Source organism: Scomber scombrus, chromosome 10 (genome assembly GCF_963691925.1).
Source record: "Scomber scombrus chromosome 10, fScoSco1.1, whole genome shotgun sequence".
Classification (NCBI taxonomy): Eukaryota; Metazoa; Chordata; class Actinopteri; order Scombriformes; family Scombridae; genus Scomber; species Scomber scombrus.
In genome coordinates, this window is record NC_084979.1 from 15,652,600 (window position 1) to 15,724,688 (window position 72,089).

A 72,089-nucleotide genomic window follows, 5' to 3' on the forward strand; every position below is an offset into this window, starting at 1 on the left:
AAATTGCTCAGTCTAGACCGAAATATCTTAAAAACTATAGATTTTCATGGAATTTTATACAGACATTTGTGGTCTCCTGAGGATGGAGCCTATTGACACCTGATACCATTGGTTGCAACCATGATGTTGACATTTTTGTTTTTTGGTGAAATGTCTGGAAAACCATTGAGTGGACCGCCATTAATTGTGGTACAGACAACAATGGTGCACAGAGGATGGATCCTAATGACATTGATGACTTTTCATCTAGCACCATCAGCAGGTTAAAGTTTTCCCATATCCAGTAAAGTACCTGTGTTATGAATTAATCATTCTTCATTCACTCAAAAAACAAATCACAAATCAGTAATGAGAAATATGGCAGAAAACGTGTGCGAGAACTGGGACAGTTTGAGCACGGTTTTTGTTTACATAACCTCATTTTGATTCAAATGAAGCTCAGATAGCAACTTGAAGTTAATGGATTAAGCTGCTTTGTGTGACAGTAAGACCTGATAGCATTAACCTAGCACATTAATTATGTAATTAGAAAATCTATCCAGTCTATTTAAAACAGACTTTGTGATATAATGTGCCTTGTTGTTTCTAATATGAAAGCCTCATTACTCCGACATATTTTTATTCCACTGTAAAATACAAATTAGTCCTGATAAAATATTTGTTTAAATTCATACAGCAGTGGTACCTGAACAGTCCATGCAGCACCTATCACATTCTGACTGTTGTAGGACAAACAGCAGCAAATTTAATCTAATGAGTCATGATTAAGTGTGGCATGTTGACACTATTGAGAGTTCCCTTTTGCAATGTTGTGAAGATTTAGGATATGAGTACTTCTGTGCTTGACATAATTCATTGTCACCTGGTCTCCTTAGGTTTGAAAATGTGCTGGCGCTGCACATCCCAGTCACACACACACATACACACACTCACCCACCATGGTACCATTGGGCTGTCCTCCAATATTAATACATAAGGCTGACGATGCTGTGGGATTGCATGCGTGTCATACTGTCACAGCAGAGCAGGGTAGAACAGAGAAGGGAGTCGAGTGAGAGAGGAAGCGGGGCTAATTTTGGATGCATGGCATGTGGAGTTAGGATAACCATCTTTTCTGCAGCTCTTCACCACCACCCTGTTTGTTCAATTACCATTTACTGCAGAGAAAGAGAGGGAGACACAGAAAGAAAGGAAGAGGGAGAGAGAGAGAGAAAGAGAGAGGCAACAGAGAAAGAAAAGAGCAGGGAGTAAGCAAGGGCGACGGAGGAAGAGGAGAGAAGGGGGAGGAGGAGGAGGGGAGGTGCTCAGTGATGCAGGGGATGAAAAAGTAGATGGAAGTTGGAAAAATAGAGTGAGTATGAAATCATGGGGGGGAGACAGTATAAGCCAAAACATTCTGTTCACAGAGGTAGGGAGAGAGCAGAGGACAGGGGTGAGATGTGGGGTGAGATGTGGTGCAGAACAAGACAAGAGAAAGAAAAGAAAAAAACACTGTCACATAAACATGCCAGATGCAGTGTCATGTCCTTACAGTACACAACATGCTGTGCTTCAAAATTCAACACAATCTCATGTGTGCTTTGCCTAAACGTGCACATTAATAAACATAAAATCTCTACAGCATAATTTTCTTGTATAACAGCTCTGTACATGCAGGGATTCTGTTATGAAACACTGCCTGTTTTTCCTTTGATAAGTGTCATGGGTTGTGAGTGTAGCTTAAAAAAAACCCACATATTCAAACAGACTATTCCCAGCTGTCTGCACGGGGTCCCAACTGTGCCAAATTGAGATGTACAGAGATGTAGCTCGATCCACCAGCTCTTTCTCATCAATTCTCCCCCTTTCCAGCATCAACCCTTTTTAAAATCCTAATCCCTCACTCCTTATCTTTCTTCAACTTCCCCCCTCCTCTACAGTCTCTCCCTCTATCTTTTCCTCTCTCTTGCTGGCTGGCAGTGGCTCCAGTATACAGAGCAATTACAGAAATGATATCCACTGTCAGTCATCGGCTCACAGATGAAGCCGGGCCTCTTTAACATGCTAATGGAACGCCAGATTCAATCAGGCCTTTGTACAGCAAAGGGGAGGGCAGTGCTGCTCATTAAAAATAAATCAAAATAACGATGAGGCCCCGGCCACAAAGGCAAGCAGCACCTAAGCTACGGCGTTGAAGTCTCTCTTCCTCTTTGCTCTCTCTGAAAACACTCCTGCTACACTGTCCCTCTTTTCTACCTTTCCTCCTTTTTCCCCTCTGATTTTCAGATGCATCAAGCCACTGACGAGCAGTTATGGTGGTTTGGGAGTTGATGTTAGTGAGGAGGAGGAGGAGGAGGTGGTGGAGGTGGAAATCAGGCAGGGTGTGTGAGGGTACTGGCTTCCCAAATCATCTGACAAACAAAAAGAGATTAAGTCAAGTCAGCACTCTGTCCTCTCCACGTGTCTCACTCTGTTCTCACTCTCCAATGCATGTACATACACACACGCACGCACGAGCACACACACACTCTATATGGCTATTTTGTTTTCTTTCACTTCACCAATTGGAGCACGAGGTCATCTCCAGGTCTTACATAAGGTCAAAACCACAATGGAGCACTCCTGCATAACAATTTTAGGATTTAATAGCAGGAACTGTTATTTGTTCAACCACTGAGACGCACAAAAACGCTATATTTACTGTGTGCCTGTGAGCACTTTATCATAGGGCTTAGAGGTTGCCAGTTGCTCAAGGTTAGGTTTGACGTCTTGTTTAAAAGGGCATACAAGACTTTCATAAGAGACCAATTAAAATAATAGTTGGACATTTTGGGAAGTAAACTGATTTGCTTTCTAAGAGTTGTACAATATATGACTGGTACCACCTTTCATTTATGTATGGCTACCTCCAGCAGCCAGTTAGCTTAGCTTATTTTAACAACTTCTTGGCCAGTTGCAGTGGAGTCTTGTCATAGCTTGAGGTTACAAACCAGAGGAGTCTCCAGAAAGTCTGTTTTTGCAGCTTGATTTTTGTACAGATTAAACAAATGAGCTATTACATGTTAAATGAGCTATAGAGTTGCTGGTTAGTGGATATTATTACACTTGACAAAGCCAGGTTAGCTGTTGAGAGCCTTTGTCCTAAGCTAAGTGGCCAGTGTTGGTATCCTTATTTTTATCACACATACATGAATGTAGTATTTTCTTCTCCAAACAAAGCAAGTCCCAAAATGTTGAACTTTTGTCAGATTTATAAAAGCTGTAGCACAGGTACCCTGACTTATAGTTCCTCTTTTTTTGCCAGACCTTCCTGATCTGGTAAATCCCACAGCTTTTAAACCCCACACTTCAAGTCTGTAAAGTGCAATGTCTGTTAAGTTTATATTCTCTAAACCCAAGATAACCATAGCTCCCTCCAAAGCTACTGAAGACATTGTACAACTGTTTTCTCAGACTGAGAAGTACCATGTGATCCTCCAGTTGCACACCACTCTGTCTCTGCTACTGTGGTTGTAAAATTATATTATGAATGAAAACACTTATGTGATGATTTCTACAGTGTGTACTCATAGCACCCATAAGCCTCAAGGTGAAATGAGTACAGTTTCGGCCATAGGACAGAATATTTGCCCCAGCAGAGTTTTCACTTCATGTGGGTGAACCTCTGATGTAATTCAGCTGTCACATTTAACAAGCATATTGCACCACGTTCAGTGTCTGATAACCTCATTACTCTCATTACCATGCTGCTTTGGATAGATTTTCAAAAGCCCAGAGCCCCTTTCATCCATGGTACGCTTTGTTTAAGATCTCTCCATGGAGGTGTGATTCACGGATGCTCTGTTCCTCTTTATTCATCATGCATCAACACTGGCGAATGCAAGCTTGTGTGTGTGCTAGTGTGTGTGTGTGTGTGTTTACGTCCGTGCGTCTATAGACCAGATATTTATTACAGATAAGATCAACCAGAGCTCACTGAATAATGCATGACCTGCTATCATGGAAAAATATGCTGAGTACACATCAGCTGAACTTAAAGGTGTGGGAGGTGGTATGAAAAAGCATAAAGCTTGCACTCAACTTAGATTCTACGTATGAAGTAACAGAAAGAAAACATTACTCTCTACTTTGACAAATGAGCTCCGGTCTGGTTCAAGGAGGTTCCCGCTTTCCTATAATGCACTATGTCAGGGGAATTAGCATCCGTAGGGACACTTTTTTGTGTGTGTTCCACTTCAAGCCTCAATTACAACGTGCTGGCACACAAATTCAGCCCAGCCTTTTAAAATTTCAGATCTTGTTTTAACCTTTAAAATGTTTTCATTGGTTTGCCTTGATTCCCCGAACATGTACACCTCCTCAGCTGCCTGCAGTTCTTTACACAAGAGAGGTGATGGATGCTGATTTAAACAAAAGTGTCATTTGTGGTCACAGCAATGACAAGTGACATTACAGAGGAGACCCCCCAGCACTTAAAGAGATTGGGGCTGTGGTTGTGGCCCAGGGATGAACAGAGAGCAGCATGTTAGAGGACATGTTCGTTTGTTAGACTACTCCATATTCATAGACAATACACTGCAGGCTGTCAACCACATAAGTCTCCTCCCCCCTCTATTAGGCTGATAGCATATTGCCCTCTACCCTCCTTGGGGAATGGAAGTCAATGAAATGGACTAGCAAACATTAGGACAAGGGTACATTATGGTTGGTGTTCTTCAAAGAACACAGGTATATGTTTTTAAATCCTCACATCCTCCTTCCGCCTACCCATCATGCCTCCTCCTTTTCTCTTCCCTTAGGGCTCAGGGTCTAATCTAAGAGAGAATCTGGTGCCTTTGTTACTCTCCTTCGAAGTATTCGGGTTGATCCACCTGTTTGTCGCTGAGTGATAGAATTCCATACCTGAGGGCACAGGTTTCTGGGAGGTGCATGGGAATAAAGTCGCTGTCTATTGTTCCACCTGGGTGTGTGACCACTGCCTTGAACAATGGCAGGGGAGGAGATGGGAGAGAAATGGGGGTTTGGGATGGTGCACAGTGGCAGGGAACAAGCGAGAGTAGATTTGAACAGGCTGCCGGGAGCGAAACAACGGACAACAGAGGACAGGTGGGGAGACGTGGTGGAGAGGCAGGACGGGTACATGTTCTGGTGTGCTGCCTTCTCAGACAAGGAATGTCACCTTGTTCTTATTCTTTTCATCTCTCTCTCTTTTTCTGGTTTTCTCTCTCCATCTATTTCTTTATCTGTCTGTTCCTATTGCAGTGCACTGATGTATAGACAGTGTATTTTCTCCCCTTTCTACCAGTGCCATAAGTCTAATCTTGCGCCGCTGCAGTGGATCAAAGCAATACTCCGGTTCTTCCTCCGCATTCCAACAGTCCATCCATCATTGACTTAGACATTGCCTACAGCCAGCGACATTCAGACACATATTCAACGGACAGCCGTGTGATCATTTTACAAACCTGACTGGCCTTCAGCCAAGGGAGGAGTATTTATTACAAAAAGAAAATACATGGAAAGATAAAACCTGAGAAAGAAAGAGAGCAGACAGTAGGGAATTTAAGAGGACAAGAGAGATGAAGGAGAGGAATATAGAATCCGCTGTGAAGCTGTTTGTAAAAGACAAACAGCTTCACAGCGGATTCTATATTCCTCTCCTAGCTGCTAGATGAAAGAGTTTATTCCCAATTAAGGTGTGCTCACTGAAACCAGTTGCTGGGCTTTAAACAAATTGCCCAAAACATGTATCTACATGTAATATGGAACATTTCTTTCTTGGTTCATCATTTGTTTGTGTGTAGTGTCTCCCCTCAGAAGTGTGGACATATACAGACACTTAAAAGAATACTCCACTGAAAATTTAGCTTTTAAGTACTGGTCGCCTGTGAACATAAGATTTAGCATTGAAAAGATTGTAGCTTGCTCCTCTGTGGGGCCGGTCAACGATTATTCTCAGTAGTTACACCATCTTCCAATAACGGCCAACAGTCACGGTAGAAAAAGTGTCAAAACATCCATAGAAACTTCTTAAACAACTGCAACAGCATAAATACATTTTCCTTGCTTTATACATGCTGGTAGTAAACGATAAACTATAAACTTTTTAACCTTTTTGAGCCATTAAGTGGTGAATTCAAACCCAAAAGATAGATTTTGGTGGAGTATTCCTTTAAGAATCTGGATTTGTATTCAAATAAAGGTTACATAAAATACGTTAGCTTATGTAACTGTGTGGGTTAGTGTTAGTGCTAAGGGTTGAAGTTAGAAAATGTAAGCCAGCGCCCTGACAAGGGTAACCACGCAGGTGTGTGTGTGTGTGTGTGTTTGTGCATATTTGCGTGTTTATTTTGTGCTCTCATTATGACCCTCTCTCTGTGTGAACACTGTGACAGAGCTGTATGCCCTGTCTCCACAGTCGGCCAGCATTGAACAGCGCTGTGCTGTTTTCTCTGTGTTCCCATCATCCTGGGCTGTCCCCTCCCATTAGCCCTGACAGCTATTTGTCTGTCATTACTGACCTCAAAACAGCACAAACACTCTCCATCACACACACACACACACACACACACACACACACACACACACACACACACACACACACACACACACACACACACACACACACACACACACACACACACACACACACACACACACACAAAGATACTCGCACACACTGCACTTGCTGAGCCTTGCACAGCAAAATCATTTTGTGCTGGAGCTATAGTTCAAACATAATTATATGCCATGCTTTCATCAAGTTAGGTGCTACAGAGATAAATATCACACTGGAATGCATTCAGACTGAGGCCAATGCAGACATATTTTCATTAAGTCTATTAATCCTGTCCTGAATGGGTTGGTGCAAGTTGCAACATGAAGCCCAACATAGGGCTACTCTCCTGAAGCATTATCATTATCAGTGCTGTCATTGATTTAAGGTGGAACCAGAGACAATCAGGATATCAGTCACATGGGGGCAATAGAGCTGTATCATTTTACTGACCTGGCTTTATTGCCCTTGGATGCACACTTAATACAGATCCTGTGTAAAAAGAAGGGGAAGATTACTAAGTCAAAGGATTTGTCTTTGCGAAGCTGATAGCAGCACTACAACATATCTACAGTATGAATCAGGAAGGTCACAACCTACACTAGAGAGATCAGCCCAGTAGATCTGTGTGCATGTATGTGCATGTCAGTGTGTGAGCGTGTCTCTATGTTTGTGCATACACAATCCCTCAACCCACAAGTAACAAAAGCCAACAGCCTCCAAAAGTTCAGTTGCTGCAAAACAGGAGCCAGCAGGAGATTTATCTGAAGGATTAAGGGGTGTGCATCTGCTTCTGTGTCTCACATGCACTGTCCCTAGTGCCAGCTTGGAGACTGTATTGTGGAGTTCTGGCCTGACAGGTGAGGTAGGCAAGGGTATCAGAGGCAGACTGTCTTCACCCTCATTTTATCCCATTATTTTTACATCATACCTCCTCCCTTTGCTCCAATCCTTCTTCTGTCTGTATCTCTTGGAATCCCCAGTCAGCTCTTCTGTGCCTACCAAAGAGACAGCCTGGCAATTAAATCCTCCCAGCCTTGATTCAGCTACTTAGCAGAGATCAAGGTAGGATCTTTGGGGGGCTTTTTGGGGCCTGCCACTGTCATATTATCTCACTAGTGTGTCATTACCAGCCCATCCACTGTCATTACGCACAATACTCCCCTTTGGAGGAGACTGAAAGTTTATCTTGCCTTAAATTAAGTAATTCTCTATGTAGTACTGTATGTGCATGAGTTTGTCTTTAGGAGCTGGTATGCGTTTGTTTTATTTACTATATGTGATAATGCTTTGGAAATGAAACTGCTTGAAATGGAACTGTCTGTAATTAAGTTATGAGATTCAGTTGCAAAGGGCAACAGATTGTGTTTCTGGTGTGTGTGTGTGTGTGTGTGTGTGTGTGTGTGTGTATGTGTGTGTGTGTGTGTGTGTGTGTGTGTGTGTGTGTGTGTGTGTGTGTGTGTGTGTGTGTGTGTGTGTGGACTGTGCTTGGAGTGGAAAAATTAAGTTCCACTATTTCCTTTATTCACATGCTGGCATGTGTGTCGGCTGGTATCTGCAAATCAGTATTATTATTATTATTATTATTAATCATTTCTACAGTGAATAAAATATACTAGGAGATACTGCTGATGTTCACAACATACATTTATTTAATTAAGGGGACAACAATTTCAACTATTAGAGTAAAAAATAATTTAGTTCCTTAGTTCCTTGTATTCCCTGGATAATTTCTCCTTTTTCTATTTTTAGTGTATCACACAAATGAAGCACCTCTGAAACACCATGCTCTACTGTATGTCCAGTTGTCCCTATGGCTATTTACACTAGCTTTGGTGTGTGGTGCAATAAAGTCATCAGGGCTGCGATGATTAAAATCAGTGAGGCCAACACATTAAATGGTAAATTAATTCAGCATCACTTGCCACATATTATACTTTGGAATAATGAAACAAATGTCAAATACCCATTGTCAAATACAAAAAAGAGTAGCCTAAACAGAAATATCAAATCTTAAAAAATGTAAATTAAAACATTTAAAATTCTGTATGATATCCATCAGAAGTAAGATGTTAACCCACTTAAAAATGGATCCAGCACCCCGTTCTGCTGTGCTTGAATGGTGAGGAGCTTTGCATGCTGTTTCATCTGCACATCTTCCTTCAAAAGGCTTTTCACTGCTAGGAGTGGTGCTAACGTTAGCTTGCAGGACATTGTCTGTCTCTATTTGTGTTCCTTTTCTTCCCTTTTGGAGACAGGCCAACATTGTTGCAAGGTTAATGTAACATTACTTAGACTACCTGCTGACTGAATAAAAAAACAGGCAATCTAGAATGGGAACATGTAAGCGTCACGTAGTGTCAACTGGGTAATGCAGTTTATTTAAAGCCATTATGGAGAACCTGATATGGAGAGGGCAACAAAGAGTACTGGCAGCTTGTGAGATGTGCCGGTGCAGAAGAAAGTCACAGTACACCAAATTTTAAAAATGCAGAATTGAAGCGCTACGTACTTTGAGCATTGGTTATGAAAGGATGGAAGCAGAATGATAAGCTAATTTTGTCCTTTCACCTAAATATGTAAGCTCTAATCATTCATTTGAAGCTGTTTTAACTTTGCTTGACCTTCATTTGCTGCAGCATTTTGATTCCAGCCACAGAGCAAAATACCACACATGCTGCAATTTACGTTTACCTTACAGCACAATGAAATTAGTAAAATTGCTGTTCTCAAAATTGGTAGGTTGGGTAAAATGTGACCTTCAATTAGAGGGGAAAGTTTAACACCCTCCCTGTTGCAAAAAAATGTACACAGACACAAACATGTTTCCTGTGCAGTTAGGGCACTGACACTAAAAAAAGAAAGAAGAAAACAATCAGCAACAAATCCAACATTCTATGCATGCTATTTAGATAAACCATCACATTTCACTACTGGCATTGCACTGTAATGGTTTTTTGCAGTTTTGTGAATGTGTGTATGTGTTCATGAGTATGTATGCAGTGCATATATTTGAATTAAGGACTGAGACATCTTCTTACTAATACTTAGAACTTAAGTCTTGAGCAGTGACAACTGTATCATTTCACAGCAAATAAGCCCTTATAACTATTTTACACTATATGACATACACACAAGTGCAAACATTGTCAGAAAGACACACAAACACATACCTTACATGCAACAGGAATGCAATCACAAAAGCCAACTAGCATTTGTGGCAATGAATCAAGTTTCAGCTTTCCCAGATTTCCCTGCATAATCCTCCCATTAAAGCATAGTATACCACCAGTTCCAGGCAGCAAATCAAACAGATCATTATCTCTATCCACCTACCTTGTGTGCATGTATTAACCTTCACAGGAAGCTAAAAATTAGCATACCATGATTAGAAAAGATGGTGGAGATAAAGTTTGATAGGAACATGCAGCTTTTATATTTAGTAATTATTTTCAGGCACTAAAATAAGAATTTGAAGTGGCTGCTTTGAAGTTTACAGAGGGGCTCAGCAGCACACTCTTGTGGTCACTTACAGTCAAACCAGCTCAGGTTTTGGGTAGTTTTGCATTCTTTGCATGAAGGTGGAAAGCCTCACCGTGTTGGACTTTGTTTCTGATGAAGCGTATCACTACCTGTGAGTCACCAGTCGTCCATACTTCATTCTTAGCAGACACTGAGACAGCTTACTGGGGGCAGGCTGCTGCTGCACAGCTGTCTGTGAAGGGAGCGTCCAGGAAGGTAAGCAGCTCAGGATACAGCCGCCAGGCAAACACTCAGGGCTAATGGCTTGTGCAGCACTCTGTTCTGAAGGATCTTCAGGTGACAGCTGAGGCATCAGGCTGATCTTGTGCTTTAAATGAATGTGAGAAAGTGTGAGTATGAGGGTATGTGGAGGCATCTGCTTAATGATGGACACAGGTCTGAATTCAGACAGACATGTGAGTCAGAGGAATGCAGCCTTTTGATAGGCCTGACTGAATAATCCTCTATATGTGTAAAAGTGGGTCCACTGAAGTGTAATTCTATCACACTGTGATAGACTATGCACACTGTGTGTGTGTGTGTGTGTGTGTGTGTGTGTGTGTGTGTGTGTGTGTGTGTGTGTGTGTGTGTGTGTGTGTGTGTGTGTGTGTGTGTGTGTGTATCTGCTAATCTTAGTGTGTCTGCGTGTTATTTTCTTTGTGATCCTGTTGATTGTGCCTATGTTCAGGTGAAAGGGAGGCACAGTGTCCTGTTGGGCCAGAGACCGGGAAGGCAATAGTATATGGAGCAGGGCCAAATTTTCATTTTCTCTCCTTCTTGTGTCCTGTGTCTGCACTCTGTCATGCTGCTTCCACTGCTGAAATAAATTGGCTATTCCTGTAGGCCTGTGCACAGCTGTGTACAGCACAGAATACACACTGAGCTGATCATGAGGGAGGCAAGGAACGAATGAGAGTAAGAGATGGTAAGAGAAATGGAAACAGACAGACAGCTGGCCAGCCATCCGTCACACATTACAACCCATATGAAACAGAAGACCAGCAGGGACATAACAACGAAATCCAACAGCATTGCCTAACTACAAATACTGTAATCATAATAAGCCAGTCATTTTAGGTCACAAATATTCTCCTATTCAGTAGTTATGAAATAGTCTGGCAACCCCAGTTTGTATTTCTGCCATGGGTTAGACATTGTGCAGACAGCTACCATCATCTGAACTGTCAGAGTGGGTCTGAAGAGCTGCTAATGGTGTTTTTACAGTCTGGTGTAGTCTGATGTGTGTGTATGTGTGTGACAGAGAGAGAGTGAGGGAAAAAGTGATTTGATGAGGGAGACTATGTTAGGGGTTATGTTGAGGAAGCTCCCACTGCAGCCTCTCTCTCTTTAAATCATCTCACTGACTCAGAGCTCTCTCAATAATATATACATAAGCCGAGGGCAGGGTTTCTCAGGATTTAGAGCCAGCAGTTAGTCTGAAATCTCAATGCGCTGCACACACTAGGTCGATAAAGTAAATTATGAACGGTGCACACTTAATCACTAAAGCTGCCGCTTGGCACAAAACTTAGAGCTGCCAAAAAATATTTCTTAGTTGTCATTTCATTATATTAATCCCAGTCATGGGCTGTATTATCAAATGTATTGAATCTTATCAGCATTTCTGTTGGTGATATTCCAACATCAAACATATCGGCAGCACTGGCTTTAAATCGAGTGAAGTCCTGATGTCTCCCTCCCCTCTGGGCCATGTGGAGGACAGGTGCCTGCTTTGCGGCCCAGTAGAAAGGCAAGTTGGCAGCCCGACTGTTACCACCTCCTTCTCCCTGCCTCTGCTGCCAACAACTCTGGCACATCTGTGCCTGTCCAGTGTGCCTTGTGCCAACTACCCTGCTCCCATTGTTCTCTCTTGAATGCAGCCAATGCCCATGGGAAAAAGGCTGAACACAGTGTGACACAACCTACACAGCCTGTTAGATAATCTCAAGACATGAAAAGATTCTCTTAGCCTAGATTCAAGAAACAGCTTTTTGTCTTGCAGTATAGGCGAAGAAAACACCCGAAGGTGATTTCCATAAAATTCTTCCTTCATAAGATTTTGTTTGTAATGGCAGAGTTAGACGTTTACAAAAGTGATCACAGTCCTGCATGAGCATAATAATGTTATTTATTATTGATGAGATATATCTTACATGAAACAGTATATTTCTTTTCGTGTGAAAATCATCATGTGGAACCTCAAACCTTTAACATTATAGTTTTTCTTCATTTGATGGATTATAAGGAGTTTAGAATAGTTTCTGATCTGTAGGTTTCACAATCATGATGCTGCATCATATCTTGACTATTGTATGAGATGGGAAACAGAGACACAGGAAACACAAAACATATGAAAATCTTACGCTATCATATTGTTATGATCCTCCATCTGTTATTTGCACTTGTGTGTTATTTGGCTCCAGTTGTCAAACCCCCCGACACACCCTGTATTATCAAATATACAGTGCGTGTGTGGACGTTAGGGAATTAAAATGTGTCCCATGGAGAAATAGGATTGGGGAGCACTGATTTGTGTGTACGTGTATGTGTGCATGCGTTCTGTGAGCGGGGGCACGGATGTGGCCAATAGTAGATTTATCAGGTCCACGCAGGCTGACGAATTATTCCAAACAGGAGAATCAGTCACTCGCCTTTGATCTCTCTTCTGCCTGCTCTCTAATTTTAACCCTCCCTCTTTTTCCCCCTACACTCTGTCTATACTGCACCAGTTTTCATGTTTAACTCCTGCTCCTCTGCCTCCATTCATAGATAGCCTGTTTTGTCCTTCTTCTGTCTCTCTTTCTTACTGTTATCTCTGCATGTGTTAGTATGGTGTAAGTATGGGTGTTTTAGCTAAGTGTGGGTGCTAAATCAAAATCTCTCAAAGTCCAAAATGCAAATTGGTCCTCACAAAGACAGAAACATGTAAGCTCATGTGCACACACATACTCACAGCAAGCCACTGACCGCTGGCAGTGTCTCGCGGGTCATTAAAGACCTCTGATAATGGCCCTTGTGAGCTTGGTAGGGTTCCTGGATTAACAACATCCAAATCACTGTCTGAGTCCCCTCAGCTCTTCCAGACTGCCCTGTCTGTTCCTCTGTCTCACATAGACATATACAGATCAGCCTCACAAGAACCAGGAGTGAGTACAGAGGGAGGGAATGAGCAAAGACACCGTTTTGTGCTCACACACTATGCAGTAATTTGCATTAGCTTTACTTGGGTCTGCTGTTAACTGTTGTTTTTATTAAAACTGTCCATTATCTTTTGTTAATCTTTTCTAGTAATCAGTTAGTCCATAAAATGTCAGAAAATGACATTAAAGAGTGAATAGCAGCACATCCTTACATTTGAGAAGCTGAATGCCTGACATTTTGCTTGTTATCACTTATCAAAATTGTTGTTGATTATGCATTCAGCGCTTGGGTGTGCACAGTAGCAATGTAGTATGAGCAATGGCTGTGGTTTATTGTGTAATGTATTGTTCTGTTGCACACACAACAGTTCTTTTGAAACTAGAAAGAATTATAACTTGTTATTTTATCAGCTCTGGTTCAAATGCAATTATCATTGTTCACAGTAGAGCGTGGTGGGACCACATACAAACATGCACTGCACACATACATACACATGCACAAAAACTTGTGCAGGTCACACAGGCACACTCCTGCACCATACAGCAATTTGTCTGATTTACACTGTGAGTAGTTCCCCAAAGAGAAGTTGAAATTAATAGGGTAATTATACACTGGGAGTAGAAAGCAGCCACACTTTAATTTATGCACACACCAAACACAAACACACACATGCTTCCGGACGCACACACACATACACACAATGTCCCCTATGGGACAGACTGTCTTTGCTCCAAGGACAACTGCTCCTATCTGTCTGGTTCTCTGCTCCATTCATTTCCTCAGATATTTCAGCTCCCCCTGCTGCAGAGACACATTCTGTTTCCCGGTCAGCCAATCTCTCTGTTTGTCTGCTCGCCAGAGGCTGGCTGACCCACTGCCAGTAACAGTCTCCATGTTCAAGTGCAGACTCACTGGGGAGCTGCAAACATTACTACTGTGCAACCTCAGCTAACACACACAAACACACACACCCTAACAATTGCACAAAGAGCCACAGACACGAATGCTTGCCATGTATCAGCATGCAGTATTGTGTCATGATAAATGAAGTCAAGAGGCAGTGTATTAGTCATATTGTGAGCAGCACAGCCCCAGAGGAGGAGCTGCCTTCATCAGTCAGGGAGGTAGAGGTGGAGGAGAGAGCTTCTACAGGACCTCCCATCCTCTCTCATCACAAATAGCATTTTGGAGGAGCTCAGCATAAAACAGTGACTAAGGAAAGTTTAGATTTGTGGTGTGCAACACTTTTTATTATTTACACAGAGAAGTAATGCAAATGTTTTTGCATGATAAGGGAGAGTTAAAGAATGCTGAGTCAGCCTGTGAGGATGAGACAAGTGTTATCCACCCGCTGGAAAAAACAGGCACAAGACCATAAACTTATCTTTTATCCTGTCAGAGAAGTTGCGTTTGTGAGTATGTTTGTGCATTCATACAAACAGCATGTTTACATGTTTGTGGTTTGTTCCACGGAAGAAACTTACATGCCTGACTGAGGCTGGAGTAATGATGCAGTCCTCTCCACCTCCAGGCCCACAGATGCGCAGCAAAAGGCAGCTGGGCTTCAGCTGAGACAGCACTTTCACTCTGTCTGACAAAGTCAAGCTCGCACTCTCTCTCTATCTCTCTTTCTCTCCCACTCTCCCTAAGCCAAACTTTGGAGGCTGCATCTGCTAATACCATATTCCTCCAATGCGGCAGCCATATTATTTTCTCTGATCACATTCAGATGACATAAAGCTTGATGAGAATGCAGAGGTGTCAAATAATGCACAAATTACCATGTGAAAGTGTGGAGGCAGGTAGAAACGAATTGCAGCAGGAAGCAGAGCGAGGGACAGCAAGTAACAGAGCAAGAGAGTAGCTTACAGCAATCCCAAAAAGGAGAGCGGCAGAGCTTTAAGTCTTGGGGGAATTTGAAAGCCTCAGAAATCCAGTTGCGGATATTAAGAGGCTTAATCTAAGAGCTTGCTGAGGCTGAGTTTTGCTGTGTGGGCCCCATCACTATCATCCTTGACAGAGGTTAAAGAGGAGACGAGGGGGGATAAGGAGGAGAGGAAGAGAAGGCAGATGGGAGCAATGACGAAAATAAGGAGCTGTGGATCATTATGACAGCCTTGCACGCTTTTATGGTTACACACCATAATTACACACTAGTGCACAGGTATGTGTGTTTTGTGTGTGTGTGTGTGTGTGTATATACAGTAGAGTGTGTTCATAAGCGACTACTTTTTTCGAGTCTGTTAAAATCCACTCAAACAGCATGTTGGATACAGTCAAAGCCAGGGAGCATGTGTCGGACCTAAGTAGAGGAATCAGAGTCTATGATTCATTCATTCCATAATTAGACACAACCAAGTGATCCAACCCTTTTTCACGAGTCAAGATGACATAAAGCAACACAGGCTGAGATGAAACTCATTATCATCAAGCTGCAGATGTTTCCCAGGAGAGGAGAGGAAAGTAGACTGGCAGGCAGGTGGATAAGAAGGATCCCCACCGCCTCTGTGGCATTCTTTTCTTTTCAGTGGCATTCCTGCTTCATTTGATGTGAATGTTTTAGTATAATGAAAGGCTTCGGTGATGTAAATTCTACAAAGCCCTCAAAACCCTCTGTATTACAGGGTTTGTGCACAGCAGTGTTGCTGCACTTTGGAGCTTCAGTCTTGTCAACTTGTCATGAAAAAACTGAATGTCTGTCCACAACAATCATTTGCGCGTCCAGTTCAAGCTATTTTTTCTCACAAATTAGTGAATGCATTTTCCACTGGGATGCCACATAGCTTTCTTGCTTCTGCAGAGAAATAATTGCTTTTGCAGTGCAATTATGAGTCATTGCTCTTATTGGAATATAGTGGCACATTCCAGGAATCATCAATACAAAATCTGTAATAAACTACACATTTTGCGTTACACTTTATCAAAGTATATTAACAAAACTATTTAATGCCAGCACAGGGTACATACTGTAACCAAAACGATCACATGAATCTCAAAAGACAACGGGATGTGCTTGTGTGTATTTGTGTGTGTAAATATATATATATATGAGTTATAAGAATATGTCTTATTTTTTGTTTTTTTTTGTATGTAGGAGGCATAAACCGGGCTGGGGCGGCGGTGCCGACGTTCTTGCGGACCCCAACAATGATCCAGCCCCACCTGGACATGAAGCCTTTTCTGCAGTTTCCCATGGAGACCGCTCCTCCTCCACACAGCATGAGCCTCTTCCACAACTTCAACACGGTGAGAGCCGATACAGACACAGACACAGACACACACACTGCAGTCTTTCAACTCAAATAGTGCCGTAAGAAAAACACACAAGAGGAAACTGTCTCTCCACAAACTCTAGGAGCCTTTTAAGCGTGTATCTTAAAATTGTTGAATTGCTGCTACACATCAAGAACTACCAATTCTGTCCCATCCTTAAATCAAAGACCTAAGAATTAAAGAGCAAGTCCAAGGCCATCCTTATAGCTGCGTACTTCAAACACCACAGTTTGTTTGATGTGGTATTTATTTTAACTGAGAGGGATCTTCCTGTTTCCCCAGGCTCTGACTAACATCTTATCATTTAGATTAGACCGTAGAAACATTTAGCATTTCACCAACTCAGCATAATGTGCCGCCTGCTCCTCCAGATACCATTAGGGAATATCAACACATTTCTCATCAGCAATATGTTAAATCAGTGAACTTTGTATGTGCTTTATGTAGGGCAATGCTATTCCTGGACGAGAGTTACTGCATTTGCCAGACTGGTATATTTGGGTGCAAAGGGGCAACACAGCAGTCTCTTGTCACTAATTGGAAATGTCTAGCATGTGTTCTGACCATGTACAATACTACCGGGATAGTAACAGGAGTCCGGACACTGTTAAACACATTTCAATGATAGTCATTTTAATAGCCCTCTATGGGCCATGACATAAGTGGGAGCTTTCTCACTGATGTTAAAACAGCAGTGTGCCCAGCAGACATGGATTAATAGAGATGCTGAAATTATGCAGGCACTCTGTTTCCACTCCTGCGTCTGTTATCACAGCCCTGAAATAAGTCTTGCTTGCTCTTTCTTCATTCTGTCCTGCTGCCTCAGCAACGCTCCCTTCTTTTCATTCTGTAACATTCAGCCCTCCATCCTCCGCTTTAGAACGTTAACTATTTCTGAAGGCCCACAGGGACACAGTGAATGTTAATAGCAGCTGCCACTGATGACTGCAAGCCACACAACCACAGTGTTTTACAGGCCTGTGGCCAGGAGATGGGGCCATAGGAGAGGCTTGGAGGACATTCTGACCTTAAAGCTCCAACAAACATGGGAGTATACAGTTTGTACATCATTAGATTAAAAACAATGGATAAATGACTGACTGACACACTCACCCTGATACTACAGTTGGTATTGTGCTCCCTGAAGTGTAGTGCAGTCTTTTATCTGCGGCATGTATATGCCTATAATATATCTGCTTATGATATATTTATGTATATATGTATTATAAGCATTTTCAAGATGTAAAAATGCAAAACAAAAAATGTTGTTTGCTTGTAATGAGGGCACTTTCTTAATGTTTGCCTACAAAGGAAGTCATGAACCCTCAGATTTCCCAGAATTGTTTTCATGATTTATATAGAAATTTGAAGTTGAGTCCACTTACTGTATACAGAAGGACCTCGAGTAAGAAAGTAAGTGTTTACAGCTTTGTTTACATCAGTGACTATATTTTATGGCCTATTTGGGTTTTAGGTGGAAGAATATTTACACAATCAGAGAATCACATTCTGTGTGGGTTTTGTTTATTTCACATAACTGTGTACGAATGGAGTTTGAACTAGGAGTATTTCACGTTGAAGGTATAATTTCCAGTGTCTTAGATGCCTCCTAGTATCTTTTTGTACCAACACACTATGATGAATATGGACATGCAGAATATTTCAATGAAGACAGCATTATAGCAGCAATAACAATGAGAAATGTCCATGCACTAAGCTGGGAGCTAGTTATTCTATCATTTTATTTTAATAAGTGATCTGTGCTGAGTTTGTACAGTCTTAATGAGACTGTACTTCACATTGAGGGTTATTAGCCCCATGGTGGAGGAATGGCCTCTCATAAAGCCATATACAGCTTTAATGGTCCTCTAATGTGATTTGTCCTCTACCTGCCTGTCTCACCCAATGTGCCTCTAGACAGTGACAAGGCTGAATTATTTATCTGCAGCAGCTGGTCCTGATGCAAGTGCACACGCACACACACACACACACACACACACACAACACACACACACACACACACACACACACACACACACACACACACACACACACGCACGCGCACACACACACACACACACACACACACACACATGCACATGCACACACACACACACACACACACACACACACACACACACACACACACACACACACACGTGCGTGCACACACACACACACACACACACACACACACACACACACACACAATCTCAGCCAAGCTGCCTGCCCTGATGTGGACTTGCTAAGGCTGAAAAGTCAGGGAGTTCCAATGAAGGTGTCTAATCATGCAAAGCCATGTGCAGACTTGTAGAAACTCACCTGCTGTCCGTCTTCCTTTCATCTCTCTCACTCTCCTTATAAACAGCTCACTCTCTAATGGCATGGGTCTTACTTCACAACCAGAATAATTGACTGTCGTTTCATCATACCTGTTTCCTCAATGGGTCTCGACTGAGGCTGTTCAATCAAAATCGTAACAATTTAGAGTACGCATTGTCCGGTTCCTCATGAGGTTATATTAGCTCTGCAAGAAACCAGAGAAGAACAGTATTGTGCTTTCTTGTGTGGTTAGAGGGGTTTGGTTGAGGCAAATCAGGGCCAGCTCTAGCCATTTTGGTGCTCTAGGCAAGGTTAGGATTTGGTGCTGCCCCGCCATGCTTCAGAGAGTGGTGAAGATGGGAGATCAGATATCCCCTCTCCAGCAGCTGGGGGCTTCTATAGATACTTATGCCAGCCAGGTAGCTTATGCACCTGGTTACACAGACGATGGAACTCTATCTTTGATTGTTGATTTCTCGTCTCACAGGTAATCTGGGCCTGTAGACGTCCGGATGACAGATTCCAGTCCCGGACGTACTAGCTTCAATGTTGATTTTCAATGTGCTTCTCTCTCCTATTTTTCCTCACTCTCCTCTCTACCCCAACCGTTTGAGGCAGATGGCCGCCCACTTTGAGCCTGGTTCTGCCTGAGGTTTCTTCCTGTTCTTTCTTGCCACTGTCGCCAAGTGCTTGCTCATGTGGGAAGGTTGGGTCTCTTTAAAATTAAAACCTGAAGAGTACGGTTTAGAACCTGCTCTATGTGTAAAGTGCCTTGAGATGACTTTGTTGTGATTTGGCGCTATACAAATAAAGATTGATTGATTGATTGACCTCTTGCCTTAGTTATGACTTTATGTCCAAAGTAGCTTTATTGCTACTTAGTTAGCTACCTAACACAAATGAAATGTCTATGTACTACGTACAGTCACATGCTGTCCAGGGCAGAGTGGAGGTAGTTCTCTGCGAGTGCTGTGATCATGATGCTCTTTCATGTCTGCTGTTCTCCGTTCTGGGTGCAACCAATGCCCCTCCTTGCCTGGGTCTGCTCAACTCAGCAACAGGGTGGTAATGGGTCTTCCAAAGATCAATTTTGTAGGTGACAGTAACTTAATATTGATAGGTGTTGCTCTGACTTGCAGTAATGCTTTCTGTAAATAACCCCTGTGTCTCATGGTTTTCTTAACAATTGAGTTGATGTGTTGCACATGCCTTTCGACGAACCTGTTACATTTCAAGTAGTGACCTTGTAATGTGTTTGAATCCCTAGTCTGTTGCACACTTTTTGAAGGCTTGCCCTATGTACTGTGGTCCATTGTCTGTTACTATTTCATTATAGCACCCAAATAGATATATTTGTATTTTTTGTGTGACTGCTTGGCCAGACACAACTGAATATTTGGAATATCTATCCACAGTCAGCAAGTACTGATGTCAATTGATTTTGACGCTAGAGACTTCCATTGTGTATGTTGTTTGGTTGGAGAGGTTCTTTCGGGATTGCAAGATCTGCAAAGTCTTTCGATGTCATCATTCATCTTTGTCCAAAAGAAACTTTCTCTTACAATGCGATGTGTTTTCTCACTGCCTTGATTCAGGATACCATCTGTCATGGAATCTGGAATGAGTACCTGTCTACTCTTGGGTATGACTTCTTATTCCACTGCAAGTTCATCCCTGAAGGCCCAGTAAGCATCCAGGTCTTTTGGCAGGTCTATTATACTGTCTGGCCATCCTTGGTGAATCAATTCCTTCAGTGCATTGAGTCTGAGGTCCTTGGCAGTTTCTGTATGGAGAGCATCCTGTTTTTTAGAGGAGAAATGTATTACAATGACGGTGTGCAACTCTGGATCCTCAGTTTCTGCATCTTTTCCATTGATGTGCTCAATGTTAGCTTGGTTTTCAGGGTTTTGGTAACCAGCTGAGAGTATCTGCCACAACCATTTTGATTTCCAAGCCGGTTGTGTCTTTATTAGAATGTGCTGGAGTTGTAGTGGTCCAGTATGCAGTGGTTTTGCACATATGGTTATAAGCGGTTTGTGAGCTGTTATAGAGAGGAGTGACTTCCAGGTAGGTGCGATATCGCTGCATGGCAAGCATTTCATGTTCTATGTCACTGTATCTCGATTGACAGTCCATTAGTGTTTTTAGGCCAAAATAAATGAGTCTGTTGTCCTGCACCAAAGCTATGCCTGGGCCTCTCCGTTACACATCTTCTTCAAAGGTGTGTTTGGATCATAATATTTTAAGCAGGTGTCCTTAGTTATTGTTGACTTCACGTCCTCGAAGCATTTTGGTGGTCAGTGTCCCATATCCATAGCCCTTCATTTGTTAGCAACCCTCTTAAAGGTCATTATATCACTACAATCATCCCCCGTTTTAAGTGTGAACAGTACAAGTCCAGGCAAAGGAACAGGGGTGCAAAGTGTATTTCTTTCTTTCTTTCTTTCTTTGACAAAATGAGGATTTTTAAAATGTATTCGTTCATTTATATATTTAATTTATTTTGCCCTCGAGGGCAACCAGTGCCCACCAGAAGATGGCGCTCTAAGTGACTGTCTATCTAGCATATGCCTTTAGCCGACCCTGGGTCAAAAGCTCAAGCAGCTGATGATGACATTTGATAGATGATGTGAACATAGGGAAGAGGGGGAGAATCAAGCAGAAGGAGAGTTGGATACAAAATCCTGGCTTCATCTGGACAGATCAAGTATGCATGAAGAAAGGGGAGAGTGAGAGAGAGAGAGAGGGGGAGAGAGAGAGAGCAAGAAGGGGAGGAGAAAACTGGAAAGCAGAGTGAGGGAAATGCACTACAGGGAAGCGTGAGGCAGAGAGAGAAAGCAGCTGAGAGGAGAGAAGGAGGAGGCTGAACAAAAGGGACAGGCACTTGTTAGGTGATGTGTCAGTGAAAAAAAAGAGAATAACTGAGAAATTTGAGAAAATCCTTACGGTAGACACTTCCTTCTTCTCTTGCAGCACCTCAAAGAGAAGCAGAGAGTGTGCCAAAAGGACAATCAAAGAAATCTTAGCTAGCAATGCATCATAGTTTCTTAGTGAGTTAGTTTATGTTCAGCTTTGACAACCAACTAGGAGGCTGAATGAGTGAGGACAGTGTAATACACACTCTCAATCTTCCACATGCTGAGACCCAAACTCACACCTCTGCCGGCAGCACACACACAGGAGGAACAATGCAGCTCCAAGCTTCTACAGACACAGAGGAGAAAAAGGTGAGTGCCTAACTGCTTGGAATGGTTGGAGCGTTTCGCCATTTTTCGTTTCTCACCCAACTGTGGCTTAATCTGGGCACAGCTCAAAAGTACTGCAGAATTTGCGCTTCAAAGGCTGTTTTTATCTGCCTCAGTGCAGACTATACTGTGACTGCCAGAGTGGTCCCACTGAGATTCACAGAGCGGTGCATTCCTTGTTGCTGGAATTCAACACTTCCAAACATTTTGTTGCAGGGCATTGATCAAACATACTGGAGGAAGAATGAAACATAAAGAGAGGGGAAATTAAACTGTAAAAAGGAAGAAGAAAAAAAGATGACAAAAGAGGTTGTTGGTGCATGACTTAATGCAATCCTTGGAGGTATATTTTCACCTTTATTTAATCAGAGGGAAGTTTCACTGAGAACAATGTTCTCTTTTTCAAGAATGCCCCGATCACATTCACACATGGAAGTTGTTTACACAGTCTGGTTTACTGGCCACTGGAGCAGTTGGGATAAGGGTCCTTGGTCAAGGGCACCTCAATGTTGCTAATCACTATCCCCACCTAGGTTTGACCTGTCCGGAGGATTGAACCGATGACTTTCCAGTCGCAAGCTAGCTTCTCTGACCTTTAGGCCACCACTGCCCATGTTTGACCAATTAGGTTGCACTCTGGTCGATTTCTCCCAAAGACTGTTCAGAGGCAGTTCTGTGGTAACAAAAGGCATCAGTGCGTTTGGGTCTTAAGGCCCTGTGAAGCTGTTGACATGACTGCTGAGTGATGCTGAAGTCAGTGATCTGTGTGGTTTATTTACATCTGCCAGAGCACTCAGCACAGCCCCATACTCCAACTGACATCAAACTTTATAAAGCTCTCTCAGTTTGCCATTATTAAGCGAGATGTATTTTTTTTTATTGATAACTTTTTAGATTTGTATTATTAATGCAGGAAACACGGCCCATTTTAAATACAGTTCCTGAGTTTCTCAAAATTGGTCAGAGTGACTGAGTTAAGTTTTGGAAAATCCCTCCTCAGTTAAATCACAATACTTTGCTCCTCTTTCATGAGGACATGTTTTGGAGAGCATTTGGGTAAGAGGCCATTTGAGCAGCACTCCAAAAAGGCTTGTTGGCAGCTGGACAATGTTTTTAACAGCTGAATCAACTGGATAGATCATAGCTGACCCACAACCTGAGCACTGGACTGAGTTGCTGGGGAGAAACCCACGATTCATGTGTATAGTAACTCCACTGGGTGTGTTCGGCTCTTGTTAAATTTTCTCCAGAGGGGCAATGATGGGTCACAGCCTGGACACCCACATACAATATTTAAAGCACAACTGTTCAGTAATATTTGCTTGTAATGTTGGAGTTTGGGTAGCATTTGGCAGGAGTTGATAAAAAGGTTATGAATTGATGTTTCATTGCAGTCCCTGTCTTATGTTTTTGGCTTCAGCTGCCTAATGCATAGTCACTGCTGAGCTATTGATGTAGTTGTTCAGACAGTTATCATCCACCAATGTCATTGCTCATTATCCACCCTCTCTCTCTATCCATCTGAATGCACAGCAACAGCAGCAGCAGAGCCCACTTTAGGCTGTTTCTGGGGAGAGAAATAGAGGGAGTCATGGAACATGGAGTATGGGAAAGAGAGCCAAATGAGATAAGAATGTGCGATGTGAGGATGTTCGGCCGGGGCCTCATTTTCTCACTCTGGTCTTTCTCTCGCTCATTTCTCCCTCCCTCTCTTTATCTGACTGTCTCAATTAATCTTCCTCTCCCATTCTTTTGCCCTTCCAGATGTTGTGTTTTTGTACTGTCACCCAGCTAAATGTCTCTGGCCTCCTCCACATTTCTTTCTTTCTGTTTACGCTGTTTCTTTGGAGTTGCCGAGTAACAAGCCTCGTGCAGAAATTCAAATTGTTTGAGAATATTCTCTTTTCTGTCTGTCAGTCCTCAGGCCAAAGTCTTGAGCCATTTGTATATTAGATGAGACCATGGCTCTGGGTGTAAGATAGCTTAAGGGGAAGCCTGGTGATTAGCCAAATTAAACGTAGTGATGAGCCAAATTGGGTCATTTAGAGTATGTCAACCTCTCCAAATGAACAGGCTTGCATCTGACTTGGAGGACTCTCTGGAACATTCCCTCACTGACTTATGAATTCAAAACACACAGCATCATATCCATTTTGTACTTCAGCCTAGGACTTTTGTTTCTCTTCATTCCTTTTGCATACCCATCCAGTGCCCTATCATCTTACATTTTGTCTGCTTTAGCTGCAGACATGGTACCAGACAATTGTCTGTGGTGGAAATCCACACCAGCCACTGACTCCAGGCTAATGCTAAGGTCAATTAACAATGATCACTAGATAAATTCAGCTTCAAACATAGATAAATAATGGGAATGGATCCCTTTTAGATCCGTATAGGCAGGATTGTTTGTGTCTGGGACAGAGTTTAAGTGGGGGGCTTAGCCATCGACACATTGGAGAGCTGCTAAATCGAGTCAGTTAAATTTATACAGGGTGCTTAACACCACCACACCACTTTGATGATGGACATCCCAGCTGAAACAATTAGCACAGGGACAGAAACTACAACCTGGTCAGGATCAGAAGTCGAGTTTCCAGAGGATACAACTGGCGTCTCAGTTGTAGCAACACACTGTCAACACTATTGACCAGTGTTTGCTGAGCATGATCATAGACATACAGTAAAAACTCAGTAGTATACAAGATAAATACTGTATACACTCATGTCTGCACCTTATCTACCTCTGCATGTGGTTAGATAGACTTTTAGATTAGATTTAGATTTAGATCCTCTCTACTTCAGGTTGGCCTCTACAATCAGAGGTAGAAGACGTAGCACATTCACTCCTCATGCTATTATGATGGACTGGCGTGTCGACCTAGCCAGGCTGCATAGAACAGTAGAGTATGAATTATAGCTTACAGATCTCTATTTTCTCTCTTTCTCTCTCTGTGTCCTCCCCTGTCATTCTCTCTGGCAGATGGACCCGGTGCAGAAGGCCGTAATCAATCATACCTTTGGAGTTCCACTGGTCAAGACCAAGCGGCCGGTCATCTCCTGTAACGTCTGCCAGATCCGCTTCAACTCAGAGGTACAGGCCATACACAGTATTTCTCTCCCCCCATCTCTCACGATGACTCCATTGCCCAAGTTGCATTAAGTATACTGTATTTGACTGTTTATACACCTTTCACCTAACACATATTTTCCTTAGGAATGTGTTTGGAAGGCACTTTATTCTGTTTGGTCCCCTGAGAGCAGATATTGACACAGAGGATGTGGTACATTTGTTGGGGCTTTGTTTTGGCAGTTGTGACCCCTCTGGAATTTAATTTGTTTCAAGACAGTGTGAGTAGAAGCAACAGTCAGTGCAGCACAAAGCCTGAAGAGCTGCTGCTAAAGCTGGGAGTGAGAAATATTGCCTTCTTTTTCAGGGACATTCTGTTGCACATCAACACTGACAAACCTTGATTGATATCATGAATATGGGGGAAATTAATGTCATATTAACATGTCATGAACTAAGAATGTTTTTAGAATTAACTGCAGTATGTCCCGTCATTGTCATGCTTTTGTATAATTCCATCAATTAATTTGAGCAGCAGTTTCATCTGTTGGTCCATATAGTGTAGTTTATATCTAAACTCATAATGGGAGTTTAATGGCATGTTACACCCACAGGAAACAAGACTGGTGACAAATTATGAAAACAAAAATCATATGGAAGTATTTTATGTGTAGTGGTGCCTACTCTTCTCTGTAAAGTAATAGGATAGACACATGACAGCATCAGTGCCAAATGTCATGTGCAGTGTATAATTTGGCTGTGATTCTCCCTCTTCAGTGGTGCAGACTTCGGGGCCAGGGCGTATATCCATCTACAATACACAACATTAAGGAGTGGACCGGTGCTATATATACTTCTCAGGTCTACAATCATGGTTTCCATGTGGTCAGGGAGCTGCAAGACTGTAATCTTGAGCCTGCTCTTTTCAGAGGTCTCTCCCACATATCTTCATACGCGACAGGAAACAGGCAGAGATGTTTATATGATGAAATACTTTTAGGGCCACATCTAGCTATCAAATAGTAGTTCTTTAGGTAAAGATGTGTTCATTTAGATAAAGTTAGGATATACAGTAAAACTGTGAAAAATTTCAAGAATTTAAATATTTAACTAAATGGTTATTTATGGTGACAGCTAAAAGGAGAAGACAAAGTTACAAAGGAAGTGCTTAGTACACCAAGTGCATCAGGCACTAGTGTATATTTTTGCCATTATATGCCTGAAATATAACCAAAACTGTATTGAATAGTATCATGCAAGACACAGCTTTTGGACTAGAAAACATATGCAAAGTGGTCGGAGGAATAATGTTTAAAGCGACAATACCAGCATATTAGGCAGTCACCTACATGTAAATGTCTCAGAGAATTATTTTTGATAACTGTCATCAGAACATGTGATGTTTCCTCCTCACCGTGACTCAAGATACTGTGTGTGCATTTCATGAGCACTTGGTCTTCCCAGTGAAAATCATGTATATTTGTGTGTATATGTGAGAAGTAACAATAGGTGACACCCACAGCAGCCATGACTTATGTCCTGGCTCCTGTCAAATAAAGCATACACACACATGCACACATACACAAACACATATGAATCCTCAGTGTTCTAATATGCAGGACTACACCACCTCTCTGCTGTCATTGTTACTTTCAGTGTAAACAAGAAAAAGCACACACTGCAGTATATCAGTAATGTCAAACTTGCAGAAGCCTTTGTATAGTTTGTGCTGTCCTACTAAGCTCAGCTGGAGAAAAACTGTCCACTGTATTGCCATAGAATGACTCCCCACCCACACTGTTCTCATTTACATAATATCAAGTCAGGATTAATATTTCATGGATTAAAAAAATACTTTGAAGGATCCTGGGCTACATTCCTAGTCTCATTTTTCCTGTTTGGGCTCTGTCTTCAGGAAAAAAATTATAATTTTGACGTTGATATTGACATTTCTTTTTCTTTATCTGCTATCTCTGAGTTGCAGGGGTCAAAGAAAGCATTGGGGGCTTCCGATGTAATGTCTTGATCAATGTGTGTGTCTTCAAAGGATCCAGTCTTGCCTTCCTGCTCCCACGCCATGCTCTTCTCATTTCATGCATCAATTTGCCATCATTCATTCGTCCCATTTGATCTTTCTCTCTGTGCCTCTATCTTTTATTGCCTGTCTCTCGCTCAGAAACCTTTTCCCTCTTTTTCTATCTGTCTTCCTCTCTCATACTGCATTATTTACAGTGTGGAAATGCCCAAAATTGCCTGCCACTAGTTATTATAAGATGCATTCGTCAAGGGCAGGGATTAGTGTCTGGCGCTGACAGCCCCGATGCATTTTGGGAAAGAGGGAGAGAGGATACTTGGAGGGGAAGGATGGGAGAGTAGGACAGGGTGGGAGGAGGGTGTGTGTCCTGCTGTCCCTGCATCGTGTGGTGGTGTGAGGTGTTAAATGGTAGTTTATGCAGAATAACCTTGGTGGTGTACTGCATTAGTGACATCACAGGCTCCGTCGCGCTGCATTGACCAGCGTCATAGCTGCTGCTGCAGCAGGACTTGGCTGATAAGCATCCCTTATTTTCTGCCTCTTCCTCTCCCCTTCACTGTTCTCTCTCTTTTGTTCACCCCCCTTCCCTCCCCCACTCTGGTTGCTACTTGTTTATTGTCCCAGTCTATCTATTTTTGTCTCACTTTTAACTTCCTCTTATTTCATCCTCGTTTTTACTTTGTTTCATCTGGACCTGCAGCTGTAACCATACTGTAACATCACAGCCTTTCCTTCAGAATGTTAGCCATGCCGGAAAGCTTGTTCAGTTTGAACCCTCTGCATAATGAAACACAGGCATCCCAGGCTGATGTGATGCAGCTTTTCTTTCTCTGAGACTTTTGTCTCTTATATTTCATTCACAGTCCAGCTCTTTACATCACCTTCCTTGTCTTGTAGTTCCCTGGCTAGGGACCATGTCTCCAATCGTCCCTTCATTCTCTTTCCTCTCTCACTCTTGAGGACCTCACATTGACACTCAGCTGAAGCTAAGAAAACCTCTGGGGCCACTTCAACCATGCACAGCCACATACTTATCTATCTCCCTTCATGCCTTCATGCCTTCATGCCGCGCCCCCCCCCCCCCCCCCCCCCCCCCCCCCCCCCGAGCTCTATCCACAGCTCTCTCTACCTTGATCTGATGGCTTTGCTAGAGCAGCTCCTTAAGACCCCTCTGACAGTGTATAGTTACAGAGGGTCTGCTATATTCAGTCATTTGTCATCATGATTCACAAGAATTATGTGATCTTCTCTATCACTACAGCCACTGCTGCTGATTTACCGTGCCAGCTCACGTCCTGCATGCCATACAGTGAACATACACAACTGGGCTCAGCAACATTACTCATCACCCACTGCCTCCTTTGTCAAGCAAGTCTATCCCTCTCCTGAGCCTATGGTCAGTGTGATGTCCTAAGTGTCTGTCAAATTCTCTAAGCCTTTCAGTGCTTATGGCAGCTGTCAGCTGCTCTTCAAGACCATGTGTCTGCCTGGCATCTAACTGTAATCCAGCCACTTAATAATTATCTTCATCATTGGATCCTCGATAAAAATATTATTTGCCCAATGCAGCATGTGGCACATCTGCTCACTCTACATACTTGTTTAGATAGCAGGGAGCTATTGACATAATGTGGCTCCATCAGTAACAAGTCTATTTGTGTTTTCAATTGAGGGATGCTTAAACAATGATGGAGGGGAGACAAATACAGGAGGAACAGATGTCAAATAGAGTTGCATGAATGCCCCCTGCCCACCTGTGTGTGTGTGTGTGTGTGTGTGCGTGCGTGCGTGCGTGCGTGCGTGCGTGCGTGCGTGTGTGTGTGTGCCATGTTGTTCCAGACTCACATACCTTCGTACAGACACACAAACATATACAGACTAGGAAAGACTCCCCAGTGTCCTGGTAGTCTCCTGATGAATGACTCACCTCTCTTGTTTAGTCTCTGAACAAACACATTAGCTAGTAGCTAGTAGCTAGCCTTTCAATGGGAGATTAGGAACACTAGTAGTTCTGTAATAAATCTCTGCTGCATTTTTTTCTCTGTTGGAATGCAGGATGATCTTCAGTGCTTGAAAACCTCCTGACTCAAAATCCACATCCTTGTTATCTGTACAATGGGATATTATAGGCAGGGTCTTTGCTGCCTGGTAGCATATATATTAAGATTTTGACCACTCCATAAGCAAGCAATTTCGATGTTCCGAGAGCAGCTAAAGGCAATCACAGTATTTGTGTTGTAAGAACCCACGAATGCCAGCTACCCTTTGATGATGTGTACTGTAATAATGTGTGTGTGTTGCAGGAAGGATGGCAGTGTCAGGGTGGGGTTTATGGGTGCGCCAGGCAGATAGTATGGCATGCCATTGACCCCGAGTTCAACTCCCCTTGGCATGTCAGTTAGCATGGCTGTAGTAATGAAAGCTGGAGCCAAATACTGTTTGGATGTTTGAAAAAGTTTAGACTACAGAAGAAGTCAAAACTTTGAGCTGAGTGGTTATGTCCAGTGTATGTAAACAGATGATCCAGACAAAATTGTTGGTCTAAGTATATTGTAAGATAATTTATAGTTAATTTGAAAACCTGACTTGGAAATAATGACATGTAAGATAACTGAGGCACATAGGGGACAGCCAGGTCTAGTTCTCAGATATCTCTGTCACTGCATCATTGCATCTATTTGTTCCCACGCTTGCCAATCTATGTACTGTACCTGCCTGCTGCCTGTGGCTTCAGTCCCAAGTGTATATTGAACAGCATTGTATCATAATAACATCCATGCATGTGTGGATGTCACAATGAGTCTAATTCATCCTGCAATGTTTTATTCACCTGCCATTGGTTTTCATTTACAGCATAAACATGATTATATTTTCTGGTTTCTCCTGTAGAGCCAGGCAGAAGCCCACTACAAAGGAAACCGCCATGCCAGGAGAGTCAAAGGCATCGAGACCTCTAAAAGTCGTCCTCAGGAGGGGGACAAGCCTCATACTGTGCCCCCCACCACCTCCCCATCTCCGCCAGGAGCCCCTGGTACTGCCCCTGACAGTGAGCCCAGCAAACAGGGTGAGACAGCAGAACATACTCTCAGTACCAGGAAGAAAAACAGAATAAGTGTTTTTTGTTTTGTTTTGTTGTAGCAATAATCACTGCCATGCAGGCTTATGCTTTTGCTGGAAAATGAAATGGAAAATATGCAAGAATAACAAATGCATCTATTCACAGCAGCTTTGCAGTGTGTTGCTCTTCTTGTGATCATCTCAGCTCTCTGTGTGGTCTGATTTGGCTGCAGCACAACTTATGGCTAACAATGCAATTCCAGAAACCTCTGAAACAGCACAGTAGTGTTTATCATATAGGGAGCATAAATATTTAATACAGGGATGTTTGTTTCATAAAAGATTGGTGGCTGAACAAAACTTTTAGATGCCAGGACTATAATCTGCTTCATTTTGAGATGAGGAAAACATATTTTAATGACAATAACAGTGTATTGAAGCTCAGAATACAGAGGAAGTTACTGTAAAACTGGGACACAGATGAAGCAATGTGTTTCTATCTGTGACCCTGTACACATTCAATTAGATTAGGAAATTTGATTGAGCCTTAACTTCAAAGCACTGGGTCCAAGTCAGGCTGAATGTAGCCACAGTTAGTAAGTTTTGAGAAACACTTGCTAAAAACAGCCAATGATCAGATGACTGAAATTAAGCAGGTTGATAGGAAAGTTAAACTATAAACAGAAAGAGTCTGACCCCATTTTATATGTTTGAGAAATTAGAAGTTAACCAAATATAGTATGTATTCCTTGCAGCCACTATTGACTGCTTCAGTTCATTACACTCTACAGTATCTGCTTCTCATAAAAGTGAAAATATTTACAACTGGAAATATTGCCTCCATGAAGAGAACACAGATTGTGAGAATAGTTCACTGTCTTGAAAGATACTCTTGCATCATCAGATTACATCACAGATTTGATTTTGTTTTAATTTAGGGAAATATTGATAGCACAGAGAAGAGTAGACTAACCAACATGGAAATCAGACACCAAGTGTCTGAGTGACAGGTTGATTAAAGTAGAGGCATCATTATTGTGACAGAGACAATCCACAGTATTAGTCCAGTCTAACCACAACAATGTATTATTCAGCTGTGCAATATAAACCAGTTTGCTGTACATTAATTTAGACTGTGAGCAGGTGAGTTGGCATACACGTGGCCTGGTAACATGGCAGTTTCTTGACATCTTTTCAAGGAAGCCCACTGTGGTGTGCATATGTCTGTTTGTGTCTTTGCACTAAGCAATCTATCGAAAAGTTAAGAAAATACAACATGTTGCCTGGGTCTAGGGTGTTGGTGATTAGTGCTAATACCGATAAAGAAAAAATATTATATATTAATACATAAATATAGATGACACCATTAAGGAAGATGATGGACCAGACTCAAAGCCAACATCTGAAAGGACAGAGATGGTACAGCTGAGCTGACTTTAATGAAAAGTTGACAGTTTATTAGTTAATAAGGATGCCGGATATGATTAAGATATTGCAAGTACTTTCTTTAGCAGCATCTATATTCAAGTCTCTGTTGTCTTAGTATGACTTTCTCTCTTAATCTGTTGCTCATCTTCCTATTTCGAGCTGCAACTCAGCGGCTGTGTACTGGGCACCTCTGCCCTTCTGTTTTCTCTACCCAGAATTTTCCATTCCCTCAGTGTCACCATTCTGTCCTTGGATCAAACACGAGGCAATGAATAGACGAGCAGTGTTTTGGTGACATTTACAAAGGTTTCTGTAGCTGACTGTTTACCAGACATTTCCACCTTATGGACGGGAGGGCACAGAGCAAACATGATGAATGAAAAGATGGAACTGAGGTCAAAGAAAGGCCAAAATGTTGCAACATGCCAGAGCAAAATGCTCAGCATTTCACTGTCTTTAACTCTTTTTGTATTCGTAAGAATAACACCACTTGAAAACAGAAGTTTTTTTTCTGTAACTGAACCCAGAGTAGTAAGAGGTCAGTCTGTTTAACTCTCCCTCCCTCATGGGGGATCTGAGATCAGCTCCAGGCAATTCGCCATCAGTGAGACTTCAAGAGCATGGAGAGCCAAAACAAGCCTGCCATGATTGAGATCCGAAAGTAGTAACATGTGAAAGAATGCCTTTTTCCATCCAAGCCTATTTCTCGTGACCCTGGAACCTTGTCTCTTCCTGGTTTTCCTGCCTGCTTGCTTATGTGTGTGTGTATGTGGTCTGTAATAGGCTACTTCTGGGGACAAATTTCAGACTTAGGACCAGTTTATTGGGAATGGATTGACTAATTTGGAACAATAGTCCCCAATTGAGAAAAAGCTAATTTTGGGTCAGTGGTTAAGGTTAGGATAAGGGTTATGCAATTAGTGCTGATATTTAGGTTTAGGATACGTTACCAGGAAATGAATGTAAGTCTATGTAATGTCCCCAGAAGTGGCCATGTTCTGTGTGTGTGTGTGTGTGTGTGTGTGTGTTCCCAGTGTGGTCCTGTCCCACTGCTTCATGGTAGGGGAGCAGATCTTTGGGAGCAAGCAGCTGTGCAATGTCTCAACTGGGAAAGCAGTGTCTAGAGGACACTGATACTGTATTTTGGCCGTGGAGCTTAGCATGGGACACTCTGGGGCAGTTACTCTGAAAATGACGAAGACACACTGATCTATACACATAATGTATGCACACACTAATGCACACGTGCACAAACAGCATGGTCAGGCCCATATGAGCACACAGATGGACAAGTAGACGGTTTCACACACTGTACTTCCCTTACAACACAAAGCAGCATTTGTTGATGTTTAGTGGTTTTTCCTGTGAAAGGTCTGTTTGTTGATGTGGGGTTTTAGGCTTTTTCACAAGCTTCTGAGACATTCACACACGATGCAGTCATAGTACAGTATAGTTTCAGTATGATGGTAAATGGCCTGTACTTATATAGCGCCTTTCTAGTCTTTTCGACCACTCAAAGCGCTTTACAATACATTTCATTCACCCCATTCACACACATTCATACACTTATGGCAGGAGCTACCACGCAGGGTGCCAACCTCCACATCAGGGGAAGCTAATCATTCATACACATTCATACACCGTTGGCACAGCAACGGGAGCAATTTGGGGTTAAGTGTCTTGCCCAAGGACACATCGACATGTGGACTGGAGGAGCCGGGAAACGAACTGCCAATCTTCCAATTGGTGGACGACCGCTCTACCTCCTGAGCCACAGCCGCCCCTTCTCTTTTATACTGCATCATTTCTGATTAGCATATCAAATGCAGTCAACAGAGATACCATAAACAGCACACATTAAGACCTTGCTATGGGCTAAAACAGTGAAAAGTCAGTTATAGTGTTCTGTTTGAATACTACTGGTTCCTTAACCTTACGGCTATCAGAGCAGGTCACAGGTTTTACAACCCTCAAAGGGTTTGTGGTTGCCCCAAAACAGGAGGCCCTTGGCTTTGGGGGATTTGGCCTGGTGAGCTGAGGGTTTGGCTCGGCCTGCAGGCGATGGAGAGGCAGCTGTTTTCTCAGAGAGGAACACTGCTCCTCCTCCTTCCCCTCCTCTTTATCCCTCTGCTGTCTGACACTCCCACTCTAATGAAGGGCCCTGTTAAAACCACCCTGATATTATAGCGCTCTTTAGTGCACACAAACACTCACAGGTGCACACACACCCAAGGTCAATTAACAAATGACATTCATGTGAGGGCTCGGGTTGCATGGCTATGAAGTGACTATAGTATTGAGTTACACAGGCTTAATATGCTTTTCATGCTCTTTGTTATTTGATGGTGGTCTTGGAGTTTTATTTTTGGGGTAATTCACCATTTTGTTTTCTCTATTTGATGAAATTCATATCAGAAATAACCAACAAAAGTTTCTGAAAAGTATAATTTGCATGTAAGTGAGTGTTTGCGCTCATGCGCGCGCGTGTGTGAGTCAGAGTTCGGATGCAGGCCAGACTGGGGAAAAAGGCACCCAACTGCATTATGAATGAGGCTTGGCTCTCACAAAGCTAGCATTGGGTTTCCTGGGTCATTAATCATTAAGAATTGAGCTTTGGTGACAGACAGAATCATCCTACCTAACCCATACCCATATCACACACACCAACACACACAAAAACACTGCCTACAACATGTCATACCCACACCTAGACAATACCCCAATCCTATGGTAAACCTCCTGGTATTGTGCTGAAACTGCATTGTTGGCTTCTAACTCACAATAACACATGCCTCTGCAATCTATTTAACTTAAATTACTTTTACATTTAAAATGAACAGAACATGTGCACATCACTGCATATTTTTCCACCTACGCACAGGATTCATTAAACCAATAAAGTTATTCTGCTTTTACTTTCAATAACAACAAAAAGCTTACTTATTGTTTGGCTCTCAACCCTGTGGGATCACTTGCATTCTGTGAACAATGAGGTACATTTGTTTACACAGGCACTCTCTAATATACAGCCTTCCACACTAGTTTGACAATCATATATTATAAGCCATCACAGACTAGCTAGAGTTTCACACATGAGGAATGAGGAGGAAATTTGACTTTTGTTGCAAATAACGGAAGTTCTTTTAGTGTGAATTTTAAATGAGTTTGTATTAAATCCAATGACTTTATCAACATAGCCTATCCCCACGGACTGCATATTATACATAGTTATAATTTCCTGAAGTGGATTAAGGCAACACAGACACACCAGACTACAGTGTAAAGCATCTGGACTGAGTTATCTCCCTCTGCTGACCTCTCCGAGTGAATAATACCTTCTTCTGTTCAGCTAGGAGGCCAGCTAGCAGGGAAGAAGGTCAGTCAGCCTTATCAATGTTTAATTAGACTTATAGCATATCCTTAGTTTCTGGAGAATCAAGTAACTTTGACAGTCAGATTCTCAAGACGATCAGAAAAAAATATAGTAATTTGTCTTTGCTACTCAAATCTGGAATTAATCTTTCAATGTGTTCATTTTAGTCGGTAAATATGACAAAATGAAACACTTTAAAGTTCAGTGAGATTCATGCTTTTTGGTTGGTGAGACAGAATTCCTGGGCCTTGGAAGGCCCTGAGGGATTAACCTCAAGTTGAACTTGTTCTTAGGGGGATGAGTGTGGGAGGAATTCATTGTGGTATGAGGTGAAACTGACTGGATGTGATGGTTTGGTATGGCAGATCTCCAGGCCATCATGGATCATGAAATCCCTTATTACTATTTAGCCGACCACCTCTCTTCTTCCTGATTTGATTTTAACTCAAACCACATGTTATGGGTGCTTTGGATTCTGGATTGTCTTTCAGTTTTGTATTGAAGTCATGTGTACATGCCTGTGTGGGCAAACTATAACAACATTCGAGATAACTGTTTTTGCTTCTCTATCATTCTGACTATCTGCACCTGCATGTACAAGCACTGCAATCAACTTAACCAGCTCGGTCAATGCTTTTGCAAAGTAGGCACATAATGAGCCACAAACCTCTCCAAAGAGCACTTACACAGAGCACTTTGATCCAGTCCTGGTTTATGGACTCATCAATGCCATATAGACTCAGAGAGAGGAATATTTTTTTTTATCCTTTTTTTTTAACAAAACATCTGTTTGTCAAACGCTCTGTGCTGCCAGCAGCTGCAACTGGAAACTTCCAAAATGGAAAGAGAAAGAGTTTTGATCTTGGAAAGCAATGGAATGGAAAGCACTTATGGCATCTTCATCAGAGATGATGCAATGGAGTGGCCAGACCAGCTATGTAGTTACCTTTTACATAATGCACAAATTATAAGACTTACAGGATGGGACAAAAACATATATGTATATATCACAGACCCTATTGACTGGTATCATGTGACAAAATGACATATGTGGGAATCCTTAAAAGGAAATTTAGCAGTTAAAGTCAATATTTGTTTTCTTCCCAGAAATACCCCATATTATCCCTCTAATACTGTAATCTAGTGGGGCTTTTCCATGCTCAGCCTTTGGCGCTACATCCTGTGGAGCTTGGAGACGGGCCTGATGGGTCCCTGCTGATGGGAAGGGGGCAGGGGGAGTGAATGCTCCACCCAAATTTAGGGGGTCTCTATTCAGCCAACACCCATTGCTTAGTGAATACCAAAGGCATGGCGTATGGAAGTTACTGACCAGAAACATGTGTCTGTAAATGTATGTATAAACATTTTCTCTGTTGAAAAACCCCTTTAGATTCGAACACATGATGCAACAATAAGAGAACTAAGTGGGAGTGGAGGGACAAGTGAGCACAGAATAAGAGGAGGACTCACTTAATGATATTTTCTTTAGACTTCATGTCTTGCCCTGTGACAAGACAAGTGCTGTTTTGCTTCAACCCAGCCAAAAAAAACAGGTGAACAGGTGTGTGGGGAAGAGTCAAAACATGTACAAATTGAGGTGTCTGTTTCCTATTTCTTACTGTGGAAACATTTCAATAGTATGAGACCACATCAGTGAAAGATTGGCTCGAACACTTCAAACAGCCTGGAAACATGTTAAACACGTGCCCATCCCTATACACACAGGGGACATACATTTGCTTCCTCTGATTCACTTTATGTGTAACTTTAAATGAAAGGGAACTGTTTTTAATCACTTAAAGCCTATAGGAAATGAAAAGTGCTTTATGTTGGTTTGTCTGATCTACTAACCATACTGTGTTTTCCACACTTAACTGGGTGTGGTTAGTGATGTGGTTTGAAATAGCAGAGTTTTTTTCAGGCGACTTTGCTTCAACACAGTTTAAAGTCAATGAAGTCAGTAGTAAAACACTTTATTTTACGAGTTATGCACTTTTGGGCTACAATATAAGTTATTTAATTTTTGACCACTGCTTTTGAAATTTATTTTATTTTAACTTTGTCTCTCTCTCTCTCTTTTTGCAGATGAAACACGGCCTCTGTCACAGTTAAATGGGCCCCTGCTGGCCCCAGGGCCCCTTCCCCCTCTGACCACCCCACCTACCCCACCCATGGACTCCCCTGTGCCCTCAGTATGCCCCCTCCTGCCAACGTCCACTCCACCCCTGATCCCCCCTTCCTCCTCATCCCCAGGCTGCAGCATTGGCAGCGCCATCTCAGAGCAGCCTGGATCTGTACCCCCAGTTTCAGGAGCCGCTGGCCCTCTGGCCTCCAGCGGCCCGTCCAATCCAGAGACAGAGGAGGACAAGGCTAAGAAGTTGCTGTACTGCTCATTGTGCAAAGTGGCTGTCAATTCCTTGTCACAACTAGAGGCTCACAACAAAGGTGAGTTAATCTATGAGGTCTAATATGTTGATGTTGCTGCATGTTCCATAAATTGCTACCAGTTATACCACATGGCCTGTGACGTAATTCCCCTTGAATTTGCTCTTGATGAAGTTTAAGTTGATCCTTTACCTGTTCAACAAAAGTTGGACTCTGTTTAAACCACAAACCACACTGCTGTCATTTATGCTGAAAACATTCATCCTGTGTGCCAGGAGGATTTAGTCAAAAAAGATTTAACTTCTAAAGTACTTACTACAAGATGTTGTGATAGCCTCTTGTAATTTTATGATTACTCTAAAAGTGTGAAAAAAATGCCATGCTTGTTAATTGAATAAATTGCTGGGCAATGTAAAATCAAGAATCAGGTTGGATTTACTGAGCGAAATCCAATCTGGTTAATAGAACAAATTCAACTAAAACATCTGTTTCAGTTCACACCTTTTAGCAGTACCCACATTTTTTCATACAAATAAAACATTAAGTTCATGAAGAATGTCTAAGTCAAAGTCTGTTCCGCAAGATGCCACTAAATTCTACACACTGCACCTTTAAATTGATTATATTTTAATGACCTATTACAGATAATACCAGGTGTTTAGCACAGTATAGCTCTTTTTATGAACTGTTTTGAATCATATGCGTTATTAACAAAAACTGACATTCTTTATTTTAATTTAAGGTATCTCAAAGTTTTCCACACACAAGAACAGTATACCACATATAAAAATGTGTCTACACTAGGTAGAGCTCCTGTCTCAATTCATGAATTTGACTGAAAAAAAAAAAAAGTGCTACGTGTTTCAGGTTTAAGGCGACTCATCAGAGGGTAGTGACAGGAACACTGATCAGCAGATAACTGGTCTGTTTGACATTGATAGGAATGACCTCTGTAACCGAGCACTGATCTCCTGGTTTCAGGAACTCTGTCAAGGTGCCTCACCTGTGTGTGCCTGTTCTTTCCCACTGACTCGCTCACCTTCCCACTACTCCTTCACTCACAAATGACTTAACTATTTAAAGACAGCTCTCCCTCACTCAAAGATTCATGATTTGTCTTGCCATTTGCAGCACACAGCATAAAAACAATCCCCATAGCCTGAAGCCTTCCCCTTGAAAAAGTTGCAGAGGAGGATGGTTAAGACTGCATGAGGGATTTAAGCAGGAAAGTAAAAGAAAAATAGAGGGTTATGTGTGTGAGCTCACCACAATTCCAGCCTCATCATTCTGTCAGACAGCTTTCACACATGACAACATTTTATCAGGACTCCTAATGCCCCCTGAGGTGCCCACTGCCGGCTTTAATCCTTTATGCCCTACCAAGTTAGCTGTCCCTGTGACCTTATTTCCCTTTGAGGACAGTTTGTATCTTCTTTATTCTGGTAATTCGAACTCACAAGGTTCATTGACTCCCCTACATATACTGTACATAAAGAAAACCTAGAACAGAGACCTTTATCAACAGACAGACAGAGAAATAACACACAGCGAGAGACTTCAAATCAGTTTAACTGTATCCCACTTTCCCTGAGTAATGTTTGGTACAGCCTGGTCAGCCAGACATGAAATTGGCTAACAAATATGTCTTCATTTTGGATAAAGTATGAATCAATACAAGTGCAATCATTGCCACTTTTATGGTTAGATTCACTTCTGTCAGACTCTCAGAAATCATGCTATAATGTACTCTGATTAATAGGTTATAATTCTAAAACAACACAACAGTAAATCAGTCTACCAACACATTTCCTGTTTACAGTACATGCACGTCAGTACAAAATTAGAATAATGAATAGATAATAATAAATAGAATAATAAATAGAATAATAATGACACACACACACACACACACACACACACACACACACACACACACACACACACACACACACACAAACTAATAAACATAGTCCACGACACGTGGTCACAGCCTGTTTGTTGGTTCCAAAGTTCAACCCCCGAATGACTAAGAGTTGAAACAGTTAAACTCTAGGGGAAACGATCTGGAAGTAATCACACTGCTCCTTCTCAAAAACAAAACTGTGCATGTTAGCAGAGTTCAAACATAAAAGCATATGCCGTGCAGACACCAACACATGAGCAGTGTGCTTGGCACAGAATAAATAGCAGAATAAAGGGAAACAGGGGAAGAATAATTTGTATGTAATGTTATTTCAACATTTATGTAACAGTTTCCTGTCAAAGCCATTGTTTATTTTTGTGTTTTCAAATGTGGCTTGTCTGCTTGTGTGTTGATTTACACTGAGTCGACCTTCCAGACAAAAAAAATCCACTGGGCCATCCATTGTCGGACTAAAATAGAAGAAAGGCAACAACAGACACCCTAAGAGCACATTTTTGGCCATGAACAAAATCAGTCATTCCAGCCCCTTCTTCCCCAGTGAAGGCAACAGCCTCCATGTTCTCAAACACCCACCCCATCCCCACAATTTCTCTCTCTTCTGTAAAGTGATTTTAGAGTGACTTAAATTCGGAGCCAGTGACAGTGGGATGCTTCACTTTGACTGCAGAGTCACTACTTTGTTAGCTTGCGTGTGTATGTATGGATTTTTGCATTGTTTTCTGCTTTTTAATCTTTATTCAGATTTAGTCTTCTTATTTATTAATGTATTACTTAAGCTCGTATGCTTAAAACTAAATCTTTTTATATTCTTTTAGGGTGACTACTTAACATCAGTCTGGGGACAGCAGATGTAAAATAGCATTTTGGCTAATTCTGGCATGTTTACATTTGTTAATATGTTTTATTAATGTGCATTGTCCCTGATCATTAAACCTTTAAATAAAATAAAAATAAATACAATAAGGGGGTGGGTGCTGTGGGGTGTGCTGTGGTCTATGGGGGCCATGACTATAACTTTCCGGCCAGGAATAAAATGTGTTATTATTTAATGATAAACTATTCTGACACACCCTGACACACCTCTTGAAAGGTAAAGTATGCAAATATGCAAGAGCACCTCCCAGTATGTGGTCTCCTTTGCAAATTCATTCACATGAAGTTGGATTTGCCCACATTTAGAAAAAACTGTACATAAAAATATCGAACATAAAAGTTTGAAACATGAATCCCCAGAGTTAAGAATCTCTTTTAAATTCTCAGTTTTTTTCTTGTTGGATTCTCTGGAGTCTCAGACCATTAACTCTGTTATTACTTGGTATTACTCTGTGTCCAAGAAATTGATTGATTTGATCTTTATTTCAGTCTATTAAAATATGAGACAAAACAACAAAAGAAAGAAAACTCGGAAGAAAACAATAGAAAGAAAAACACTATGCATAGCCAATACTGATGTATGTCTACTGAAAACATAATACATCCTTACCCATTATGCACAAATGATTAAAATTTTTACTGAAAAGGTGTTGACTATAGCCAACGCTTATGATGCCAACTCTTATCACCAACAAATCTTTACCTCATCCAGACTAATGCTACACCATCCAGATCATAACTATATATACACATGGCTGCACATGTCTTTAATACATCTGCTATGTGTATGGATTTTTTATACAAAAGTTACCAGAAATTGTCCTGCGTCATAAAACAAGTCACTATTTTGATGCATCACCACCAGTGACTGTTATCCTGTGGACCATATCTTGGGTAATACAGCATGAACCTCATTCAGAATCAAATCTTAAAAATATATTATACTTAATTTGACTAAACAGTGAGCTGTGCTAATTCATCACATTCGTACTTTGTGAAACAGTAAAAAGTACTGTAAGTGTTGTGCTCTCATAGCACAACAAATGTCTGACTTCAGAATCCATCCTGAGACCAGACAAAACCTGCTTCTCATAAAAACATGCCCTTAAATTTCCAAACATTGACATTTACAGTCAAAATTATTGACAGTGAGGGTTCAGTGGTCAGACACTGTCACTATTACTGGCCCATGTGGTGATATAATTTATCATAATGCATACCATATGAACTGAAATAAACTTTATCAATTTCTTACTGTGATATTAACATAAGGGATGGCTTTTAGTTCATTCTAGAGATCACCAGATGTACCGGTCTAACTGCAGCCCTCTAGTGGTAACAGCACATCACTACAACTTCATACAGTATTATGCTCTGTTTATATTATGTATGTTGAGATTTTGTCGAGAGTAAAGCCACTGGTTCATATTTCTTTCTTTCATGGCCAGAGATTTGTCACTGTCACTGTTTCTCCATCAGCGCTTTAAGCTGCAGAGAAATGCTGTCCAGACTCATTTCAGTTCAGACGTGGAGGCAGCATGACTCATATGTTATAAATAGTGATTCATCTCCACTGTATTATTTCATTCTATTCTATTAGCCTCTAAATATGTAATTTCATCTTGATTATTGGTATTGCTGACCTGTGTTTGTGCTTCTGTGTGTGTCTGTTTACCTGCAGGTACCAAACACAAAACTATCTTGGAGGCACGGAGTGGGCTGGGCCCTATTAAGGCATATCCTCGTCTGGGCCCTAAGCCCAGTGGAGAGCAGGGAGGGGGGCCGGTGGACCCTAACACTCAGGAACGAACCTTCCACTGTGAGATCTGCAATGTGCGGGTCAACTCTGAACTGCAACTCAAACAGGTGGGAGGAAGTTATGTATGGTTTTTTTTATTATAAAAATATTACTACTTTACACAGAAAATAACTGGCTCGTTGGAAGTAAAAATCTTAAGATCACTCTTTTACGCTAACAAGAAATTTATGAGTGCATGTGCCATTTCTGCCAACAGTAATTGTTTAATTATGGAACTAATCCTTCTTTTTTGTTTATTTGTTGTTTCTTTTTTGTTTTTGTTCATGCTATTTTGTTTATCTAGTGAGTATCCATGGTTAGTGTTTTGACTGTTTGCCTGAAAGTGGGAATAATTTGTGTTCCTTCCTTTCAGCACATATCAAGTCGAAGGCACCGGGACGGCATGGCGGGCAAGCCTAACCCCCTCCTCAGCCGACACAAGAAGCACAGGGGAGCTGATCTGACGGTAACCTTTCAAGTTTCAGTTGAACTTTGACTCCTCTTGAGACACAGTCAACAAACCTGAGATCCACAGATCAGATAGTGTTAATCTAGAACATGAGGTCTGCAAGACCTTGGAATGATTTGATCCCTAGCCAGTTGTTCTGTTTTTAGTTGTGTCCTCCTCATGAAAATATTAACTCAGTTGAACTCAAAATCGGCATCATGACAGTTTTAAAAAAGTCTGGAGAGGAAGTTCTATATCTGTTTTCACATCCATCTGTTGACCTTCTGGAACTAATCATTTTATCCCCCTCTCTCTCTTGTGTTGTGTCTCCCTGTTCACCCCTTTCTTTTTTTTAGTCTTCTTTGACCTTCTCAAAGGATCTCACCAAAGCTTTGGGTGCAGGGCTGTTACCCAACCCCTTGGCTGTTGCTGCAGCAATGGCCGCTGCAGCTTCCTCGAACCACCTGGCTCTCCGTGCAGCAGCTCCTGCGCCCCATCCACACCATCACCATCACCTATTGCAAGGCCCGCCTCTCAGCCACGCCATCCTGAGACCTGCTCCTGGGCCCATCCGCACCACCCACGGGCCAATTCTCTTCTCCCCTTACTGACACATCCCCCTCTGACTTCGGCCAGTCAGGAGCAGCCACTCCAAAAGCACACTGTGAAGATACAAACATGATCAACAAACTGCGATTGATAGGGGAAAAAATTCAACCATTTATATACTTAACTGAAAGAAAAGCAAGGGAAAGGCGCAAACGGAGAGTAGTAGAAATATATGTCTCTCTTTTTTTCCCTTTACCTGAAACTCTCCCTCCATTTCAAAGACTTCTGAGTGACCTACAGATGGAATGAGCAGAGGAGAGATATTCATTATGCATTGAACTCCCTTGTACATCTCTTACCTCCCCTGGTCCCTCTCCCTTGCACTGTGGCCCTGTCATGGTCACCTCAATAATTACAGAAGAAACACATGCCGACCTTTCTAGAAACATTAAACCAGATGTAGTGTTACATAATTATTCTGGGCCAGGTTGGTTTTCTCCTGTCTCCATGGCTCAATGTGTTCTAATCATCCTATGCACCTCAAAAACCAAGACAATAATGTAATGTCAGTAGGATAGCTGCTTCCATCGGTCTTTGCTGTTTGCACCACATGTAGCTGTGGTTGCCTCCACGGTACTGTACATGTCCTCCTCTGTGCTGGAGGCCAGCAACTCTTCAGTTTGTGACACTAGGTCCTCGCTAGATACAACATGACTTCTGCTGACAGGCAGGTGGTAGCCGCATCTGAACTTGTTGGACGGTTGGGGGGTTGAGAGACCAGTAAAGTGACTGTGGGGGATTGCACTCCCCTGCCATTTCCTGAGAGGGTGAGGTGAGAGGAGGGCTGGCATGGGTCAGTAGATGGATTGACCCCAGGCAGCATGCAGACACACACAGGCCCGAACAAATCTGTCTTTTAAAAATAGATCGTACCAACAAGAATTGCCACAGGACACATCTGCCAACCTCCATTACAGTCAGAGCAGGGCCTCACCGAAGGGGAGATAGTATGGGAGAAACAGCAGAAATCACACATTGGTACATACTGTACTCCTGTATTTGATACAAGATCACTATCTGTAGCTTAAATTGCCTTTGATGGCAAGTGCTGTTATTTAAAGTAATGGGAAATATTTTACAGGAGAGAGCAAAATTCAGAAGCATCTGGGTAGAGTTCACATCCAGCAATTAGAAAGAAGATTATCAACATCCTCACATCTTCCTGGTCTTCACTGTACAGGCTGGTTCACAGTGTAGGTGGGGAGGTATGACTTAGGTGAAGACCCTGTGTACTGATGTATTTATGTCGTTTCTGCATGCAGCCTTGCAAAAGGGTCCTGCGGGGTCAGGCTTCTGCATCACTGGGTTGACCTCCCCCATTCTCACCTCCCCCATCTCCAAAAGTTCACATTAGTCTATAGCAGAAGGCACATCAACACTGGCAACCATAATGCTGAAAGGGAACAAATTATAGAGAGGAAAAAGAAAGCCAAATACATTAGCAAAGGAATGATCTTGAGCTGGAGTGACAACCGAGCGAGAGGTCCAGCAAGGCTGCCGGGAAGCGTGAGCCGAGACGTCCAGCATCCAAGGCATCTATCTATTGAAACTTCCTGTCTTACAACTGAAAGCCATGAAACGCACCATGATTTGTTTTCTTTTACAAAGACTGGTGAGCACTTTGTTTTGTTTATTTTGGACTGTTGGTTCCTGTTTATATCATACATGAAAAAAGAGAAAAATAGAAAACACAATAAAAATATTTTTGTAGGTAGGAAATGTTAATGGATGGAAAAGAAGGAAGCATTGGAATTATTTTAGGGTGCGTTATGTAAGTGTTGACCCACACAGACTGACATACAGGCAGATCAACTGACTCAGTGGGGAGCCACAAAAGCTAGCTATAAGTAGCAGCAGACTTATCTTGCTCAACAGCTTGAAACTGTCACCCTTTTCTGAACGAGATGTACACTGTGCCCTTTCATTGAGAAGCATTGAGAAGCATCTAATGTCTTACCTTTTGTCTGAATATTGCAATGCAATGAGCAATTTTTATCAGAGTGACTTGTAATCATTGTGACATGTTGTGACATGTTGTCTGGAGTCATGTGTAAACTGGGAGCACGCCAGCTGACAGACTTTTCTGTTCTTCCATGAGGAGTACAAGCCCTCAAAGGGATTGCAAGAGGGACAAAGAGACGGAGGTGTAGCTGGGCTTAGGGACCGACCCTTCATATTAAAGGGCCTTTTTACTATGGTAATCTCTGTTTGGGGAACAGGGTACAATGCCAGGTAACAAGGGATTAATGCTAGATTTGTTCAACAGGCTTATTTTTTAGTTGGACTTGAGTTGCATTATTTGTTTCTTTTTCTGTGCGTGAGAAATGTGTTTAAGTGAAAATCCTGAGGAACATTATCAATGCCATTACTTAAAGAAGAAGCTGGCTTGGTGTCAGCTTCCACCGTTGTGCTCTTTTCTTTTTGTTGCCGAACAAAATCTTCTTTGCTGAGTTTGTTTTGTGAGTGAGATACTATTCCAGGGTCTGTACTCTCCTTCCTGTTGGTGTGTGTACCATATGTATTCTAGTGTGTGTTGGGACCTGCTCTCTCCCCACTTCCCACCAATCAGAGACAGAGGCAACCTGGATCTATAAAGTGGCCTAACATAATACTGGAGGCAAAAACCTGCACATCCTTGATTTGGGGGGGGTTATTGATCAATCATTGGATTGTGTCAGCGACTTGATCAATGACCCAATCTAATCAAAGTACTCCAACCTTGTCTCTGGTAGGTCCGTCACGTAGCAACGCTACAGATATGTTCATATTGTCCTTGATATGTTCATTCTGTGGTAATTCCCACTGATTCATCCTCATTATTCACATATGGAAAATAAATGTTAGATTCCTATTTTTTGGGCAGATATTTCATGTTAGTTGTGTTTAGGCTACTAGCCTTAGCCTTATTCTGCCCTCAGTCTCTCCCAGGGCAGAGAGAGAGAGAGAGAGAGAGCGAGATGGAGAAGCTATGGTGTAATTTTGTCTTGCCAATAAAGTTATTTTTGAATTTCATTGTCAGAGGGACAAAGAGTTTGTATGGCGAACCGTAGCAATACCTGACTCATTCTGGCTACTCTTGTTTATTGCAATAAGAAAATTAAACAATAAATGTGTATGTGAGTAAAACATTATAAATGTAATTTAAAAATAAACTTTATGGTAAATACTATTGGTATCAAGAGAAACCATGGTGGAAAAAAAAGTAAATGTCAATAAATCATTAAATGAAACAAATGTCTGCAGAGTTTCTGTAAATCATTAACTGTGTAATTCATCGCCTTCAATTACAAGTCGTAACATCAAGAAAAAAAAAATCCCATACAGTACAATACATGCAGATGTTATATCTCTCGGTGCAAATCAATACAAAGTTGTTCTCAGTAATCACCTTTATCCATGATGAAACATTACTGTCCTGATGAGAGTGGTCTCTCCCTGGATGACAATGCCCCCTTCCATAGGGCGCAAGGGGTCACTAAATGGTATGAAAGTATGAAAATGATGGGAATCATATGCTATGACCTTCACAGTCACCAGATCTCAACCCAATTGAACACCTATCTATGTGAGATTTTGGACTGACATTTTAGACAGTGTTCTCCACGACCATCATCAAAGCAACAAATGAGGGAATATCTTTTGGAACAATGTTGTTCTAGTAGAGTTCAGAAAATCTATACCAAAGTACACTGAAGCTGTTCTGGCAGCCTGTGGTGGCCCAAGTAAGACTCTTTATGTGTGTTTTTCCATTACTTTGTCACCTGCCTGTAGTTAGCGACCCATAGATTAAGTCTTCAGATACTAAATCAAAAGGAGTTTTAAATACTGTAAATAGAAGGCTTTAAGCTGCGAGTCACAATATGCTCCTCTCAGTAAAAAACACGACAGCTGTCATAAATTAGGAAGGGCTCTATTATTAGCAGTCCTTGGAGAAGCTCAAGAATTTGTCCAAAGATGACATCATCACTACAATCTTGTCTCTGTTCCATTCAAATAGAGGGGACACTTACAAGGTTTGGCAAAGATTCCCAGCTTACCTCACTGCAGTGTCAATTCAAAATACTGAAGAACTGAAGAAACCTAAAGGGTTGAAAGGTTGCAAATAGAACACAAAAGAAGGAAATGTGGTTTCTGATTTTTTTCTGATTTTTGAGTTCTACCTTTAGCTCACAGACTGAAAGACTAGCAGCCATTGCCATGTTTTAAAGGGTCCACTGCCAAAATGATTGGTTTACACTGATTTAAAGTTTACATTTAATGTAAAATATCATTCATTCCCCACTCGTTGACAGTATAACTATTTGTTATAACAAAAACTGACATGTTAGGTATTGATAGAAACCTTGAGATCTTAATCTTAAAATATAAAACACATTTCTATGAGTTGAACAATTGAACATTTGTTCAGTTTGAGTGTTAGACCATGATTTGTAAGGGGTCCAGCAAAAACATGAGCAACACAGTTATACATCTCAGCTGCTATGAGACTCTCATTTGTGAGCAGCAGATGCAGCTAGCAGGCAGAGTAGCTGACTGGCCCTGCATTGTACTGTTTGATGAAGAGCATCATTGTATGGTGTTGCTGATTTACCGTAATAGGCAGCCCTCTTATTGTTCCCCTGGGACTTTTTTCAAACATTCCTAAACAGAGCAGGTTATCCTGGAATACACCATTGAGCCACTAGATGGTCCTGCTGCCATGATGGTGCAGCATGTCCACATGAAACAATGCAGCGTGATTACTGAAAAGAGCTATTCTTTCAGCAAAGTATCAGCAGTCAAAGTTATTCACACATCAAGCTTGTGGGCTTTGGATGTGATGATGAAGACTGAGGACATTCAGTACTGATACATAGAGCATAAGCACCCTTTGTTCTGAATATATAACTATATTTTGCAACTGCCCCTCCAGCTCTGTGATTGTACATAAAAGTGCAACACATGGCCATATGGCACAGAAAAAGCCACAAGCAGATTGGGAAGATAGTTGCTTGTATCCTATATTGTCTTTATTGCCAGGGTTTTCAAAGACATTGTGAAACAAAATGACCCAAAGGATTCTCCAGCATCTTACAAAAATTAACAAATCAAATGTCACAACTGACTGGATCATCAAATGTTATGATGTTAATGTGATGAGCTGCAGTCTCTGCTGAGATATAGATTCAAAGGCTTGCATATTTACACGCTTGTCTTGTAAATTTGAGCATGGTCACATTGTTACATTATAATTTTATTTATGCAGAGGGAGAATTTAGACAATACTTTTAATTCATCATTTAAACCATAAAAATGTTTGTTATACAATCAATTAATATGTATTATCTCAGACCTTTTTAATTTCATTTTAACCCTACATTTGATTGTTTTTTTAAAACCTGAACTGCACAAGAATTTCAATGAGCATGCACCTTGTACCTGTGCAAATGGCAATAAAGTCTCTTGAATCTTGAGTAATTAAATTCAACATTGAATTTGTGATACAAAGTCTACAAAGACATTTTATTTTGCCACATATTCATTCCAGTAATTTATACTAAGTTTTATTAGAAGGAGAAAACAGAAAAGGTCGTCACACTGTTTGTTCCTCTTTTCTAGATTCTCTTTCTATATCACAATTCCTGAAAGCAGAGAACTAATGGCATTGTCCTAGTTTTGTACTAGAGAGCCATGAGAGGCCGACCCAGCATCTTTTTTCTTGAGAGCTTCATGCATTGAGATATTGCATTTCACCCAGAGAGATGTTCAGACTGGGATACTCAAATGGAATCTGAAGAGGTTGATGTGCCTGCTGTTTTTGACTAAATGGAAGCCCACACCTGAGAAAAAAGGGCACATTTCTTTGGATTCACTCTTGTTCCTCCTAACAGGCTCCCTTTCTCTCTACAGAATTTTGAGTTGTGTATGTTGTATGCAAACAAAAAATATGAGATTGATTTGTGTTACTGATGCGAAAGCAAGAATATTTTTTTCTGCCAAGTAAAACAAAGTTACACGGATGTATAAGCAACAAAGAAAAAGAGAAAAAAACACAACAGATTAAACAATCCAGATAAATCTGGATAAAAGCAAAATTATTATATTTTTGTGAAAAAAATAAATGAATAAATAAATAAAAAGAATTAAAAAAAATAATAATAATTTAAAAAAAAATAATAATAATGTAAAAAAGAAATAAAATAATAAATATGTTAACCAAAACTATGAGAGTCTGGAGGCCTGGCCAAACAGAACACAACATGGGGGAAGCCTGTGTAAACCACCAGAGCTCCACAGCCTCCCCCCAAAACAGTTTATATACCAAATTAACAAACAAAGCTGCAAAAACCGACCTCCATCCCCAGAACAGATGAACACAAAAATAAGGGGCAAAAGAAATAAAACACATGATAAGATGGCTGCTTCACCTGAGGGCTCTTTCTTCACTACCCTCCTTTAAATTTGAGGCAGTGCCACCCACCAATCAGAAGAGAAACAGAAGAGAAGAGAGGAGAGGGCGAAGAACACAAGAAGAGGGGAGAGCATAACAAAGGTCAAAAAGAATGTTTTCTAAAGAAGACTAATCCAGAACCATTCTTGTAGTTGTTACCTAATGGTTGAAGGATGCTATTACAATTCATTTGAGCTTTGTATGCTATAATGTAAACATTTATGAACCATTTGTGCTGACATAACACTAAACTAGACCATATGAGATTATTATTACAATAGCAGCCCTTTTAACCCACAAGTAGAGAAAACAGAATGCAGTGAAGTTCCTCAATTAGGGTCAATTTGAAAGCCTGAAGCGTGACTGATGTCTTTCTACTGCCTCATTTAGTCCAGTCTGATAAACTGGGCACACAAGTCCTCTGGCACCATTGTCTGCTTCACCAGTTCCTGATATTGATCAAGCTCTTGCACAATATGACCACATAACAGATCAAGGAGGGTATCGATATAACCTACAGTAGTTTTATATCAAAACATGGACATATGAAAATATTGAAAAACATACCTACACACCTACACATACCTCAGTGTTTGTTGTTCTCATTGTATATGTGTTTAACTCACAACTTACAATAAGTCATAAATGTCTGTTAGAAATCATGGTCCTTTTTTCATTTTTTTTCCCCAAGGAAAAATAAACTTTAATCGTACCTGCATAACATCCTCAAGAAGGCAAAGGCCACATTTTTGGAGCCAACTTAACATGAGGCTGTAGAATGCCTCAGTGGATGAGTAGGTTATAGGTTAAAGGATGTGTAGGTTATACAATATTGTAAACAAAGATACAATTACTTTTAATATAAACATATGTAGCCATTGTCTGGCTTGGTAATAGACAATAGAAAAGAGAGAAGGGATAAGAAATGGGAGAGATTTCAGAGTCATATGTATGGACATCCTGAATATGGTTTCCCATACATTTCCATTTGGTCACAGTCTCCTCTGCTGAGCATGATGATGATGCAGATCAGTGCAAACTGTTTATCACAATCTTCTTCGTTAACAGATGATTAATAGCACACATTAATTAATGAAATGTTGGCATCAGAGATGATCAGAATATGACATTATGGCATGTGAGTAATACAAACATTTTGTGTTATTATTAAAATACATTAGAGAACAGTTACCCTTTCCGATGTGCCATGGGTCAAAATGATGAGAAATGTGAGGTCTGGTTTCTCTCGTGAATTTCTGCACATCAGGATGTTTGTCAATGATGTTGGTTTTGATGGCCACACAGTCAAGAAATATAAGGCTTCGCTTAAAGCCTTCCTTTTCCATTCGCAGGCTGTTTCCAACATTAAGGCTTTGCATTATAAAAACATACGATCTCATTACCTTAAACCAGGGCTGATTTAAAACAGCAGGTATGTGTTGAGCCATTTTCTAACCATGAAATGCCAGTTGTTATAAATTTGTTGTCAATGTCAATATAAACACCAGATTTTATAGAGTTTCAAAACCATCTAATGTAGTTTACAGCTCAAAAAACATGTTCTAAGTGTGCAGTACCTTTTCAATTATCAATCCGTGACACTATCCCAGGTGCTGAAACAGCACATCTCATTGAAATCCGCATCTCTCTCCATTCCACCCTTCCGTCACCAGAAGTTCCCCCTTTGATCTGTCTAACATCTCCATACCTCCTATAGACCATATAATAGCCCACTACAGATCCTGGCCCCCTCTGAAATGAGCCATCAGCTCCATGCCTGCTCAACAAGTAAGAGATCAGAGACATTTGCATTACAATTACAAGCAAAATATAGAAATTGAAAAGCAAGAGAGGGACCTATTCATATTTACATAGAATATGTAATAAAAAAATTCATAATGAAGTCTGAACATGATGTGCTGATGATTGACAAACAGAAAATACAAAACCTTGTCCCCAAGAAGAATTAATTATTTGCAGGATTTACAATCTGAATTCAGAAGATAGAGGGGTTGGTATGTAAATAGCAGAGGTAAGTTATAGCCTCCAGATTACATGAATAAAAGCAGAAAAATTTTTTAAAAGCTTTTACAAGTTAGTTGAAAAAATCATGATGCGCATTAATTTAATGACTATCTTCTGCGCAAATAGATGTCACTGATTGAAAGTGTTGACACATCCTGTGCATCATTTCAACTGCAGAGTGAACAAGCTCAAGCATGTGATCACTATGCAAATTGTCAACAAAAAAAATAAACCTCACGCATATTGAGTTGGAAAAGGACGTCATCACAATGATAACAGATCTCTCTCGGTCTTACAACAAAGGTTAATCCAGGCGTGTGCTCTTGTGTCAGTCTTCACAAGTATGAGTTGGCAGGTTCAGGTGCATCAGTGAAGAGATAATTACTACTTTCTCCACATTCAGTCTAGGAGGAGACACAACGGAGCAAATGAGTCTATAATCTAATTTCTTTAACACGTCGCAAAATTGTGTTGAGACCAACTATAGAGCTCTTTCTTTTCAGTTCAGCTTGTCTTTTATTTTCAAATTCGGGATATCATTATTAGTGTTTGTGCTGCTACTTAAGGTGTTCATGTTCTCTAAAATTATATACAGTTTAGGCACATAGTGAGAAACAAAAACAGCTACTTCTTATTAACACTGCAAACTGGATTTGTTCCCCCTTAAACACCTTGAATCTTGATTCTACACAGGTTTTGATTAAGTAGTGTGTCCTGGAAAGGTGACATAATTAAGTGTACGTACGTTATGTACATGTTTTTACATGTACATAATGTACATGTAATAAAAATTGGCCTTTTTTGCAGAAGACATTCCTTCCTTCAAGACCATGGGTCTTGATTCTACTTAAGTTTCATTCACGTTCTCTGTCTTTCAATTTCCTTACCACTCACACAAAAGAAGCAACACCCTGCTGTGACAAACATTTATTGATGCTCTCTTAGCTGTAGCATTTCTACTGGAACCTCAGGATGCAGGACAAGCATTTGAGGAAGGCAAAGAGGGTGACTAATATCTTGTCCTCTTCAGGGAAATTAAGTCAACACTCAACCATCCATGCAATAACCAAACTCCCACTCAGGGCCACATTAAATAGCCACATTTCCTCCAGTACTCTTGGGTTACAAGGGGATCATGTTACAAGATTAATTTAAGTGAATAGAAGTAAATCTTGAGCCTACCTACAGTATGCTTGTCATTATGGGCTCTAAAGTGACAGTCTCCCAGTATGTTGCTCTCACAAGGCATCTTAGTAATGTCTCAGTAGTTTTAGGGCTGAGACGACAGCAGCTGGGTGGCTCAGTTGTGTTGGCATGGCAGCAGCTCGAGACAAAAGCCACGATTGTGAGAGAATGGTCTGCAGTCCTTCATACCAGAAAAGCGGGAAAGGCTTTCTGCACTGAGGCAGTAGAGGCCATGGCAGGAGTGAATCTAATTAACTGTTTTCAAGCAGTGAATGGAGACCTTTCAATAAAATGTGTGGTGGATAAAAATGTATACATTGTGCTGACACTGATTTTTATCCTTGAGCAAGTACATGACTTCAGAAATAGAATAAAATGTACTGTATGATCTTATGTATGACCTTACTGATCAGTGTTTATTATTTATTGTCAAATATTGGGAAATAAATATCTGTCCAAATATAAAATAACAGAGGATAAAAAAAATATGTAAATACTTTGTTGAAGAATTATCTTTATTACAGTAACCCTGATACAAATAGAGTATATAGAGTTGGTAAGTTATCAATGCTGTAAAACATTATGATTGTTTCACTACATAGCATTAAAAAACAATACAAAATTAGACTCTCACATGCTTTGAGCATGGGAACTGAGGATGATCTCCCTTTTGTTGTTAAAACTGAGTGGAAACAAGTAGAGAGTAAAACAAGACAAAAACAACCTGCATTGCAGAACCAACTCAAAGTCTTTAGGGCCTCCTTTCATACTGGGGCGGTGACATGCAGTACACTACGAAGGAGGATGTGGGGAGAGTATCATTTCTGGTAAGGTGCCAATCTGATAAAACAAAATAGGAGAAGAGCTAGATTTTTAACTGGAGACCAAAAACACCAAATCATCTGTGCCATCAGAAAAAAAATACAGCAACCTTAGTTATTACATGAGGAAACTGTCTAAATTATGAATATACCAAATACAGACAAAATACATAGAATACTGTAGGCACCAGCTGATACTACACAAGTAACCCAGTGAGCCATGCATGACACTCTGAAAACAAAGCAACTAAAGGGAATTCAGCCAGCATTAATTGTATTATTTACACCAGTGCTTTTCCTGCTGTGAAATGTCAAAATGTCTACTGTGAAAAAGACCTATTAGTAGACCTAAATGTCATAGTAAACAAATACCCCAGGCTAATATAGGCATAGATCAAAAGACATAAAGAGAAAAATGCTTAGCGTATATATGTTAGTGGGTACTATACTGATATTAATGACAAATGGATAACTGGTGTGTGACAGATCAGGCGATCATTAGGAGGACAACGTTTTCAGCTTTCTTCAGAACAGATGATTTGATGAGTGTCTCCTGTAGTTCAATATGATAATTTTTTTATTTTGAATTATAATTGATTCTTATCCATAATTAACAAATAACATTTGGAGAAAGTATTACTTTTTTACACAAACCCCCAGCGTTTAAGCTCCTCTCCAGCTGATCTACTACTGTCCATACTGTACAGCTTCTTGTTGATGTGATTACCCAAAAGGCACAGATGTCCTCCCAAGAATGTTCTATTTAAATCTCCCACAATACATGCAATGTAAACCCTGGAGCAATTCAGGAAATGATGGTGATGAAAACAATGGCGGGGCGATGGAGAGGCGGGGGAAACTGACACCGAAGCTTGATGGTCAAACATTGGATGTAAAGTGAAAGATAGGGTGCCACCTTTAATTAGATGATGAGTTACTGATGGAAGGAAACAAATAATGTTGTCATTCAACAGTATCCTGTTGTGACAGCCACTCACTAATTATCCCTCTGACGCCTGTGTCTCCTTTTGCCCATGTCCCAAACTGCATCTCACTTTCACACAATGTTAATAATAAAATTTTATACTAACTGTCATAACTGGAGAATTGGATGTTAAAGAATATTCATTTAATATTGATAAAGGGAGCAGGAAGTGTGTAAAATTGCTGAAGTGAACAAAATGTGAGAGGAGAAGGCCAAATGTATAATTTATTGATAAAAGCAGCATTATTTACAACATGAAAACTTATGTCTCAACAATGATTTCCTCAAAGTCAATTTCTTTTTTGTATTTACAGTTTCATTAATGCTGCCTCCAGCTGTAAAAGTCACTGTTGTGTTTAACAATTCACAGTTGTGTGTTTGTGGATGACATGATTTTTATTTTACCCACTTAAACTCCTCTTCATTCTGTTCCACTAACACATCCCCACAGGGGTTTTCAGTTATTCTTACCGATTAGACCCTTGCTGAGGCTGAAGTTGGGCATAGACTTTTTTTATGGAAAGTTTAATGGTCATTTAAAGAACCTGAGCTAAATGACGCATGCATGGGTAGTTGTGTCCCAGTTACACACTACGTAGGAATTCTATATAGGTTTTAATTAACTAGTGTGCTTGTACTGGAAAAATGGCATAATTAAGTATTGTCACAGTCTGTTCTGCTCTTCTCCTGCTGCTGGTAAATTTCAATTTACCACAACCCTGTTCCACTCCTGCTAATCAGCCACACCCACCTCATCAGTTAACTCTGTTCACCTGGGCCTCATCAGTAATCACCTCGACTCTCAGCTGCACCCCATCTGTAATCAAGCCACTATATATTCTCCTGTTGTCCACTCACTCTTGGCCAGATCGTCATTTGCAATTGCTACATGCCAGACCTTCCAGCATTGGTTCACAGACTGATTCCCTGGTTTCGACCCGGCCTGCTTTTCACCTCGTGTCTTCCCTGGTAAATGCACCAGCCTTCTGTCCCCTGACCTGTTCCTGTGTGGCTGTGTGGCGTCCTCTGGCTTTGATCCTGTCAGGAGAGCCCAGAAACTTCCAGCTTGGTCAACCTCATGTCCGTGAGTGCTACTGGCATAGTCTTACCTGCTGCCAACTCTGTCTTCAGTGACCCTGAGCCCTGCCTGTTGCCCTACACATTTCTGCCTATACCTGTTCTCTTACCTTGTGGACCATAAAATAAAGATCATTTAAAACTGCTCACTGGTGTTTCTGTGTTGCTACTGGTTTCTACCACCTCCACCCGTTACAATACAATATACTCCAAAAAAAAAAATCAGTGTGCATACAACACATTTGATTTGAGTGTGCTCTTCGTGTACAGTATTGTCCCACAATGCAATGCACAAAGGGAATGGAGGAGCTGTTCACAGCTGCAAAACATAACCTATTATGGGTGGTGGTGAGACAGCTCAGGAAAGATCTATGAAAACAAAAACAAATTCTTTGGAACATTGTCCTTTTCTTTAATCTAATTGGCCTGGTCAGTTTTATTAGCTGATCTACTGCATAATTCAGTTTAAAAAGGAAAAAGTACATTCATACCATCTAATTTACTATGGCAAATATTAAATATGGTACTTATTTCAATTGTATTACAATTAGTATGTAAAATGGAATTGTAAGTACGGGTGGAAATGAACAGTACTCCTGAGTTCAGATTGCAGTCAGATTTTACCATGTCAAATGTGCTCGTGGCGTTGTTTGGCAAAAAGCGGGCAGAGCAGAAAATTAGTACATTAGTACAATTGTAAACATGATCTGCAGGAGCTTTTATTGTGTCCACACTGTAAGAAATGGGAATGATCAAAGCTCTAGGAGTGCCATTTTGAGGGCTTTTTTTAGACCCTACTTAGGAGTAGGTACTCTCCCAGCACAAGAGGGACCTTGAGTGACGTAAGGCTATAGTGATTGGTCAAATACATGAGCCAGTGCACCACTGTAAACAAACACATAGGTCAGATCACAGCATCCTCCATCTTGTTGCTGTTTAATGTGTTCTTACTGGTGGTGAAAATTCAAACAGAAAAAAACACTTAAAGGTTCTTGGGGGAGTTCCTCTGTGGGTAGTTTCTCTCTGGGAGTCCCCACAATTTGTTTGAATGCACCTATTGAAATAAAGACAATACTTACTGATATCAGTTGTGAACGCAAAGGCCCATGAATCAGATGTTATTACCCAGTTAATGTATCCACATACAGATCACTACCAGGTGTTAATGGAGTCTAAATGGTAATGACAACGGGCCTTTTTGAAGCAGACATTTTGACTTATAATAGCAGGAATAGCACAGGTGTTGCTAATATAATTAATTATGGATGCAATCCGTTTGCAAGCTCTTGGCCCTTGGTGTTGTGGATACTGGCTCAAATGCATAGCTAACGGGACACCTAAATGGAACAGGGCCATCACGTTTTGTATGTTGTTTTATGATACATTTTCTGTAGCTGTCATTTCATGGCACTAATAGTTTGAAAGTTTTTTGGGGGATTATATTAGGTTAATGAAGATTATTAATAATATGAACATTTAGCCAGGAAGTCCAGTTGCTTTTGACCCTGTATTTCTGGATACTGCATTATCATAATCATTTTAATCAGGACATTACACTGTCAGATAAAAATCCCATTATATAGTCATGCCAGATTTATAATGAATTATAATGCATGTAATTATGAGATAGTGAAGTATAACGAGTTTATAATGTGCTCCCCATGCTCACAAGCTTTAAGTGTTCTCCTGGTATCTTATCAGTTTTTATCATACTTCCCTGACATCCTCCAGTCCACAGTCACAGCTGCTTCAGTAAGTGAGGTGGAATAAAGGTGTAATCCATCCATCTGCCAGGTCGATGACAACCCTCTGTTAAGACAAACCTAAAACACAATACATAAATTTACAAGGACTGAGCAATTTGCCTTTATGTCTAGTGTGACAGACGTGGTGCCAGCTGTGTTTACCAGGACACTGTGTGATAGAAACGTAATCACTTTACCAGCCCCTGCCTGCCTGTTATGGATGGCACTTGTCATTTACAGAGAAGAGCCCAGGGCCATCAGGCATCTGTAAGTGCAAGTGTGTTTCTGTGTTGTGTGTGTGTGTGTTTGTGTGTGTGTGTGTGTGTGTGTGTGTGTGTGGGGGGGGGGGGGGTGTGTGTGTGTGTGTGTGTGTGTGTGTGTGTGTGTGTGTGTGTGTGTGTGTGTGGATGGGGTGGAGTTGGTGTGGCTTTTATCTGTCTATAGCTTCATGAGAGACAGACAGTGAAGCCTTCTCACATATAATAACTGAACTGAAAAAAGTGCTGTACTGGGAGGATGTACAGTTGCACAGACAAGCATACAGAACATGTACAAAACAATCCTCAGTTACTCAGCTGTGTCAAATTCAAACCTACTGCAAAGTATTATTTTATGCACAACTTATCTCAGTGCTGTTATTATAAATATGAATACATAAGCCGGAAATTGTTTCCCTGTACACTTATACTGTATTGTGTTATACAGTATAAGTGTACAGGGAAAAATAATGTAAATACCTAATGAAAAAGGACTGTTGACTGTTGTTCACATCACAATTAAAACACTCCTACAAATAGGATAAGATACGCTTAATTGTCCCAGCGGGAAATTTGCCTTGGACATCACAGTGTCTGCAGTATAAAATCGTAGCAACAACTATTTAACAGCAACAAAAAACAAAACCCAAAAAACAATAAACAGATAAATGTATCAATCAATTGCAATCTAGTCCAATCTACACTAGAAAAGGTCCACACACACAGTATGATATATAACAGATCATTAGATGATTAATGCTGGGTGATATGAATAACAATTAGCATCATATGTGTGAGTTTGCAAAGCATAACACAGAAATTGAAAAAGACCAGATTTTCCCTGTATATCCATCTGTAAGCAACAATAACAAAGATCGTGACAGAGTATGCCGAGCTAAGACAAATACACTGATGAGTCAAAACTGATAAAGGGATAAACCAGCGCAAGGTTGCTTTAAGATGCAAGCCCTCTAATGGCCACTAGAAAAAAGAAAAAAATTCCACCTGCATTATAGTCTCAAAATAGTAGACAATTGAAGATCTCCCTTACCTTCCAATTATCTGGGGATTCCTAAATGCAAGTTAGTTGATCAAATGGCAGTGAGACCAGCCACTAATTGTGTGTAAATGCCTTGTATTTTGTCAAGGATACGTCTTACTGGAAATTATGCTCTACCTCCTGTTCTGCTCTGTAGTGAACCACATGACACTGCCCCAATATGAAGTATAGAGTTTATAAAGAAAATCTTTAATGCAGGGTTTTTTTTAAAACAAACAAAAAAAACAAAAACCTTTTTAACTCACCTGTGAAACTCCCTGCATTGAACTCAGTGGGAAAAACCTCCAATTTACAACAATGAACCTGAAATGAAATTAACTATGGAACCTATTGATGGCCTTCTAGTGTTTTTGCTTGACTGACAGATGTCTTCGTCTATCATTCATCCGTGGTAGTTGGTACATGTTTGTCCAACCTTTACTTCTCCCAGACCTTTTCCTGTTTGACCTGTGATACATCCATGCTTTGACCAAACTAGGATGTCTGGCTTCTCTAGGGGAATCTCTATGGGGGGATGACAAATGCAACCTAATATGTAGCTGCTTTGTATTATTTCTGCATTATTTTTTGTGTTTATTTACAGCTGCAGCTACTCTATGTAGTTGATTGATAATGACCTTGACAGGTGCTAACTAGCTTAGTCTGGTAGCAGTTGTTGAGTTTATTTTTTTAAGAGGCAAGGGTAAGACAAGTGATTGTCTGAAAAGTGAGAGTGTGGTGAAAACACCTGTTATGTTAAGTGACACAATAAAATATGGTAAAAAGTGACATTATAAAATGTGACCTTATGAAATAAGAAGTTGCATGAAAATAAAATATATTATATATTTAAAAAATATATATTATATATTTAAAAATATATATATTATATATATAAATATATATATAAAAATATTATTGGGAAAATGCAATTGTGAAATAAAAACAGACTTTTTAAAAGGGCCATTTTTAAATACATAATGAGAATGACAAAAAATAATTTCTTAAATTATTGTTTCATTCACGTATACAATCATTACTGTGATTATTTATTTCATCATTATTTATCTAATATTGAACACTTTGGCACTACATATTAAAAACATTTTCTTTAGTCCTCATCCTCAGTCTTCACATTCGAAGGATATGGGCAACATTAGCATCATCTAGAGTTTTGTTTCTGGCCACCGCCCTCCACAACATCCTGCTGGAAATATCTGGCTGTTTAGCCTCCTAAATGTAAAATCTATGCTCCCCAGCTAGCCTCTAAATTGGTCTTTAATTCTGCCCGTTTGGTGCTGGGCAGCCAGATGCACCAAACTAGAAAAATAGGGGTGATAAGAGCAGTGAGATTGCATCAAAACAGCAAAGTCGGCCATGAAGCTGACCAAATTCACACACATTGTGCAACTATTCTCCAGCACAACATAGTTACTTTAACTTGTTACCTACAGTCTATCGATCAGTCATGTGACTTAAAGATCATCATGGATACTAAAATACTACATGCAACACATTGTTATGTAAAAATATTAATTAGTGCAGATTAAGTCCTGATTAATGATTTATCATCACTCAAATATTACAGATGTATTATTGGGTAGTATCACTACAATGAAAGCCACAAATCCTTAAGTTATTCTGACCGCAGCGAGTAGACCTCTGTTTGTGTTTAGTAATTTTTCACTGAGCTGTCAATAGCTGGTGTAGCTTTACCTTCAATAGAAACACACCTCTCTATATGTGTCAGAATTGATCAATAGCTGACCCCTCATACCATGAAAGCAATAACAGCTGTTTCTTGAAGGTAATGCGACCAGCAAATTAGGTGAGTGCTCCATGAATAATGTGTTTCATTGACTTGGTCTCTTGTGAAAAGAGACAACGTGAAGCACAACAATGCCAGCGGTCATTCAGAACCAAGTTTTTTATTGTCTCTGAAATTACCTTTATGTGGGACTCACCTTTGGTCCACTCATATCATTGCAGCAATCCATAATATGACTTCAGTTTTGAAAGTCTGAAATCATGAGTATATAGTAGGCATCAACCAGTGGTGGATCTTATACTCAAACATCATAATTTTGTATGTATCTAACAATAAACCGATCATATTGGCAAATAAAGAACAAAGGACTAATCCAACCCCCTCAGGAAATGACTGAGGTAATTGCTATAGAAAGGAGCTTGGATCAATGTGGCTTATAGTACTTCCAGCACTGTCATGGGAAATTTTCCACATTGTCTCATGGGTCATGTGTCTCGTCAAAGCTGAACAAAACATGTGCAATTTGTGTGTTCATGTGTTTTTGTGTGTGTGTGTATGTGCTCTCACTTGAGATATTCATGCTGTCCATTAATGCACTTATGGACATACAGTATGCTCCCATAGATAAACACCCAGAAATAGAAGACACACACACACACACACACACACACACACACACACACACACAGTGCAAAGTGACAAATCATAAAACTCCTCATATCAAATGTTCAAATTCAATCAGAGGGTGAATAATGTGTCCATGACCGGTTTCATGGTTTCCAATTTCTGTTTCAGTCAGTATGTTGCACACTTTGATCTCATGATTTCATAATTTCCCTTGACATAATTTTATGAGCAGGCGGGACAGAATTAAATAAGCAGCAAAGAGAGGTCACACCATAGTGCAGTCAGGCAGTCTAATATCCAGGTGTGATGGAAGCTCAATACCACCAGCTGCAGTAATGAAATAAAAACCTTGTGTTACATCTCCATGCAGCTCTATTAACAACCGCATACAACATGGATGCAACACAAAATATCAATTAAAAGCCTGTTTTCCTGCTCTCAAGAGAGTTATGACTCCCCAAGAAGCACATACTTATCAGTAACTATGACAAATTCTCACTTATAATAACAAAGCTTCTGATTGGTTTGTTTGTTTTTTCATTGACCATACTGAAAACTGTAGGTATGTAAAGAGACTGATGGTCAGGCTACAAGCATGCAGCTAAATTCACTGTAAAAAATGTGTAAAAAGTTTATCTTAAAACATTAGGAAACCAGTTAAATGTAACTATAAGTTTTAATGTATGTTTATTGTTTATTTTTTTGTTAAGTTTACTTAAAATGTTCAGTTTATACAATTTAAAAATAGCATGGAAATGCAACTTGATTTCCCCCCCCCAAATGTTAGCAACTTAAGTAAATTAAGATTGTGTGAGTCAACTAAGCATGTATTTTTACTGAATAGAAACTCCTGAAACTCAGGAAACTTGGGAAAACTAAGAATGAACAATAAGTTAGCAGGATTTCTCTTTAATGACACAAAATAGCAAAATTATTATACAATGAAACATTTTAAGTTTTAAGTTCATCAGTTCAAATAAAGGCCAATAGCTTGAGAAAGTATTTAAGCATCCATGATGATGTTACTTTCCAGTATGATATCAATGCAAAATGGCTTAGCTCTTACACACTGTTCATGTTCAGGCATTTCAAAGTATCCCCTCATAACAATATATAATTTTGGTACCACAAATAATTCATGAATACCTCATCAGTCATTAATACATTGGTGATTAATCCTTTATAAGCTCTCAGAGAGCAGAGAGAGTTTATTCTTTAGTTTTTATGCTTTTTGTTGATGGAGAAAAAATTACATAAATTTACAATCACACTATATAATGGTCCCACGTTATTTAACACTGGAGAACATAATTGCTTTCAATAAATGATGACGATGAATGGTGAATAAACTGTATTTTTGAATGGTAGTTTTTGAAATGTTTTGAATAAATGATAGACGAACACTACATGCATATCTACATTATTTACTTCTTTTTTTCCTTCTTTCAAATGTAAAAAATTGTCAAATTAGACCCTGAACAGTATGTAAGGGTTATGTTCCATTTGGACCTGGTGGATGGCTTTCTTCAGGTATGACAATACCCCATGTCCTGACCTTAATTCTACATAAATACTGTGGAAGGACCTTAAGCATGCAGTTTGTGCCAAGAAGCCTAACAACATCTGTTCTGTAAGGAAAAATTGTGAAGTGTTAACAAACTTTCAAGCAGCACTGTATATCCGTAAAATAAACATGTGCAAACAATATGCTTACTCTTGTGAATGTATCTTGATGTTAGATATTTACTTTCCTACTATTCCCACAGCAGTATGTGTATCAATGTGTAGGCTATGAAACAGCCATTATAGCAAGATTTGTGCCAGCAAGATTTGTGTGTCATACTGGTGTAGAAACTTTTAAACTAATGCTGCAAGTACTTTTCCACAGGCCCTCTTTGAGAAAGTTGGTCCTGTCTTGGAAAACACCCCGATTAAATGGCTGTGCTGCATTTGGTTGTTGGTAAATCAAGAGAGTGTCAAGGGAGTTACAGACTGGTTTGACATGTCAAAAGGATCACTGCTTTATGTTATCTTAGACATTTGCTATGTCCTGTGTGGGCTGAGGAATGATTACATATGATTTCCCAGAGAGGATGAGCTTGCCAACCTGGCAAATGGCTTTCAAGACAAAACTGGCTTCCCTGGAGCCATTGGAGCCATTGATGGCACAACCATTCCCATACCAGCACCCACACTCTATGAAAACAGTTAAACAGGAAAAGTCATGCAAGTATTCAACTCCAGGCAATTTGTGCATCAGAGATGATGTTCCTGGATGTGTACACAGGTTGGCCAGGGTCTGTGCAGGATGACAGGGTGTTTCGGAACTGCCCATTATATGGTCACCTCTAGGATGTAATGGGAAGTGACTACCACCTGCTTGGAGACCCTGCATACCCACTCAGCACATCTCTCATTACACCATATAGAGATAATAGGCACTTATCCCAGGAGCAAAAGAAATTGAACACACTCCACAGCTCAACCAGAGTTGTGATTGAAAGGGCATTTGGGCTTCTAAAGGGGAAATGGATATGGCTGAAATACCTGCCCATGGAAGACTTAAAAAAAAGTCCCAGTGGTAATCAAGCTGCATGTGTTCTGCAATTTCCTCATGAGGGAGAAAGGGCACCACATGGAGGATGTGGATGGCAACAATGACAATGAATGTCAGGCAGTAGACCCTGAAAATACTACAGGCTAAAGAAAAAGAAATGAACTTGCTTTACTTTTGGTTTAGGGTGATTAGGTTTTCAGAAGTTTTGGTTTCATAAAATGGAAAGAAAATAAAGCCTGAACCCTTTTTTTCCTTTCAGCATAGACTACATCATGCCATACAGTATGTCATTAAACAAAATACAACATAGATCATCAGCAGAATGTGGTTATAAGTTCCTATTTTGTCTTCATTAAACTGCTTTAAGATGGTTATTCTTTTCACTCGCTACTTCCCTTGCTTGTTTTTGCAGGTCCATGAGTTCTGACATCTGCCTCCTATGCTCAGTGCCATGCTCCTCAAAGCACTGGGGTGCTTCATATTTGGACTTGTGCTTTCTCTTTTTGCCACATTGTGTTGATGGCTCAGGTTGTTAAGTTGATGGTTAGGAAGTTGATGGTTGTAAAGTTGATGATCTCGAGCCAACTGGGTCCGGCGAAGATCCTGAGTGAAAAGAAAAAGATATTAAACCTGGTGGTCTCAAAATGTTAGAGATCAAGGTAGTAAAAACATCTCTTTCATTCTCTTTCTTGCCATTTTCATGTTTTTCACGTAACACTATGGCATTGCCTACTAAAAGTAGATGGTTACATTGGAGCTCCTTTGTATCCAACTTGGTTGGTAATATGACTGAGGGTATTTAATAACATCACAGAGTGATTGAATAAAAACGTACAATTAAGATCTAATGTATAAGGTTTTAGAAATGCATGAAAATAAAAGTTTCTTTTTGATTATCAATATGCACTTAATTCATCTGTTGTGCTAATTCACTGTGGCACTAAAAAAGCTAAACATATCAAAATATATTGGAAAGATTAACACCACCAAATGATGACGCAGATGACTGTGTCCACACTGTGATCTTCAGCCAAGAGCAACTCTATTGAGAAGACCCAGTTGCTTGCACCATTCCCAGTCTGCGTCTTGTTATCCACTATTGTTTTCTTTCCAAGAATAGAAACCGAAACATAGTGAATGTCTTCAAAGTGCCCTACTCCAAAAAAGGGCAAGTAGGCCAATGCAAGTAAACAAAAATGTGTTTTAATTACCTAAACTAACTGTTGCACACTTATTCTCCAAATGTCTGACTGAAAGTCTTCAGTCACTTGCTTCAATAGACAAATTAGAAGCAAAGTTGCTTTGTGCATCCATTTTACGTTTACATAGATTAGTCACAGAAAATATATCAATGCTAAAACTGTGTAAGGAAAGAAGAATCAACTTATAATTTACAGTTATGCATTTATTGCGGGCTTTGACACTGGTGACAGCTTTTAAGCAGAGGCAGGTGATGGTCCAGCAAGAGAAACTTCAGTGGTGCAGTGGGAAAGTGTAGCCTAGTGGAGTTTGAGGATTAGATTCACAGGTTTGTTCCAAAGGAATTGCTGAAACAGAAAGGGGAGCACACATTTTACACACCGAAGCTATTTTTATAAACAACTACATTATAATGTTGAAATGCTTTCATAAAACATGAGATAGTGTTAATGGAAATCAACACATACAATACACTATGCAGGGAATTTAAAAAACACACTCTAGATTATTAGATTATTTTAATTAAATCAGTTTATTTTAAAAACTCAATAATGTCAAAGTATACCTTACCTGCTGTTGGTGTTTTGCCTTCCTTAATGCCTGAAGAAGGTGATTTCTGACTGTTTCTGGTTGGCTACAGTGTGTGAATAGTTTTGTGCATTATTTGGGTGCTTGCCTATTTATATAATGTATTATTGAGACCTCTGTGAGTGACAACTTTTTCTTCCCTTCCCAGTCTTTGCATATTATATAGATATGTCTTAGCTTCAGCTTTGTGTAATGGAAGTTGTAGTTTTACATCCTTAATTCTGAATGTTTGCTTGGCCAGAATATCCACCTGCTCATTTCCCTCCACACCAACATGAGCAGAAACCCAAAGGATATATGTATGTCTATGTGTAGTAATACCCATGATTTCCATACTGTACATTATAAGGAATATTTTATTGATAATAAATAGTCTAAATGACAATCTGACACATCTTGTGCTTATTAGTTTTGTCAGATGCAATAATGCTGTTACTCGTTTCCTTCTCTATCCACTTCAAGGCCAATAACATTGCTAATAACTCTTTGGTATATAGTAACAAATGTTCTTATACCCCTTTCTTAAAATATGACTCACTCACTGGAGCTGAGACATGCTGATCACAATAGTTCTGCACTATGCACCATACTGGATGTTGCTCTGACTTGTCCTTCAATTCCTGCTGTATGTTGAGGTCTATACTTGGCAAGGGAAATAACCAGAAAAGAATGGAAGAAATTGAAACCATGGTGCTGTACTGTAGCTAATGTAATCTTGTGTTTTTGTGCTTTTACATCACCAATCTACCCAAAACCTATGACATTTGTCTCATTATGTTCAGTCTGTTAAAAAACTTGGTAGGATTGCCCCTTGAAATGAACCTACTATGCCAGCATTAACTTCCTCTGATCCGTCAGGATATTTCTCCCATTTCCACCTGTATCTTTATGCTGGAGATGTTTTGAATGATGTGCTACAGATTTTAAGGACCTGAGCTTTTAATAGATGTAAATTCTTGAGGTTTGATTCTGATGCTGACATGTAAACACACCCATAGTCGAAGACAGATCTTATGACTGCCCAGTATTGCTCTATTCGCTCCCCACTCCTGTCCTTAGCTTTTACTTGCTCAAGAGGTTGTTGATGCAATATTTAAGGAGATGCGATTTCATGCTGTTTTGAGAAACAAATTATTTGTGTTTTTGCTACAGATAGTTTGAATCCCCATTTACTTGCCCATTATTCCACTTCAACAATTGTAGCTTGTAACTTGCTTATTTGTTGCACTGATGCACTTTATAGTCACATTCATATTTATTTCTTTATCTTTGCACTAAAATTTACCTGATTTTTATTGTTTGATGTACTGTTGTCGTGTTTTATGTGCCTTGTAAGGTGTCCTTGAGTGCTTTGAAAGGCGCCTTTAAATATAATGCATTATTATTATTATTATTATTATTTTCTTGACATAAGATACATTGCAGCCTCTTATCCACAGAGCCCTGTTAACCATAAACAAAGATTTTCCTACACTATGTTCAACCTGAGAGAAGATGTCATTGATCATTATGCTGAATAACAATGGACTACACCTTGCACACTACCTTGCAGAGTTCTGTTCACTGGACTATTCTGCAGCTACTCTTACTTGTATTTTCCTGTCACATAAAAAGTCCATAACCCAATTATGTGCTACCACCAATTCCCAGTGACTTCAGCTTAATAAGTAGCCCTTCTTTTCAGAGCATGGCTTTTCCACATCAAAGTAGACACTTATCACTAAACTTCCTCGTTGGTCTGTGCTTTCCTGATGTCTGATTTTAAGCACCATACAGAATCCAGAACCCACGACAAAAGAGCTTTACTAATGTGACAGACATTAATATGAATTTAAGGAAATAAGTCTGCAGCATGAATATTTGAGGGGTCTTTTCCTGGTTTTAGAACGGTCACTATTATTGCTCCTTCCCCATTAATAGTACACACCAAACAGTGATCATCTATACATTCTTCAACAACCAAACCATTTGTGTCTGTAATATTGCTCCCCCATACTGAAATATATGAATGCCAGATTCCCCGCCTCCTCTAACTGCAGCATATCCGTTTACTAATAAAATCCACCTGTGCTTTCAACTTTGTCTCCTGTGTACAAATTACATTAGGTTTGTCTCTCATATTATCACCTTCTTAAACTGTTGGCCATTTGCAATTAAGACTCTTGCATTTCACTGAAGTAAAATCAGCACAATTGAGAGGATTCAGCCCATGTCTGAGAGCATTGCATATCTTCATTAAAAAGTGAGTATCTTCATTTAAGTGTTTGCTAGTGCAGCCCTTTTACGTCAAGATATTTCTCAGCTGATTTCACAGTTATTTTGATCCTTTCATTTTAGCTTTTCATCTGTGCCGAGCAGTTGATTATCTCCGCCATAAAGTACAAAATCATTCTTACTCACTATCAGTTTCTCAATTCAATTTATTGCATCCCTCACATCTTCCTGTATCTTTGTTCCTGTAGTTTCATTTTGCCTTGACACCTCTCTAAACGTTCTTGACTGCCTCTTCATAGCTGATTCCCTGGGCAACCTTGACTCTCTGCACCTCTGCCACTCTCTTACTAACCTCACACCCACAGTAAGCTGAGCTATGTTCCCCTCAACAATTGCAACATTTTAGCTTTGCCCCCTCTGTACACTTGCCATACTAATGGTCTCTACCACAAGTCACATGTCCAAATCTCTGATGCTTTAAACATCTGTGGTGGGTGGAGTCGTGGGGGAACATTCAGCCTCACATCATTACACATATATCCAATAAAGATATTTTCTGGGAGCCTTTCTTCATCAAAAGTGATCAGAAGCCAGTTTGCCTTTTCTGTTTTTGTTTCTGTTTTCTATTTGCCTTTAGACGTTTAACCTCACTCATTTGCATTTGTTACATTTCCTTTCATACTGTATCATCTGCTGATAAATTTACTGAAATCCCATCTGACCACTTTTCTGTCACTAGTCAGAGAACATTGCAGCTTCCTGCCATTTTTTAAATCATTCGGAGTGTAAATGTCTGATACTTGGATTGTGCGCAAGTGGAGTCGAATTGTTGTAGAGGAACTTGACACATTTGGAAGCTATCCAGATCTTGCCTGCTTCACAGAGTTCCTGAGCAAAGAGGCACGGATAGCTTGTAACCCAATTGCTTCTCCTTTGTTGATAAATTTCAAGGCCACAGATGAAAGATCACCAAAGAGAGCCAAAGCTTTCAACACAAATACACAAACAAAGTTTCGCTCAGGAGAAACAAGAAACAAACAGCAGTAGACCAAAATCACCTTGCTCTGTCTGTAGAAGTGAAGCTCATAGCATCATCAAGTGTCCCACCTTCGCAGCGAGGAGTGGTGAAGACAAAAAGACATTCATCCATGAAAATCGGCTCTGCTTTGGGTGCCTGAGAAAGGGTCACATGACCAAAGATTGTAAGAGGCGACACACATGCAACATATGCAGCCGTCGTCACCCAACCTGCTTGCACGAAGACAGGAAACAAAGACCTGTGGAAGCAACAATGAATAGCTCCACTTCCACAGAAGAACATGCAAGCCAGGAAACGCACAAGGTCGTATCCCATACATCAACACAACGTGCTTCTGCTACCTCAAGTATCGTCCCAGTCCTTGTGTCTTCAGTACAAGAGCCACACAGAGAAGTACTTACAGATGCAATACTGGACACGCAGAGTGACTCAACGTTTGTCTTAGAAGATGTACTTGACGAACTAAATGTTGATGCCCAACAAGTAAAACTGAAACCTAGTACTATGACTGCTATTGACACAATCATATCTAGCAAGAACGTCCATGGTCTACAAGTTCGAGGACTGCACTCTAAGAACCACATCCAACTACAGCAGGCCTACAGCCGTGACTTTATCCCAGTGGACAAGAACTCATGAAGATAAATATGTGTCACAGGATGATGTTCATTTCATACAGTTCCTCAGTGACCACATCACACAGAAGAAAGACGGACATTATGAGATGCCCCTCCCTTTCAAGGGCAACAGTCCACCCAACCTACCAAACAACAAGAGGCTAGCCATAGTTTGCCTGCAGTGTCTTAAGAAGAAATTAAAGACCAATAAACAATATTATGATCAATACAAAACATTCATGGAAGAAACAATTAACAAGGGTGATGCAGAGCCTGCCCCTACAACATCTGGAGGAGAGATGGAGTGGTACCTACCGCATCACGGCATCTATCACCCCAGGAAACCGGACAAGCTGAGAGTCGTATTCGACTGTTCGGCCAAATTCCATGGTGTTTCTCTAAACGACACTCTACTAACTGGGCCTGATCTAATCAATCCTCTGGTAGGAGTTCTTTGCCGCTTCAGGAAGGAGGCCGTAGCGATTATCTGTGACATTGAAAGAATGTTTTATCAGTTCTCCGTCACTCCTGAATCCCGGAATTATCTGAAATTCCTCTGGTGGAAAGGTGGAGATTTGGAGAAGGAACCACAGGAGTACAGGATGGCGGTTCATCTCTTCGGAGCTGCATCATCTCCAGGATGTGCCAACTTTGGTTTGAAACATCTGGCACGGCAGCACAAAGCTACCTATCCACTGGCCTCAACATTTGTGGAGAAATACTTTTATGTTGATGACGGGCTAGTCAGCGTCCCATCGGTTGAGGAAGCCAAGAAACTGATCACTGAGTCACAGGAGTTGTGTAAAAGAGGAGGCCTACGTCTTCATAAATTCAACTCAAATGAGGAAACAGCCCTCGCCTGCTTAGATCCCTCAGAAAGAGCAGCAACCATCGAACCTCTGGGACTGGATCCAACCCCATCAGAGCGTGCACTTGGCATTCAATGGTCAATTAAAATTGACACTTTCAGCTTTAATATCAGCTTGAAAGACCAGCCTTCAACCCGGCGTGGTTGCCTGTCTGTCATTGCGTCTCTTTATGACCCACTTGGATTCATCGCTCCATTCAGCCTAACTGGAAAGCTTATCCTTCAAGAGCTGTGTCATAGAGGCATCAGATGGGATGATCTACTCCCAGAAGATATGAGGCCACGTTGGGAGGAGTGGATAAATGGTCTTCACAAGTTGAAAGAGGTTTCAATTCCGAGATGTTACCACCCATATGACTTCCATAACATTGTCAGAGTAGAGTTGCACCATTTTTCGGACGCCAGCTGCATGGGATACGGTGCATGTTCTTACCTCAGGTACAAAAATGACACGGATGAGGTCCATTGCAGTCTCGTGATGGCAAAAGCAAGGGTTGACCCTCAAAGGTCACAAGTATCCCGAGACTAGAACTTGCAGCAGCCGTGGTTTCTACAAAAGTCAGTGTCATGTTAAAAGGTGAACTTGACATAAAGATTGATGACGAGGTTTTCTGGACAGATTCACAAGTTGTGCTTGGGTACATTAGCAATGATGCCCGTAGGTTCCACATATTTGTTGCAAACCGTGTTCAGCTGATAAGGGATAACAGTGATCCCAGTCAGTGGCACTATGTGGACACCGCAGAAAACCCGGCCGATCACGCATCCCGAGGTCTTCGTGCTTCAGACATTCATTCAACAAACTGGCTGCGAGGACCGAAGTTTCTCTGGGAGAGTGAATTACATCTAACTACCAATGCTCCAACAGAATTACTTGTTGGTGATCCTGAAGTCAAGACAATTCAGGTGCTTGCAACCGAAGCAAAAAACTGCAATGACATCCTCAGGCGTCTGAGTCAGTTTTCCTCCTGGACAACAGTTCTTAAGGTGGTTGCAAGAATCAAGAGGTTGGGGTCTAAACAGAAACAACACAGTGATCATGTGACTGTTAAGGAGCGTGAAAAGGCTGCTGATGAAGTGATTAAGATCGTACAACAGCAAGCCTTCCCCCATGAGATAAAGATGCTGAAGGGTGAAAAAGACCTTCCAAACTCAAGCTCTCTTTTCAGTCTCGACCCGATCTGGTCTGAAGGACTCCTCCGTGTTGGTGGGAGATTGAAACAGTCATCGCTCTGTCACAAAGTCAAGCACCCAGTCATCTTACCAAATAACAGCCACATCACCAAGCTGATTGTGTCCCATTTCCACGCTAAGACATGCCATCAGGGTCGAAGCCAGACTTTAATGGAACTTCGAGCCAATGGATTCTGGGTAATTGGTGGGAGCAAGCTGGTTGCTAAGCTGATACACACTTGTGCATTTTGCAGAAAACTTCGGCGGCCGACAGAGAGGCAGCGAATGGCCGAACTTCCCAAAGAATTCGTTGAAGCCTCAGCACCTTTCACATACAGTGGCATGGACTGTTTCGGCCCTTTCATTGTAAAGAGAGCCCGCAAAGAATACAAAAGATACGGCTTGATATTCACATGTCTGTACTCTAGAGCTGTTCATATCGAAATGCTCGAAGATTTGTCCACAGACTCATTCATCAATTCATTGAGATGCTTCATCAGCCTGAGAGGAGCTGTTCAACAACTACGCTGTGACCAAGGCTCTAATTTTATTGGCGCCAGAAATGAATTCAAGGAAGCACTTCAACAATGTGACATTAAGCTACTGGAAATCTTCCTGACGGAGAAGCAGTGCGAATTTGTCTTCAATGCCCCCTCTGACAGTCACGCAGGCGGTGTCTGGGAACGCCAGATGAGAACCGTTAGAAATGTGCTGAACGCCACCTTTGCACAGTGCCCAGGTCGACTTGATGACGCCTCCCTCAGAACACTGCTATATGAGGCCATGGCTATTGTTAACAGCCGCCCATTAACAGTGGATGGAATCAATGATCCTCAGGC

At 40.8% G+C, this 72,089-nt stretch overlaps 1 protein-coding gene across 2 annotated transcripts; it reads left to right on the forward strand.

Moving 5' to 3' along the window:
• The first annotated feature begins 16,330 nt into the window (after positions 1 to 16,330).
• Positions 16,331 to 43,052, forward strand: znf385a (zinc finger protein 385A). 2 transcript variants are annotated; one of them, XM_062427450.1, is made up of 7 exons: positions 16,331 to 16,444; positions 25,019 to 25,129; positions 30,030 to 30,204; positions 37,084 to 37,443; positions 41,862 to 42,046; positions 42,352 to 42,444; positions 42,783 to 43,052. In XM_062427450.1, the coding sequence occupies exons 1-7, from the start codon at positions 16,346 to 16,348 to the stop codon at positions 43,035 to 43,037; spliced, it is 1,278 nt and encodes a 425-aa protein (XP_062283434.1). In that variant the 5' UTR covers positions 16,331 to 16,345; the 3' UTR covers positions 43,038 to 43,052. The 2 variants fall into 2 exon arrangements, with proteins under 2 accessions (XP_062283434.1, XP_062283435.1); XM_062427451.1 differs by lacking the exon at positions 37,084 to 37,443.
• Positions 43,053 to 72,089: the final 29,037 nt, after the last annotated feature.

Bases quoted from the DNA above. Each gene is read 5' to 3' on its own strand.
- znf385a (XM_062427450.1), top strand. From the start codon at position 16,346: ATGATCCAGCCCCACCTGGACATGAAGCCTTTTCTGCAGTTTCCCATG. The intron at 16,445-25,018 runs GTGAGAGCCGAT...TCTCTCTGGCAG, and splicing joins TCTTCCACAACTTCAACACG to ATGGACCCGGTGCAGAAGGC. The intron at 37,444-41,861 runs GTGAGTTAATCT...GTTTACCTGCAG, and splicing joins ACTAGAGGCTCACAACAAAG to GTACCAAACACAAAACTATC.